This window comes from Lactuca virosa, chromosome 8, assembly GCF_052849685.1.
Source record: "Lactuca virosa cultivar CGN04683 chromosome 8, Lactuca_virosa_CGN04683_v6, whole genome shotgun sequence".
In the NCBI taxonomy this organism is placed as follows: Eukaryota; Viridiplantae; Streptophyta; class Magnoliopsida; order Asterales; family Asteraceae; genus Lactuca; species Lactuca virosa.
In genome coordinates, this window is record NC_136433.1 from 207,915,780 (window position 1) to 207,987,868 (window position 72,089).

Below are 72,089 nucleotides of genomic sequence, written 5' to 3' on the forward strand. Positions count from 1 at the left end.
CGGAAGATCAAGAACAACCACCGCCGGCCACCACTAGGGTGGTTGTGTGTGTGTGTGTTTGTGTTAGTAGTGTGTGTGTTTAGTTTTGGTTTAAGCATTGTAATTGTAATTATCAAAGAATAAAGAAAAGAACCTTAACCACCACCGTAAGGTGGTGGCCGCCACCGTGAACCGCCGTTGACCACCACTACCCGAGGTGGTAGTGGGTGGTGCCCCACAAGCAAAACCCTAATGGGCTTAGAGATTGGTTTTGGGCCTATTGGGCCATGTTTGGGTGGAAAACCCTAATTGTGTGAGTATTTGGGCCTTGGACTTATTTGGACCCACTTTTGGGCCATTAAGATTGGATTGTGTATTAGGCCCAATTTCTCCATATCACTTATCTAGTAGAGTAAAGGACTTAATGGATTAAGTCCTTAATGGGTTAAGTAAGAAACACTTAACCCTAATCGTCATTTTATGTGAAACCCTAGTTTTACTTGGGCTTTGTGTTAGGCCATCCAAGAATAATCAAATGGACTAGAATAATTAGTTGGGCTTTAGGGTAAGGCCCATATGAAGGATTGGGCCCAATTTGGAAAATTAGGCCATAGATGGGCCATAGTTTGGGCCTAGATGGTTGTATGATATTGGGCCCTTAGAATGAGACATGTTGGACTGGACAGAACAATTGGGCCTTAAGGGAAGTCCATGTAGAGGTTTGGGCTCAATTTGGAATGTTGGGCCATATGATTGGGCTTTGATCCCTAGTTGAATTTGGGCCTATGGATTGGGCCTTGGGCTTGGGTAAGCCAAGCTAGGGGTAATGTAGTAATTATCCAAAGTATGTATTTATAGTTATGTGTTAAACCCAATTATTAATTGGGTGTTATTTTGGTGTTGACAGTTCGGGAATCTGTCATCCAGCAACTAGGGTTGAGTCTATGGGACTTCAGCAGTATGAGATTGTGTCTACGGGACTTCAACAGTGTGAGGTGAGTTTCCTTCCAGTAGGAACGGGTCTACGGCCACAATGTCGGCCTATTTAGTTAGCAGTAGTTCCAGACTTCGGTCTGATGCAGTAGTTCAGTGTGCTTGATGTCTTTGTGATTCAAGCATGATTTTGTGTTATGTGTTCCGGACTTCGGTCCGATGCAGTATGCAGTATATGTATTTATGCCAGTAGTTGTGATTATGCTATGCTATGTTCAGTTAGTTCCGGATTTCGGTCCGATGCAGAGGGCAAGGCCCTGGTTAGTTCCGGACTTTGGTCCGATGTAGTTTCCGGACTTCGGTCCGATGCAGAGGGCAAGGCCCTGGTTAGTTCCGGACTTCGGTCCGATGCAGTTTCCGGACTTCGGTCCGATGCAGAGGGCAAGGCCCTGGTTAGTTCCGGACTTCGGTCTGATGCAGTTTCCGGACTTCGGTCTGATGCAGAGGGCAAGGCCCTGGTTAGTTCCGGACTTCGGTCCGATGTAGTTTACGGACAACGGTCCGATGCAGAGGGCAAGGCCCTGGTTAGTTCCGGACTTCGGTCCGATGCAGTTTCCGGACTTCGGTCCGATGCAGTGCGTAAGGCCCAGTAGATGCTTTATATGTTATTGTATGGTATGTGGTAGTTTGGGGAAGCTCGCTAAGCTTCGTGCTTATGGTTTTCAGTTTTGGTTTCAGGTACTCAGTTTTTAAAAGAGGAGTCCGGGAGGATTGCAGTGCACACACCATTTGTTCAGCCTGGGATGTTTATACTCTGATATATTTGACAGTTGTTAAGATATTTTGAGATTCATTGTTTATGATTCTTATATGACGTTTTATGAATATGGTTTTATTACTAATTTAAAACGAAATTTTCAGACTGTATTTTTGGGATGTTACACATAATGCCCATACCGAGTCCTGAAAGCTGTCTTCGGTATATCCTCATCCCGAATCCTCATCTGATGGTAACCTGACCGAAGATCAATCTTGGAAAACCAAGACGTGCCCTGCAGTTGGTCGAACAAATCATTGATCCTCGGTAACGGATAACGGTTCTTTACCGGTAATTTATTTAGCTCTCGGTAATCAATGCACATCCTGTACGATCCATCCTTCTTTTTCACCAATAGGATCGGAGCTCCCCACAGGGAACTACTCGGACGGATAAACCCTCGATCTAGCAGCTCCTGAAGCTGCGTAGATAGCTCCTGCATCTCGGGCGATGCTAGTCGGTACGGTGCTTTCGCAATCGGGGCAGCGCCCGACACCAAATCAATACAAAACTCCACTTGCCTCTCCGGAGGCACTCCCGGTAACTCTTCGGGAAAAACATCCCGAAATTCTTGTACAACCGGCACACTACCCATATCCGTCACGGTCTCGACCCTGGTATCCGAGATATAAGCCAGAAATCCCACACATCCCTGTTGCAGGAACCTCCGAGCCCTTGCAGCTGAACAAAGGGTTGGCCCCTTCGGGGCCCTCTGACCATGAATAATCAGTTCTCCCCCACTTGGGTTCCGAACCCTCACTAATTGGCGCTCGCAGTCAATCATGGCCCCGTTGGCCCCCAACCAGTCCATCCCAACAATCACCTTCAGTCCTCGCAACGGTATTGGGATCAGATCAAGTCGAAACCTTTCTCCAAGCACATTCAAGACACAGTCCCGATACACCCTCGCTGCGCTCACCGTGCGGTCGTCCGCAATCTCTACCTCGAGCGTGGATTCCAAAGTCCCCGAAGCATTTCGAAACTTCTTGCTAAGCGCAAGAGACACGAACGATCGGGTAGCCCCCGAATCAAACAAAACATGAGTGGATATACCATTGACCAAAAAGGCCCCTATACAAGCATAACGTACACATAAGTCATACCAATAATAAAGAGCAGAGAGTAATGTTAAACGTACCATCCACAACGTCTGGCACTGCCCGAGCCTCCTCGGTAGTCAGCTGAAACGCGCGGCTCTTCACCGCTGGAGCTTCAGCCCTAATAGGGCGGCCCTCAGTGGTCCTCATCGTGGCGGGCGCAAGCGCCGCCACCGCTCCTCCCCTTCCCTGCAACTTTGTACAGTTGACCCGCTTATGGTCGGTCAAGTTACAGTGAAAACAAATTAAGTTCTTCGTAGGGCAATCCCTGCTCAAGTGGCCTTGCTAGCCGCATGCATAGCATCCCGTACCCGAGATATGACACACCCCATTGTGCACCCTACCGCACTTGGCACACCGGCCCCGACCCTGCTGACCCTTGCTCTAAGTGTCTAAGGTCTTAGGCTTCTTAGCCTGTCCCACTGCTGTCTGTGCCTGCTCCGGCTTCCGCTTGGTGCGGAAGTCCAACTCCATCTCCCGCTCCCGGGCCTTCTCTACCATTTCATTTAGGGTTTTGCACCCTGTAAAGCTTACAAACTCCCAGATATCATCCCTTAGCATGGAATGATATCTCGTCCTCTGCATATCTTCATCGGTAGCATATTGTGGGATCAACAATGATCGCTCCCGAAACTTGGCGGTGATCTCCGCCACAATCTCGGTGGTCTGCTGGAGTTCCTGGAAATGTTGGGTTATGAGCATTCTAACACTCCTAAGTGTACATGCAACCCTAAATACCTTGGATCTATGTTTTCTCTATTATACATACAATTATGAACATCCAAGGTATTATCCTAATCTAGCATACAAAATAATAAATATAACAAGATAGAATACATACCTCTTTGATGTAGAATGTCTTCATGAAGCTTGAGTGCCTAGTGCCCCAAGTGTGACACCTCAAATGGTTCACACAACACCAAATACACTTGGAATAACTTGAGAGAAACTTGAACACTCCTTGAAATCGTCTAGCCCTCACACTCACACATTAGTGCACGATTTCTTGAGCCATGGGATTCTTTTATATGGTGGCTATTAGGGTTACACCATGTAACTCATAACTTTACCCATTCCTTATGCTCCATGGATTTTAACCTCCATGGAGTATCCATGGGTCACCCCATGGACTTAGTCCAACATAAGGAATCTTGGATCACAAGCCCACATATATAAGAATGAATGATTTACACAATCAACCCATATATTTAATTAGTCTCCTTTTGATCACTTAATTAATTCCAAATTAATTCTTGATCAATACTAATTAAATAACCTTATTAATATATTAGAACTTATAATATATTAACCAACCTTAAGTGTTATTTCTCTCATTATAGTCTATCAAAATGCATGATGCCATGCAACCCAAATGGACCATGTCGGGTTGGGTCAAGTCTTACCAATTATAGTTATGGACTTAGACATTAATCCAACAGTCTCCCACTTGGATAAGTCTAAAACTATTATTGCGTATGACTTTAGGAACCGATCAGCAATCGTAGCTCTCAAAAGCTTCTGTCGAACTCTGACCTTGTCGATGAACTCTGACCTTTATCAATGACTTGTCCATTAGATAAGGGATCATATATTCCTCCATTCTAGATATCATATGGACTGAGACATGGATTATCAATCATCCTCTCTGTCCATTTGTTGTTTCCCGATTTCCGATTCATGATGACTGACTGATTGAACAAATCAAATCAGTCCTGGCATGGCCAAGCACTCACATGTATCATCTTTAAATCATCGAGGGGCCCACAGATATCGCTTTTATCCCGAAGGTAAAAGGAATGGATAAACTTCGACTCATATGGCTTGTTCTACTACTTGTTGAATCATACACAAAGGCACGTTTTATAACATCGATTTACCAATGCGTTTTCATGCAATCAATGTATAACCAACTCATAGTGACAACTCATATCTCTAGGTTTGAAGAATATAAGATATTATCGTCTCATGATCACTCGTGATAAAATCCATGAAGTGATTCAAATGAGCGCGGGTTGAATCCAATACTCAGAACTTATGAGCACTCATGAGTGTTGTAGCACCACTTTGTCCACCAACTTGGACCTCTACAAACCAACCCATGACAGTCTTGATTCATATCTACTTCCAACATATGACCGACTGTGGATGGTTTGAATAACTTAATCATTCAGGAAGAGCGACTTAGTTATTCTGGAAGTCAAAACATGCAAAGTGAAACACAAGAATAAATGAATCAAATATGGTATCAAACCCTATGAATATAAATAAACATTTTTATTTATCACCATACTGATTACTCATTATTCATTGTTTCGGTTTTATCAACTTTATACTTGAATTTAAAACAATAGTTGTCCCATGCTCCAAGCATGTACACTATGTTTTATAAACACTAGTCATGCCATACACCAAGTATGCATACTATGTTTGTCTATGATCTTTACTTTGTAAAATAGATCAATTGAACATCACTCCAATGATCCTCTTTTCACAGTCCCAAATCCTTACTGCAAATGCAATAATTCCAAATTCATGCCATTTACTGAAATCTGTTAGATTCTAAACTTATATGCATTGATCCTCTTAATGATTATGCACAAAGTCAGAAAGACTTGACAACAATCATTACAGAGCATTCCAAAGGAGATCAGCTCCTTGGAAACATCCTTCTTTCATTAAGTTTCCTAATCTTACACAGATTGAATAATTTCTAACTTTGAAACATTTCCATATTCCATTTTGACTATCACTTCTGAACAAAAGTTGCCTCCTTACAGATTATGTCAATATGGTCCTTCCAGAATTAACATTATACTTCCAACTGTCCTTGAGCAACCAATCTTTGGTAAACCTTAGATTGTCCTCGACAATTGCTTAATCATTTTAGTCATATCCAATTCTAGACCTTTTCCCTTCATAATGCCCCAGGCATTTGGAAAATTTTAGAAAGGATGAATATAGCACATGTAATCGATCCTATATCCGAAGCATATGGGACACGATTCATGATGTCTCACATAAAGACTAAACCAGTCTTTTGCTATAATATTTCCATTTCAATTTGCCAAGTTCTCAAAATTCAGATTATGAAAAGGGATGACGTAATCATAATCGAATTTTAGAACGCAAATAATGGACCCATATATAGAATTTCCTTATGTTGAGCCATTCCAACATGAAATTCATATATATATCCTTGATTAAATACGATTAAAATCTCAATCTAAGCTTTTAGAATTGAAATGAAGTATAATTTCCTCTCCCTTAATTATAGCAAAACAACTTTTTCAACCCCTGCAACCTCACGAATTCAAACTTTTGTTTTCTATAATTAACATTGATAACTTGCAACCATTGTCATAATTATCATGCTCCCACTAACATGATGATTATTAGCATAACACTTATGCTCCCACTAGCTTTGACATGTACTCAGAAATCAGCTGACTTTCTTACCAAAGTTCAGATTTCTGATACTAGATTGTTTTGATAAAACTTTATCAAAATCATACACCTCTCTTAGATAGCTCACATGTGTGTCTAAACAATTTTAGAACTATGAAAAGGGATGCCGTAATCATAGTCTCAATTGTTTAGACCTTTGCCACTTCTCACAAGTCCATGTTAGTGTGTCGGTAAACCACACACGCTCCACTAATGACTTTGAGAATGCAAATATCACAATTGCTATCTAGCTAAAATCTACTTAGTGAAAGTGTTTCCTCACCATCATTTTCATGAATCAGAGAGAAACCTTATGGCACTTAGATTTAATAGTGTATGTGTTCTTATCCATGTGAATTTGTCAAAACCATAATCACAAGACAAGGTTAGTGACAAATCCAAACTCATATTGATTAAACTTGTGCAATCTTAAATTCTTGCCATTTGGCAGCTCAGGTGCCTGCCATTGCTTCCAAGTAGTTGTGCAACCAATTGAGAACTCTCAGAACTCCTATGCAAAGCCAACTTGAATAGGCACAAAAATTTCAACACGATAGGTTATAAACCTCAAGTCGTGTGCTAGTGAAGGACTTTAGGTTTTATTCTTGATTAAGTCTTGAAACTTTCAAGAGCTTTAAGACTCCCACTGTCCTCTTGACATATAAGACTCCCTTGTCAAATATTTCAAGAGATAGTGTGGATTCTTTATCAAGACTAACACTTTACACAATTGGCCTAAGTTGGTCTCTGTTTTATCCAAAACATCACAACTTACCAATTTCAAATGTACAAGAGTAGATAACCTTTTACTCTTACATTTGACTAGTGTTAACAAACCCACTTTAAGATATGTCACTCAAGTTACAATCTTGGAGTATGACTCTAAGAATTGTTTTGGAACGAAGTATGACTCATCTTTTTGATTTAACCATTTCAACAATTCATGACTCCTCTTCTTAGTCATAAGAATGCACTAAGATGACTTTAGAGGACCAATTGTGATATGGTATCTTAATCATTAAGATGATCATAAACATGATACTAAAGTACTCTCCCATCTTTTCAGATTTGAGAAACTTTTATCTTTCTGCCATACTTTGATTCTTCTTATTCGTTCTGTCTCACATTGAAACTTCTCCAATGCTACAGACTTATACTTAAACTTATAAGTATAACCATATTTACTGAACTTAAGTAAATCATGACGAATAGTCTTCTTGATCTTTTGTGGTGGACTTGACCAGTGCACAAGAATGTGTACTCGATCCCTTAGTCTTTTCCTTATTCACATAAGGAATTAGTCTTAATTTTCCAAGCTGAAAGTTCTCATTCATCATACTATACAACTTGCATGATTCCAAGTTTCGGTCCAATTGAACCTTGGGTGATGAGAATCTTTCCTTATTTGGTAATATTAGACACTACCACAACCGAAAGAATCAAATCCATTTTTCCAATATTGCTATCAATGGAATCTTATAAGCAACAACTTTTCACAAATGCCATTGTAAGGATACTTAAAATAAATAAAATCAAAACCTTTTTCTTTTATTTTAAAACTTTGCGGAAAAACTTATCCTTACAATCCATATGAAAACCTTGTTGTTATCTATTCCTAAGCAATATAAATATCATAACTCTTAAGTAATAGCCCAAAATTCTGATCACCGAACCATGCGATTGAAATCCATCTTCGCGATCAGAATCAGCATGTACTTAATAGAGTTAGACAATGGACTTTACCTGAAGTAGAGCCAAACTTATTGACTTTAACATCCTTAGGTAAATTTGACAGCTTCGTAACCAATGCCCCTTCCTTTGGCAATAGTTACCTATGGACCCTTGATAATGAGACTATCTCAGACTTCGCCTCTCTCTTTACCATTGGGTCAACCGAGTTGACTATGGCCGATCCCTTTCCATTGGGAAGAGAGAGCTTTACTGGATATCCAATGTCATCATTGTCAATGTCCATAGCGTTTTAGGAAGTTGATCTTAGCAAATAGATAAGATCATTAAGGGTCTTGTCTTAGTCTGTTTCATAGGATTCCCAAAAGAACTCACTATGTGACTTAGAAAGTAGTTGAGCCACCAACTTTCTCAAGACTTTGACACCCAACTCTCCCGGCTTGTCAATATGTGACTTTATCTCTAAGATGTGATCACACATAGACCTTGCTTTGCCAATAGGGCTTGAGTGACCTTAAACTTTTTAGGAACTTGTGGGTTAGGGAAAATAATTGGAGGAGGTGAAAGAAGTATGATATCCATGGGACATCATCTTCATTTAGGAAAGCTTGTTTCAAGAGATTTGGGAAGATCATAAATGTCTAGACCAGACATCTTTTTGGGAGATATTCAAGATAGTTGATTTAAAGTCCTTAATATGACACCCAATATGAAATATTAAGGCTAGGACCCAACAAACTATTTTATAACTTAGAAGAGGGATGCCGTAATCCAAGCTATAAAATATTTGAAGGTAGGTGAATGACGATTCACCAGTTTCCACCATGAAAAACGAAATAATTTATTAGGTTTTAATTGGATTTGAAAGTCCTAGATCTTTGAGATTCATTGAACTGTTCAAAGGCATGTTTCAATCTCGAGTGTGCCCTTCAGGTTTTGTGACTGGGATGCCGAGGATCACAAAACAAGGTGTGAATAACCATGCAAATATACTTGGTACCCTTAATATTTACCCCTTAATCAATGTGCCGGTTAACCACACACGCTCCACCGATACTATGATAAATATTAAGTTACCCTTTGCCTACCTTGTTAAGTCCAGGTTAGTGTGCTGGTTAACCACACACGCTCCACTAACGACTTAAGCAAAGTGCAAAGTGTAATTTCATGGGTTAGCACCAAATTCACATTTTCCTAAGTAACTAAGATTGGGTATTAATAAGAGTTTAGTTACTTAGTATTTATCATTAATACTTTTAATGAAAGGAGAATTATAGTCCTTGTCCTACCCGTTCGGCTAACGACACTCCACCAGTCAAGGAAGCGGTGGGTGAGAGTGGACACCCATTAAACTGCCATTTTATAGGCAGTAACCTTATACCCCCCTTATAGACCGGCTTCGTGAATGAGGCCTACTAACGGTAAGACTGACTTTACTCTTATACATATATATAAATATTATTAACTTATAATATTATAAAGTACAAGGGTTGAATTTTAACTTTTTAAAATTCTAAGGGCTAACTTGGAATTAAAGTATTCATAAGTGAAAACTTTTCAAATTCCAAAACTTGATGGCAAGTTTTGAAACTATTCAAAACTAATTAATTCCATAACTTATGAGTTTAAAGTAGTTTTAATTAAAAAAAAAACTCTTCAAGTTCCATAACTTGAGGACAAGTTATGGAAGACTTTAAACTAATTAATAAAAAAAATAACTTTTTTTAATGGTAACTTATGGAACTAATTAAGGTTACACTTTTTTTTTTAATTTAATGAAGAGACTCTTGAACCTCCATAACTTGAGGACAAGTTATGGAGTCATAAAACCATTTAATTAGAACTAGACTCTTCATTTTGTAACCTTTGCCAACTTTTATGAGTTTTATGATTCTTAAATGTGACTTTTCATATAACTTGAGGACAAGTTACAAAATCACACTTTGGAATCAACCCTTAGATTAAAATGGATTGAAAACAACTATTTCACACAACTTTTCTATTAATCTAAGAACCTCATAAGAACAAGATAATTCAAATCATCAATCTTCAAGAAATTAGCATGAACATACAAACTAATACAAATCTTGAAATTATGACAATTATCTTAGAAATTGGATTAGCATGAACATTACCACATCAAAAACAAGTTTATAAGTCCAAAAACATCTTAGGGTAATGTTCCTAGTCCAATTCCAGCCAAAACAATCGAATATATGCATCCAACTCGATTTTTCAGCTACTTTTGCAAGTATAACAAGAAAACAAGCCTAGGCTCTGACACCACTGTTGGGTTATGAGCATTCTAACACTCCTAAGTGTACATGCAACCCTAAATACCTTGGATCTATGTTTTCTCTATTATACATACAATTATGAACATCCAAGGTATTATCCTAATCTAGCATACAAAATAATAAATATAACAAGATAGAATACATACCTCTTTGATGTAGAATGTCTTCATGAAGCTTGAGTGCCTAGTGCCCCAAGTGTGACACCTCAAATGGTTCACACAACACCAAATACACTTGGAATAACTTGAGAGAAACTTGAACACTCCTTGAAATCGTCTAGCCCTCACACTCACACATTAGTGCACGATTTCTTGAGCCATGGGATTCTTTTATATGGTGGCTATTAGGGTTACACCATGTAACTCATAACTTTACCCATTCCTTATGCTCCATGGATTTTAACCTCCATGGAGTATCCATGGGTCACCCCATGGACTTAGTCCAACATAAGGAATCTTGGATCACAAGCCCACATATATAAGAACGAATGATTTACACAATCAACCCATATATTTAATTAGTCTCCTTTTGATCACTTAATTAATTCCAAATTAATTCTTGATCAATACTAATTAAATAACCTTATTAATATATTAGAACTTATAATATATTAACCAACCTTAAGTGTTATTTCTCTCATTATAGTCTATCCAAATGCATGATGCCATGCAACCCAAATGGACCATGCCGGGTCGGGTCAAGTCTTACCAATTATAGTTATGGACTTAGACATTAATCCAACAGGAACTCCCTCACCATCCTCTGCACCTCAATGGCTAGTGCAAACTCCAAATCAAATCGCCGCACGAATTCGGCCCATGTCATCTCAGCCACATCGGCTGCTCCCACCTGGCTAGTAACTTCACCCCACCAATCTCGGGCTCTATCTCTCAGCATACAGGAAGCAAATCCCACATTTGACGCATCCAGACAAGAACTCGTGCGCTGGGCGTTCTCGATATCCGTGATCCAGCGTCGGCTAACAATGGGGTCCCTGACCCTAAAAAACTATGGCGCTCCGCACACCTTGAACTCCCGAAACGAGGGAGTTCGGGCCCCAACCTGGCCCGCATCAATCTCAGCTCTGAATGCCTGGAGCCTCTCCTCTATAATCTCCATTATGCCCTCCTTGACCGTCCCAAAGATGACTAGGGTAGCGTCAAGTATGCCCTTCGTAACCTCGGCCGCAATAAACTCACGCAGCCTCTCATCAATGCCATCGGTAGTGTCACCTGATCCCGCCCCGGATCCAGATCCCGATCCTGATCCTGATCCCCCTGCTACAAATCATGTCACCACTATGCTGAACTGAAATACCATAATTCATAATGATCAGGATTACCATATAAGGGATCTTCCCACACCGGTCCTCCTTGAAGTTGCCAGATCTAGCATTGGTTCGGGTACAGGTCCTGTGCTTTCAGTAGTACAGGCCCAATACTACCTTGCACACCTACATGTACCTTTCCCAAGGCTATATCCGATGACCCCAATTTGTCCCAAACTCAATCATGTCTTCCAGACTACCCATAACTCAAATCCTAGGCAACCCTAAGATTTACTCTACCCGTACCAATCAGACCAATCATAACCGGTTGTCGTTATGCATGCAAATTATACATAGAAGAGGATCAAATAGACTTTCGAATAAACGATTCTACCCTAAGACCACAACCAGGCAAAGGACAAGAAATGAGGCCAAATCAATCATTTTGAGGCTATAAGCTCCTAACCGTATACAATTTTAAAAGCATACACATAGCAAGTTCCATACGATCATCAAAACTCAAATATCAGTATACATAGCTATCACATTGGGGAACTACTTACTTGGCTCGGCTGATCACGCGCGTTGCACTCTCATCTTTCCTTTCCTTAAAAGCTTTTTATTTCATTTTGTTTTTGAAAACAGTTTTCTTTTTACCATTTCCTTAGTTTGAGTCCTGACACGCTCGAGGGTGTGCCCGAATCCCTCAAACTAAGGCTCTGATACCAACTTGTAACGACCCAATTTTTAAAGATTTTTTTTCATTTTTAGTTAGTCAAACACGTTTACATAAATCATGAAATCCCAACATAATTGTTTTCAAATCCACATTCACTACAATTTTATTTAAAAGAAAACATCAGAGTGTCCCAAAACCACATCAGTGAAAGGGAGATAGAGTGATTGCCACGCCATCACGCCTTGCCCTTTCCCTTGGGCTCAGATGTACCTGAAACAAATCCACACACGGTAAGCTTGAAAGCTTAATGACTTCCCAGAGCACACCCCACATACAAAATACACATCATATCAACTATGCAAGGTACCTCTAGCACATATCATATATCACATTAGCTATAAAGCTATCTCTACTAGTAGTCATAAAGACTATCTCTACAGTTAGCTGTCAAAGCTATCTCTACTCTTAGCCATACATGTTATCTCTACCGTTAGCCATAAAGGCTATCTCTAACACATATCAACACACAACCAAGCCACACGTTTCTAACAACCAATATACCAACTATCATGGAATGGGCTGGCCTTGGTGTCGTAGAGCCATGGATATGGTGAGAAGACTCGCCTCTCGAATGCTGAACTGGTAAGCTGAAGTCAGATACGTCCCACGCTACTTCTTCTCAGCTACCTATAATCATCAAGTGATTTACTTAACACAACCCCATAATACCCTCATAGTCTACCATAGTCCAGGTCCATAGCCAAGGTCAACAGTCCATGTTAACCTCAACTCGTCGAGTATAACCAGCCACTCGTCGAGCTCCTTGCCTAACTCGTCGACTCGCCGAGTCACTAGAGTGACCGCCGAGTCCCCTCCAAATACTCGACCGCAAACCCTGGCCGAAAACCCCATGGCCACAAACCCTTAGATGTACACCCTTGGCCGTAAACCCTTAGTCGTACACCCTTGGCCGCAAACCCTTAGCCGTGAACCCGACTCGCCGAGTTTACAAGGCTACTCGACGAGTTCCTATAGTCTATTCGTTTTTGGTCCTTTATAGTGGAATCTGGAGTCCCAAACTTCAGATCCAACCTTCTCTATCACAGATGCCATGTAAAGTTGCAAACTTTACGTGCATGCAAGGCCTCATAATGCTAGGAGGTCAATATTATGCTCTCAACAAGGTTTGTGTGCATGGGAAGGGTCAAGCTACATAAAGGGAGCAACTTTATGGATTTGGAGACCTAAAAAGGTCCAGATCTGAAACTATATCCCAATGATACGTCCAGATATAAAATTTGGACTCCATTTGCCCCAAAATGGACATGAACTAGAAAGAGGAGAGATCTAAGAATCTACAGATCAAGGTAACGACTTTTTACATTAAAATGATGCCCAATGCAGTGTAGATGCCGGATCCACTGCTTCCCCTCTTGTTCCTTCTTCTAGATCTCTTCTTCAACACTCCAAGTTTGCTAAACCAAGCTCCTACTCTCACTTAAGGGGGGTTCACGGCCGCAAATGTCCTTTTCTGGGATAATAAGGTGCTAAGGGAGGCCCCAAGGGGAGATAATGATCCTTATATAGGGTGCAAAACCTAAGGACTAGGGTTTCCTCTTACAGCTTCTACTCGCCGAGTCGGGACTTCCGACTCGCCGAGTAGGTCCCGATCCTGCGTCCGTGATTAAATGCCCCTACTCGACGAGTTGGACTCCCAACTCGCCGAGTCCATGCACAAAACCCCAATAATTTTTAAATAATCTCTAAAACCAGGAACAGATGTTACAGTTCGCGTGATTGCTTATGGTTTGAGGCAGTTGAAGCCTCATGAGGAGAATTATACTACGTATGATCTAAAGCTGGGGGTCGTGGCTTTCGCCCTCAAGATTTGTCGACATTACCTTTACGGAGTTCGTTGTACCATCTACATAGATCACAAGAGTTTAAGATACTTGATGGATCGGCCGAATTTGAACATGAGGCAGCGTAGGTGGCTTGATGTGGTGAAGGACTACGATTGCGAGATTCTGTATCACCCCGGGAAGGCCAATGTGGTGGCCAATGCGCCGAGTTGCAAGGCGACTAGTGCACCTATTCGAGATCTTTGTTTGAGGATGACGGTTGTTACCCCACTACTGGGATACGTACCTACCCTTGGCCGAGTTCTCCTACAACAACAATTATCACGCTAGTATCGATCGACCTACCTTTGAGATGTTTTATGAGAGGAAATGTCGGGCCCCGATTTATCGGGGCGAGGTCAGGCAATGACTTATGGGGAGTACCGAGGTGGTACTCAATACTATCAAGTTGATTCAGCAAGTGTGCGGGAGGCTTCAGACCGCGCAAAGCCGTCAGAAGAGCTATACAGACAGACGCTGTTCGGATATTGAGTTTCAAGTTGGGGATTTTGTACTCCCGAAGGTGTCACCTTGGAAAGATATCATCCGGTTCAGGAAGCGGGGCAAGTTAGGCCCCAGATTCATTGGTCCTTTCAGGATTCATTGGTCCTTTCACGATGTGACATTATGGTGGTCACGACGTGACACCTGATCTGGGGAAAACCCTAATTATCGGACTTGGACACTATTTAAAGGAAGTAAAGGGCTAGGGTTTCCTTCACCCTCAACCTCCATCACCTCCAAATCCCTTTTGAAGAAACCCTAATCCATTTCCTCCATTTTTGAACTCATATTTGTGTACTTGGTGGATCTTGAAGGAAGAAGGAGACTTTTGTGGTTGTGAGATCATCTTGGCAAGCTTGGAACTTTTGTTTGAGCATCTTCTGGATCCTTGTGAGTAATCAAGTTCAAACCTTTATGTATTGGGGCCTTAGATATATGCTTTTTGTCCCTTTTCTCATCTTTTGGGAAGGTTTGGATAGTAGGATGTCATAAAGTTTGCAACTTTATGAATCCTTGTGGTGCATTAAAGTTTTATTCTTTGGATCTGAAGATTTAGTGAGTTTTGGGCTTCATGCGTGGGATTTGATCTTATTTTCCCTTCATTTTGACCTAGCTTATGTTTAAGACATGCATTGGACATACATGTCTAAAAAGCAATGATTTTTATGGTAGTCTGAGATAGAGAATGCCTTCTGAAAAGTTTGGTTGTTTGGATTGAAGGATGAAGAGCTTAATGAATTAAGTTGTCCATGTGCAGTTCTCACGACGTGACCAATGGAGTGTCACGACATGAGCGACCTAGGTTCCCCGACTGTGTTGAGCGGACACTGTCACGACGTGGTGGTTAGACTCTCACGACGTGATAATAGATTTGAGAGAGTGACGGAGTTGAATCGTGATCGAGTTTTAGGGTTTGGCTGAGTTGTCTTCCACAACGTGACCATGGACTAGTCACGACGTGAGGGTCGGTTTTGGAGAAGGTTGATTGTTGACTTTGACCTTGATCATTGACTTGTTGTCTTGGGTTGACTTTTGGTCAATTACTGATTCTAGCATCTAGACTAAGGTGAAACCATGCATGCTTGATTAGGTGGTTTTCGACATTTGATCTCTAATTATGTAAGAGGTTGACTTTGGTCTGCTTTAGCAAGGTGAGTCTTCTCACTATACTCGTGGGTCGAAGGCACCAATACCGACCCACTGGATTGTATATATAAGATGCTAGCTGTCTTTGTAACTCTTGCATGTGTATGTATGATTGTGTATGTAGGATGCTTGCAGTCTTTGTGACTCTTGTATGTGTAAGTATAATGGGTTGGGCCCAATTATATGGGTTGTGTCCGATTATATGGGTTAGGCCTGATTATATGGGTTGGGCCCGTTTTGTTTGTTATGTGGTATTTTGGGGAAACTCACTAAGCTCTGTGCTTACGGTTTTGTGTAAAATGTTTCAGGTACTTCCGGTTCAAAAGGGAAGAGTTCGACACGATCGCATTGCACACCCCAAAGTTTTATTCCGCACTATCTTTTGATTTATCATTGATGTTCGAGGATACATTATCATACTCTGATTGTCTTTTGTTTGAATTGGATGGATATTGGTTTTTGGTTGTTTTAAAAATGATATTTTTATCTTGAATTTTTGGGATGTTACATCATAACTCATTATCAAATATGAAATTTTATTAAGAGAGAGAGAAATAAAATTACCTATATTTTAGGCAACTAATTCAAATTATTTAATAGAAATCAAATCAAATCTCTAGTTTTATTCAACACTTAAACTAAACCAGATTTTTTTTTGGATTACACTTCAACACATTCAATTATGTTTTCTAGTTCATTATCACATATTTTGCTTTCATTCTTAAAGAAAACGAATTCATTCTACATATTCAAAACTATTTTCTAGGGATTTTAATATCCATTATTATTATTCTTCTTATTTTGTAGTATCCATTCTTATAATTCTTATTCATTTTATCATTCTTTTACTTTGCAATTAGATTTAATTCTTTAAAAAATGTATTTACTGATAAATTTTTTTGAACCACTAAACCACTATTATCATGAGAATCATATAATGAAAGAGAAAAATACATAAAATACAGGTATGAAATCTACTTTCTTGTAAAAATGAAAATAAATTACAATTTCAAATATGTAATTCTCAAAATAATGACAATAAAATACAAGTACCAAATCTAAAATTCTATTGAGAATGAAAGAACTAAAAGACAAAAAAAAAAAAAAAAAAAAAAAAAAACATAAATTATAAGTGTGATTATGAAATTTTCATGGGAATGATATAAATTAAATGAGCAATGTAATAAATATGTTGACGTATTATTTAAGAATATGCTATTGATTCATTCTTTAAAAATATTTTGTAGATGTATTATTCAAGAATATGTTATTGATTTATTCTTTAAAAACATGTTGTTGATACATTCTTTAGGAATATGTTGCATTCTTCAACAATATGTTGTTCATGCATTCTTGAAAAATATGTATCGGGGTGACGATACCACTGAAAAAAATTAGTTAGATATAAATATTAGAAACCCATAAATAAATATAGAAATTACATAAGACCAACCAATTTGCAAGTAGCATTTAGATTTTAAAGGCAGAAAACAATTGAAATCACAAAATACATACACAGAAACCTTACATAATTTTGACCATTGTTAGCGAAGGGGAAACTTAGGCTCAAACTAAATTTTGACCATATTCAATATGTTTAAAACACATTTTTCTAACAAAATTTTAGTATTTTTTAATAGTTAGGGTCCAAGCGAAAAACATGCAACTACTGAGAAGTATAAGAAAAACTTACAAGTTACAAGAGTGCACTTGCTTCAAGCAATCACACGCCATCATTGTGCTTGCTACAATGACTTCTAGAATTTTCTTATTCTTCGGTTTTACATTAATCATATTTTATAATATTTCCAAACCATCCATGAATTATAATAAACAATTTTTTTTTTGAGAGAAAGACAAGATTTTATATTTATGCAATGAGTTATATTCTTTTTATAGATTTATATATATTACTTGTAGACCACATTTTGCATGACATCTCATATATCTTTTCAACTTTTAGTATGTTTAACATTTTAGTAATTAATTATGTTTTTATCATTTGATGTATAAAAATTGTTTGTTGGATATAATTATTCAATAAAAACGATGGTTATCGATAAAAGTCTTATTGAAAAAAATTTGAAACTAAAGCCATAAAAATACACCAAATCAAATGAGAGTTTTTTCGAAAGTTATTTTTGGCTACAGAGAAATTATAATCGTTTTTCAGAATTTCGTATAACAACTTTGGCATACATCAACATCGCGTAACACTTTTGACATACATCAGCTATGACATACAACCACTTCGTATAACAAATTAAGTATATAGCAGTTTCCGCCATACAACAACTTTGGCGTACAATATATGTGGATATAGAACAACTTGGGTATATATGAGCTTTAGCCATACATCAACTTTGGCCACAAAACAATTTTATTTTGGCTATATAATAGTTGTTTTACTTTTCATTACAATAGGTTTGCAACTTTGTAAATTAACTTTGCATTAAGTTCTGTGTAAGATCAAACATATTTTGGGGTTTTCTACATCAATCCACTATTTGTATATGTGTTTTTTCATTGTAGTTCTAATTTGTAATCATATAGAGTTTCAGGTCTTTTCCTCTCGACCAAGGGGCTTGCCAATTTGAACCATGCAAGGAGCACGACCCTATTGACCCCCCATAATTTGTCATGTTTAGGATCAAACCAAATACTAGTGTGTATTCCACGCAACTGGACTTGAATTAGATCATATTATTAATTTTCTTTGAAACTAATATAATTATATAAATTTCAGTTACACTAGAAGGAAATCACCAACAATATTCAATATTATATAATCATCATTATATCATCACCGATTGCATTCATAAATTACATGGGAATTGTTGGTATGTCTTTAGTTGATACATTCTTTCTTTAATTGTTGATACTTTATGAAGGAAAAGTCATGTTTCATGTAGAGTTTGATTATAGTTTATTTGATTTTGACACATGTTTGTATATAAAAAAGAATGAATTATTTTTAAAGGTGACTTAAGAATTAAAGTCTTGAAATAAACTAACATCGGTTTTCAAAGTGAGAAAATTTTGGAGTAGGTTAAGGGATGTTAGGCCTGAAACTATACACAACAAATACTTATCCCATGGGGTGTAGGGGGTGGAGCCCCCCACGGTATGGACCTGTGTTGATGACTTGATGTGTATTTAGGGTTGTGCCCATCTCGTATTGTTGTTTAGGGTTTTTATATCAGATTCACAACCTCTCTCTCTCTCTCTATATATATATATATATATATATATATATATATATATATATATATATATATATATATATAATGACTGATAGCTAGAGTTTTTAATAGTAGTGTTCTATCGCTTTCAAACTCGTGTATAAAATGTTTTCTCATGTTGTGAAGACGCATATCACATTGATCGAACCACGTTAAATATTATATATTTGTACGTGTGATTTATTCTTGTTTATTCCTAACAATTACATTATTAAAAGTTGAAAGAGATAACGTGGAAGAGACCAACCGATAATCGATGACGACTTATCCTTAAACCAACCCTTGGCTAAACCTCATTGCACTCCATAGTACCACAAACCCATTTCATTTGATGCAAATTAGGAATGTATGCCATCTGACTTTTAGGTTCTAATACATACTTATCTTTAAATTGCCTTATTAATATGACTACTACTGGAAATTAGATGACCAATTTTTCACAATAGTAACCAATATACACATGAAAATACCATATGCAAATTGTTGCAAGCCTTGAAATTAAAATATTAGTTTGTTGATTGTATTATGGAATACAATAAGGTTTGATTTTTGATGATTATGATCTGGCTTTCCAAAGAAAGAAAATGATTTTAGACAAGTTTGCCCCCTAGTTAACAAATGGTGTCAAAACCTTGGCGCCATTCAGAAGGGCAGTTTGGGAACTTCAATCAAGAAGAAGCCAACATTCTGAACCAAACTAACGGGACCAGAAGATGATCATCCTGTAACGTGTGGCCTTCGCACTCTCGTATCTTTATATATTTTTTTTATTTTTTTCAAATTTCATAAAATCAAATGAACTAAACCCCACCTCCATCTCACAAGAATCGGATCCATTGCACTTTTTTTAGGAAACCTCTAGAATCTCGGCAAACCCGAATTCCGGTAATGGCGACGGTGGCCAAATTTCCGACAAATCCGCCGGATTGCCACCACAGAAGCACCCAATCGGCGCCTCTGCAACTGGGCTTCTGCCGGAGATCAATCTTTTGGGATCCAATACCAGTTTCTAGACGTGGGCTGTGTGTGCAACCCTGTAGGTCGTTTAAGAGAGATGATGACGAAAAAGATAAAGGTAGTTCCAGAAATTTGGGGGATTTTAAGTTCGATGGTAATAAGTTAATGGAAGCTGTTAAATGTTTGATTTTACCCAAGGATGATTCGATCGAGAAGTTGGAGGAGAATTTGTCAAAGGTTAGTTCTTCAATTTTATCTCCCAACAATTCGCAAGTATATACTATAGTTAATTTATTTGTTAATTATTATTTATATGATTAATTGCCATTGGAATTATTTATTTTTAATATATTATAAGTATACGATTAACTTATGTATTAGTATAATTTAGTTTGTATTTAAATTATTTTTTATTAATACCAAATATAATATTTGTTTAAACCCATAGGTCTACAACTAGTTTTGAATTTATAATGGTATTATCCTTTGCAAAATAACTTGGTAGATTATTTGAAACTTTGATGAATTTATCTTTTTATATAAATTACCAGTAATGATAGTTTTTTTTATCAATTTATATATTAGTAAATTGCAAATTCATGCAAAATATTACTTACCTATGACGATATATTATTAGTCTTTTTTCACTTTCTTGAAAACATGTAGATTGCTCTTCATCTAGGGAGATATATCGTGACCATGATGAGCACGGGGGTAATTTTGTCAATTGGATTCAATTTGTCAGGTTAGTTCATGAGAAAGGTTTTTCAAAACAAGATTCTAAAACTTTAATTTCACAATTAATTGGAATTTTGATATGAAGGTGGAGAAGGTGAAATGAATGATTTAATATGGTATAGTTGGGTTGGAGGCATTATAATTGGAACCATGATTGGTTCCAATATGGTCTTGGATGAATTTAGTCGTGCGGGTCCCAGGAATGTTGTCATAACCGGAAGGTACAAAAAATAGCATCATACTTTCATTTCTCTTCTTCATATTACAACATTATACTTTGAAAAATCTATCAATTAAATACAAAACAATTTTCACTACTATATATAATTAAATAGATCTTTAAAAGTACTATATCCAAATAAAGAAAGCATTAAAAGTACAATGTTGTAAGTAGAGTAAATTACATGAATGGTCCCTATGGTTTGGGGTAATTTGTATGTTTGGTCCCTAACTTATTTTTTTAACTCGGAAGGTCGCTATAGTTTGTTTTTGTTGCGTGCTTGGTCCCTGTCTTACCTAAAAAGACTATTTAGCCCTTGATTTTTTTAATTTATTTAAATAAGGTGGGGTAGGTAAGATAAAGTAAGGTGAGATGGAAGTGGAGTTGGGATGTGTTTATTTAAATTAATTAAAAAATCAATGGCAAAATAGTCTTTTTAGGTAAGACATGGACCAAGCACGCAACAAAAACAAACAGTACAGACCTTCCGAGTTAAAAAAATAAGTTAGGGACCAAACGTGTAAATTACCCCCCAAACCATAGGGACCATTTGTGTAATTTACTCTTGTAAGTAAATAGATATTTTTTAAAGTACAATGTCTTGCAATAAAAAAATAATTAAAATTATGTTTTGTAATTACATGATATAGTACTAGGGGACTTGGAAAAGCACTTGCACGCGAGTTTCTACTTTCAGGGGATCATGTGGTTATTGCTTCAAGAAGGTTAACTTTTTAATTTTTATAAACAAGAATTTCAAATTTTACATATAATGTTTATTGATCGATACTTGTCTTTATGTTTTTTTCTTCTTCTTTTAGCAAAGAATCTGTCGACATGACAATTAGAGAGCTTGAGGAGAATTTACAAGAAGGTTTGAACACCAAAATGAGTTCATCTTCAAAAAATCTAGAATATGCAAAAGTGATAGGCACTTCATGTGATGTTTGTGACCCTAATGATGTTAAGAAATTGGCAAACTTTGCTGTTGATCAACTTGGTTCCATTGATATTTGGGTGAGTAGTTGATGTTAAGAGAAAATTACAAAATTGGTCCCCGTACTTTCTGGTTTTTACTTTGTCAATCCAAAATTGAAACATTTGTTTCAATTTTGGTCCTTATTTCAATGTTTCATATCGTTCTAGGAACCTTGAAATAAGGACCAAAATTGGATACGAAACCTTGAAGTAAGGACCAAAATTGAAAAAATTATTTTAAGTTTTGGTGTAAACAAGTTAAAAATCAGAAAGCACAGGGACTAATTTTGTACTCGACTCTTTTTGCTGTAAGTTTAACTTTTTATAAGGGTTTTGTTCCTTTTTGCCATTTAATCCATGAGTAGATAAATAATGCTGGGACAAACAAAGGATTTAGACCATTGTTGCAGTTTAGTGATGAAGATATACAACAGGTTCGTTGTTTCTTTTATTTGTATTTCTCAGACCCCTTTTTTGTAACTTTTTTAATTTTAGAAGTGATTTTTTTTCCTTTCTTTTGGGTGTGAATAGATTGTCTCTACGAATTTAGTTGGATCTATTCTATGCACTCGTGAAGCAATGCGTATCATGGGCAATCAACATCGAGGTGGTCATATTTTTAACATGGATGGTGCTGGATCTGGTGGGTCAAGCACCCCTTTGACCGCTGTGTAAGCCCTTTCTTATCCGACATGACATTACATGACATGACATGAGACATGACATGACATAACTAAAATGACATGATATGACATGTCAATGAGACAAATTTGTTACACCCAAAAGCATGGAACAAATGCAGAGTCTTGTCACGTTTAACAAATGCAGCCTAATGGTTTTCTTGATTTCTAGTCTTTTTTTTCAAGATTTAGAATTTGGTTTCTTGTTCAATTTTAACAGATGATGGTGATCTTTTTGTTGTGGATTATCTTGATGAAACTTGTATTCTTTCTCTTTTTTTTTGTGTGCAATAGCTACGGGTCAACAAAATGTGGTCTTAGACAACTTCAATCATCATTATTCAAAGAATGCAAGAAATCTAAAGTTGGAGTTCATACAGCTTCTCCAGGCATGGTTCTCACCGATTTGCTCTTAAGGTATGCAAACCATTTCCTTTTACTCAATGGACACATGACTTAGGTTATGTTTTGCAGACTAACTGAAAAGCTAGCTAGTAACTGAAAAACTAACTGATAGCTGAAAAACTGGTTGTTAGCTTATAAGCTAACTGACAAAAAATGACGTTTGGCAAAAACTAGCTGAAAGATATAAAATGACATAAATGGACATTTAAAAGAATATGTTTTTTATAATTAATTCAGGAAATTTTAAGAAAGGTTTACTCAAAGTAGCTTTTTAAGCAGCTAGCTTATCAACTACTTTTTGGCTTGCCAAATATGACAATTTAAAAAAGCTCGAAAAATAAGCTAGTTGTGGCGCGCCAAACACAGTCTTAATACATTAAGCTATATATAGGTGTTTCTTTTCAAATATATTATGTATACATTACTTTATCCTGACGACACTTAATGACTTTGTCTTTTTTGGGATGCAGTGGATCGAGTATTCAAAACAAACAAATGTTCAACATAATATGTGAGCTTCCGGAAACCGTTGCTAGAACTTTGGTCCCACGTATGCGGGTCATAAAGGGAAGTGGTAAATCCATTAATTACTTGACCCCACCAAGAATCTTGCTTGCTTTGGTCACCGCATGGTTAAGACGAAAAAGATGGTTTGATGATGAGGTAAACAAAAAAAATCTCAAACTACCTGAACTGGGGCCCACACAGACACAGTCCCACCCCATCATGTGAGATGTAAATCAGGTACACAGTGTGTATCTGGCTGACATAAGAGCCTAGTGCTCACAAGTGTACAACCCTAGAACCATTTTAGTTCCAATTTCTTGTGGGTAGCTTTATTTACTAATAAAGTTTCAAACTTTATACAATCTTTTTGTTATTTACCCAAATGGGTATACAAAAAGAGTCTTGAAAAACTTTTTTATTGTGTAGGGGAGAGCATTGTATGCTGCAGAAGCAGATAGAATAAGAAACTGGGCAGAAAGCAGGACTCAGTTTTCTTTCACAGATGCCATTGAAATGTACACAGAAAACACTTGGGTTTCTGTGTTTTCACTTTCGGTTGTTTGTGCATTCATTATTCTCTCAAGTACAACAGGCAATGCATCACCAGGCACTTAGAACATTCATCATATGTTCTTGAATTTTAATGAAATACAACATTATAAGATATGATCTTGCTCGATTATTTTGGTGTTTTTTTCTCCAAATCACATCCACCCATTTGTTCTGAGGGTTAAAGGGAGGATATGGTGTGTGGATCTTTTGGAGTTGCATGAAGAATGTGTGTTCATATGGGGATATTGTGTGAATCTTGTAAAGTAAATTAGAAAAAAGCAGTGGTTTAATAGTTAATGTCATTGACATCTTGTTGGACATAGATTGTAAATGTTTGGGTTAGTAATATTGTACACATCATAGTAATACTTAATGGGTATGGACTTATGTGACGTTATTTGTAATTTTTTGTTTTATTTTTGCTACTTTTTTCACTTTTGAGGAAACCATTTTTATACCCATTTGTGGTTGATGCATCTAGAAATCATCGTTGTTGCCTTCTCTAGAGTCTAGCAATTGACAACTTGTTACGCTCAACATGATATTTGAGAACAAAAGAGGTACAACCAAAGACATGTAGAGCAGAATAATCACCTATATGTCCATATAATTTTTCAAAATGAGAAAAACGTGAATTATGAGTTGTAGGGATGCAATTAATGACATAAGTAGCGGGTTTTAAAAGTGTTTCTACTAGGAACGTTGACAACAATAAGGAACAAGTTGTTTTAATAATATTTCTATGCTTTTAGCAACATCATTTTGTTGGGGAGTATTGATATAAGAAGATTGGTGTATACTTCCATCATAGGCAAGTAATTGTGAAAAAAAAAAAAGTTAAAGAGGTATATTCCTTCAAAGTCACATTTGAAACATTTTATCACTTCTGGTTGCTAAACTTTACAAGGGCAAAAAAGTTACTAAAAATAGAGAAGAAATCAAACATGTGATAAACTGAAGTGTAACGAGAGAAGTCATTAATAAATGATAACATAATATACGTGGAATGACTAAGCTGTTGATCTATGTAATTATCAAGTATCCTACACATCGTCTGATGTTGTGTAATTATTAATCAATAATTTTCTCATATCGTCGGTTGAACCTGTACGACTATACCCTGCTAATGTAATTCCACATAGATTTATTATGCAGAAAATGAAAAAAAATCATCATAGCATAACTCCAATACCATAGTTTTTACCAAATTTTTGAGTTTACATGGGTGCTCATTGGTGAGACTTACCGTTTTTTCCAAAAAATATTTAGTGGGTTTAAGTGGGCTGCTCAGATGGTGTGATTTAATATATTAATTTCTTTTTTTTGCCATCGCGATGAGAGACTAGTGGTTAAGTTGTGAAATTACACACCGAAAGTCCATGTTCAAATCCTGACACGCCTAAAATATTGTTAGTGTTTTGCGATTAACCTCCATAAGCCTTGAGATAGGTTTACATGGATCAAATGGTACAGAAAATGCTAGTGTTGACATTAATGCGATATGGTTCTTTATATGTATATATGTTAAGAGTCTCTACCCATATTAAAAAAAATAAAATAAAATAAAATAAAATAAAATAAAATAAAATCGGAACTCTATATATCGAACATATAAAACAACTTTATATATTATTGTTGGGCCAAACAATTCCATGAGTGAAAATTGGTATGTATAGGCGCATAAAAAGAGGGTCGCACCTATATCATGAGTCAACTTTATTAATTAGATTTGGGCTCAAATTAAGATCCACTATATTTACACAATGTTTTATCAATTACCTAGGCTCAAAAGTTGGCCTAGATCCATTGCCTGTTTATGATTCGAAACTGGTTTCAAACCGATATGATTTGATTTAGGAACCGGTTTGGTTGAAAACGGTCCAACGGTTTATATCGATTTGAGGATTTTATAAGTGAAACCAGTTTTCAAACCTATAAAAAACGGTTTTCACATAGTAAAAAATATCATCTTCATCCACAATTTCTTTAATTTTTCGTTTATACAAGATTTTAGAGGTCTTTCAATGTCTTGTAGTATACCAGATGCTTGGGAAATATTTTTCTAAAATTAAAAGTTAAAAATACTATTTTGAACCCCTAAACGGTCCCAAATGACCAAAAAATACCTTAGCTTATGGCATAGTCATGAGTTTTTCTTATTTGCCAGTTTCCGATCAACCATGAAAGTTTCGTTAAATTCCAACACCAAAAGCAAGTTTGGCAAAATACAAAAAATATGCAAACAGGTAGGTTTTTACAAACCGGTTTCATCGAATTTGGTTTCAACCCGATTTTAACAGCTTCCTATAGTTTTAGATAATTTTACTCAGAAACCAGTTTAAAAACGATCAAGTTTAACTCAATCTGATTTTAATTGTTATGTCTTTTGTTGACCAAAACCAATCCACTTTGTGCACCTCTACATTTACACAAACCATCATATAAATGACACACGATGCAGGAATAACAATACCAATTATTCTACACATTATACACCACATGATTCAAAGTTTTGGCATAAAGTAGCACATTAGGGATGTGATGGTTTATGTATTTTCTCCATGACACTTGTAATCAATCAGCATCCAATCGAACATGTTTTATGGGTGTTAAGATTCAATGCTAAATGAAAATGTGCAATTCATGTATAATAGTATCCTTGAAAACATAAAATTAATTAATTGATATTTGTTTGATAGAATAAAAATCTAAATCGGGTCAACCGGTGATACAATAGTAGACCGATTCCTTGGTCAATATTTATATGCACGCATTATGCCACACCACAGCTAGTGACTAGCCGATTAAAAGCCGGCCCATGTGATGATGTGAACCTATTCTTTAAAAATAACATACGTTTATTTATTCTTAGACATAAAGTATTATATTTTTTTTCCTATTATAGTTTTTCTTTTCTTTTTGGTTAAAGTATTATAATTTATTAAATTTATATGATTCAGTATTTTATTTTTAATTTAATTTTATTATGATATTATTAAACTTGGATAAATTTATCAATTATAGTAATGAAACTTGTTTTGAATTTGGATACCATTATTATGATTGAATAGATTTTTCAAAATATATAGTTAAAACAAGAATATGTTGATATGACAAATATATTTATAACAACATATTATTTTTTGAATTTAACTTATTATATTAAAAATAAAGACATGCAAAGGCAGAGAATAGAACAAGATAATAGGATAAAAGCATCAATGTGATAATTTCAGAATTTTTTAGGGGCCACATTTTAAAATATCTACGATCACCTTAAATATAGCCCACAAAAAGGTGTCCTGAAGCGAACATTATGGAGAATGGAGAAAGCCACTAAGAAAATAAGAGCGTGGATGAGTTTTTTCATAGTTACTTAAACTAATAAAACATGAGTCCAAAATTTATAGTTTTTATTTGTCAAATAGGGACGTCCTTCAGATTGAATATGGCTCATATCAAGAATATCAAGGAAAGGGGTCAAATTTACATATGGTTCAGTTTACTCTTCATGTTTTAGCTTTATGTAATCCAAAGATAAAAGATCAAGTTGTGTTTCAATTTCAAGAGTCATGCTAAATTTAAAAGACAAAATTGCAAAAAATGGTCAATGTGGTATGCATTTTTTCTAAGGTTTAGTCCACACCTCGATTTTTTTGGTTTCGTGGTCCTTTTGAGCTAGTTTCGTTGTGGATTTTGCCCCTCGGTAAACTGAAATGACTTTAATACCCTTGGGTATTTATTTTCTATTTTTCTTTTATTTTTTTAATTTTAATACTTATTTATTTATTTTATTAACTAAAAAACAATAGATTCTCTCTCTCTCTCTCTCTCTCTCTCTCTCTTCTCTCTCTCTCTCTCTCTCTCTCGTGTTTCTGATGAACATCATGAAAAATGAAAACCTATATGTGTTCTTGAACATACATCAGGTCCAAAAATGATTTCGTGTTCATGGTTCTTATGTTCTTCGATCATTTGGACTTGGTCTTGAAAAACGATTTCATGTTCTTTGTTCTGTGTTCTTTGATTTTCAAACTCCATTTCAGATCCGACTCGATTTCATATTCGAGTTCATGTGTGTGTATGAACTCAATCCAACATAGGCCACACCTAAACTGGTCTTTGAAGCTGAAGTTTGACGCTTTGAGAAGCTCCAATGATTACTCAATGTTTGATCCATGATGATTTTGTTCTCTCTGATGAATAATGAGGGATGAACAAGTCAAAAAAATCAATTTATTGGGGGGATGAACACCCACACCCAAATCGGTTTCCAAAAATAAGAAGACACACGCACTCTCTCAAATTGATTACCAGAAACAAAAACACACACACAAACTCCAGCACTCACTCTCCACTCTGTTGTTTATTGGAAACTCGGGTGATGATCTTCAAACCTCATACAAACACCAATGGCTAGTCTAGTACGAAAATCTCTGTGGAAAATGAAGACGAACCTCACGGATGCCATCAACGTCGCCGTTAGACGCCTCCACCTTCAAGAAATCAAGGTTTGAAAATTTGTTCTCAACCCACCTCCAATCCATTCGATTCTGATGATGAAATCAACAAAACATAAACCAAAAACCTATAAAAAAAACCTCATCTAAACTCACAATGTTGCATCAAATATCGAGGAAGATCTCGTCACCAATTTTCCCTCCATCTGGTTCTGCTCAGATCCGACTGTGTTCTTGATATGGTTTTCGTCGGAACCTCATTGTTATAAATGGAGAAATTGACGAAAGAAGGTGGAGGGGACGAGAGACCTTGATTTTGGTGTTGTCTGAAATACAGATGTGCATCGGGTGCGAAGAGGTAGGGGTGACGGAGATGACTTGAGTTTAGATGAACAAGATGAAGATCAATTTTGATGAACACGGAGAGAGAGAGAGAGAGAGAGAGAGAGAGAGATGGTGGAGAGAGTGGGTAGGCCCTCTCTTTATTTATTAATTATGAAAATAGATAAATATATATTAAATTAAAAAAATGAAAGAAAAATGAAAAATAAATACATGAGGGACATTATAGTCATTTCAGTTTACCGAGGGACCAAATACGCATCGAAACTAGGCTAACAGGTCCACTAATCCAAAAAAGTCGAGGTTTTGACCAAACCTCAGAAAAAATGCATACCATATGGACCATTTTTACAATTTTGTCAATTTAAAACTACAATAACTCACCTTTTAAAAATTGGGCTTAAAATTAAAATTTGCATTAGGTTAATGTATGCAACAACTCATATTTTGTTCCAACTCCAAAATTTCAAATTTACGGCAACTAAGTAACATTTATTGTTTCTTGGTTTTCAGATTCCATTGGACTCCGTCTCTCATTTTGATTGTCGGCTTAAATTTAACAACTATTCTATTATTCTGGATTTTTAAATCTAATGGTCTCTTATTTTTATATTCTGATTAATATCGTGATTAACAAATATAACATACTAACAAATGTATTTTGAATGACTGAATTTTTAACTTCATGTTAGTGTATTATGTAATTTAATTTTTGTTTGAGTGATTTGAATGATTTCCTAATTGCTAGTTCTTTTTAGTTTCCGTAATTGTGTTCCTATTTTGTGATATCTACTTAGTTGATCAGAACAATGTTTATGATTTCACATCATTGTTAATGTTCATATATAACTTTCATAAATTATGCCTCCTAAGCATCTAGTAGGTACTGAAAATGTAAAAAAAAAAATAATAATAAAAAATAATAACAATAAAAAATAAAGATGAGGAAATAGCAAGTCTCAAAATAGGGTTATTTATAGGTTTATCCCAAAAAAAAAAAAAAAAAAAAAAAAAAAAAAAAAAAACTAGATTAAATTATACGAATCGTCCATCGGTTAGGTATCAAAAAAACACGTTTAGTCTCTATTTTTAAAAATTAACTCTGACCGTCCCTATATTTTCATTTCCTTGCATGGTTAGTCCTTATCATCGTTAGCCATTAATGGTTTCCGTTTACCAAAATCACGTATAATCCCTCGTTTCTTTAAATTTATCATTCCAGTCTCTTGTTTCTTTTCAAAATACTATATTGCTATTTTTTAATTTATTTATAATTTATCAATTAAATTAGATTAATTATAAATTTTAAAAACTTATATCATTTTCATCTCTCTCTCTCTCTCTCTCTCTCTCTCTTAATTTCTCTCTATTCCCTATGTCCTCTTTCTCAATTCGGGCAACTATCTTATATCATCACCGACAACCATCTCCTTTCACCGTCGGCACCTTCACTAACCACCGCTCATCACACCAAATTTTATACTATAACCAAAATCTAAAGCTCAAACCCAAATCTAACCCAAATCTGATAGAATCAGAATCTAGAACTTACAATCAACACTAAATCCTAATTTAAAACCTTTAATCAACATTGATTTTCGAGATGAAGTCCCTAATCCTAAAATCAGTCATGAAATCCCTACATCAATGTAAAATCCAGAGGGACTGAGATTTAGAATCGAAACCCTAGATTTGTGTCCTATCTTCTTTCTCAGCTATTGCAACCACCACTTATCACCACCGGAGAAGAGAGAAGAGTTATCGAAATATAGATCTACGAATGAAGTATAGATCTGAAATCTAGATGTAAAAGGTTGTTGATGGCATGCTCTAAATCACATATTTGAACAGAGAAGACAAAAGAGGACGAAAATGAAAGGAGTTGTTATTGGCGTACCCTAAATCGCAGATCTGAACGAAGTTGTCAGAATTTAGATTTTCGTCTCTCTTTCCCTCTATCTTTGTATCGTACCAGCACACACATACAATGTATGTGTGTTTTGTGTTTCTTTTCTATGGTGAAATTAACATCATTGGCGATTAGTGGTCTGTCGGTAGTGGTCCGACAGTAGTTATGATCCTGGTGCTTTTTGGGAGTTGATCTTAAAGAAAAAAGAGGGATAGGGTGGGTGGGTGGGTGGGTGGAAGGAGGTGGTTGCTGGTAATGATATGAGTTGGTTGCCCGAATCGAGAGAGAGAGAGAGAGAAAGAGAGAGAGAGAGAGAGAGAGATGAAAATAATATAAAGTTTTTAAAATTTATAATTTATCTAATTTAATTGATAAATTATTATTAACCGAAGAAAAATGGCAATATAGTATTTTAAAAATAAACGAGAGACTGAAATTATAAATTTAAAAGAAACAAGGGACTAAACGTGCATTTGGGGTATTTAAACGGAAACCCCTAACGGCTAACGGTGATAGAGACTAACTGTGCAAGGAAATGGAAACATAGGAACAGTCCGAGTTAATTTTTGAAAATAGAGACTAAACGTGTTTTTTGGTACCTAACCTGTGGACGATTTGTGTAACTTACTCAAAAAACTCAAGTTTATTCTCATAATTAAAATATTAGCAATGATACCTATTGAGAATGATATATCAGAGAGTATTGATTATGAATAATTGTTGAGCAACTTTGCTTCCAAAAATACTACGATGGCCTCCACATTCATATAACTATGTAAAATTGTATATAATATTATTGTTCTTTGTCTTGATTAATTTTATAACATTTATCATAGTATAAGGAATTTTGCTTATAGAAAAAAAAACTATATATAGAGGGCTATTTTTATTTTATTTTTTGCACAGAACCCTTTGAATCCACGAGACACCTCTGGCAATGAATATAGTTTGATGTATTATAAATAAACTATGCAAATTTTTGCTTTTAAGGATCAATTTATCTTGATATAAAATCTTGTTGAGGCATATGTAAGATTATAAGAAATTTACATTGTCAGTTCAAAATTTGTACTATACAAACAAACATCAACAAGTTTTTATCGATCTGTTTACATTTATTAGATGTTATTGATCAGTGTTACAAACATTAAATTTGTTTCAATATTTTCAGTACATGCAAAATCGGAGACTACTTGAAATTATCGTTCTTTTGAGTTTTATCAAGTAATTAAAAACATATTTGAAAAGTATTGAGTTTTTAATATCAGTTTTCTAGAACTCTTTAATAAAAAAAATCTATTTTGAAAGAAATAAATGTTAATTTTGACGACTAACAAAAGTCTAAGTTGGGCATCCTGTCAGCTTTCCACAAATGTTTGTAAAGTAACATCTGAAATGTGCATTGACCTCCAAGGATAATTGGTATGTAATGGAATGTTTTTTTTAAGAAATAAAATTTCCTCATACCTTTTATTTCCATTTATTTTTCATTTATGTTAAAAATATCGTATTTAATAGAGTTAATAATATATTAAAATACTATTCATCATTTAAAGATAAAAAAAATATACTTAATTTTTCTCCTCTTTTTAGTAACCCTTACAACATCAATAATAATAGAGCTTGTTAAATTGTTTTAATTTGTTTTCAATATATGCAAGCATAGCTTACCTCTTTTGAAAAGTTCTAAAAAAAAATCTAAAATAAAAGAGCTCTTTTCAACAACTATATATGAGACCACCATTTTTATTAATATTATTTTATTGTTTAAGTTGACTATTTACGGTGGATAGAAAATATGAGGCCTATCATAAATAATAATAATATTCATAATACGATCTTCTGAATTTACAAGTTATTTGAAAAAACTTTGGGCTAAATAGACTGTCATAATAATTTTTTAAGTTATTCCTAAAAATAATCATATTGAAAGCTCCCATATTATTGCACAACTATATTTTTTCGAACTTTAAAACAATAACCAACAATCTTACAAAATTATGTTTGTGAACTATCGTCGGTGTTGATTATAACATAAAGAGCATTTCATTGACTTTTCACATTTATATTTTGTTCTTTGCAAACTATATTAAGAAAACAATCACGACCTCACATAACAAGACTTAATGTGTTTGTGATAAACTATTTTCCTCGCTACTATTGATGTGTTTCTCGTTCTCAACATAAACTTCAACCATACATAATGGAGTCATATCTTCTATTCACTAAGTTACTGTGAGGGTCTCTATGCCTTAAGAGCTTAATGATTTTTTAAGTCAAAATAACCATTTAATGGATCATAAGTCTAATTTCTTATTCTCTATCTCTTAATCTAATCCAAACAATGAATTAGGCATCGCATACTACCCAATTCATTAGAATCTAATCTAACGCATCAATTCATTAACCACTAGTTAGGGTTTTAAACCCTAACTTCACATACATAGATTTCACATTGGAAATCACATTTAGAGCTTGTTCAAAGCTCCTAAACACTCTTAAGGACATCAATAATAAACTTCTTAAGAGTAATCATTCATATTTAATTCAATTCCATAGATCACCATTAAAGCCCTAAGAGCTTAAGGATGAATGAAATAATTACCTCATAAGCTTTTGATGGCCAAGCCATAAACACTCTTGATCGCCTTTTTCCTCTTCTACATTCTATAAATCGTCGAAGCTCAACCCTAGAGAGTTTGGGTGGTGTTTATGAAGAGAATGAAAGTCTCGGCCCTAACAAGCTTCTTGAGAAGGTTTTCGAGATCTATGAAGTTCCAAGAGCATAGATCATGAAATGATGTGGGTTAAGAAGAGATTTTTGGTGTAAACTTGAAGTTAAACTATAGAGTCAAACAAAAACTTACCAAGAGTGATGAGCTTTGATGAAGAGTTCTTGATGTGCCCTTAAAAGTCTCGAAAACTAGGAGGATGGAGGGGAAATTTCTTTGTGCTAGAGAGGAAAAAGGGTGAGAGAATCTTGAGTTTGAAAATGAAAAGTGATGGTGGTGATGAAGGCTCTATGGCCGAGAGTGAGAAGAGATAAGATAGAGGGGAGGGTTGACTTATGAAGAGTGTGTTTTGAGGATTGCATGGATACATGCACTCTTGCATGGATATCCATTAGGTATTGATGAGGTGTCAACTCTATTTCCTTCCCTTTTTAATTCTTTTGTTGTTGGGTCGAGTATAAGGGAAAAGAAGAGAGAGAATGAATGAGTTTGGGCCCTTTCTTGATTTAGTTCGAATTTATGAGGCCCAAGATGAAGATTTTCGGCCCATTGGGCCCTTATGAGGGTTCACGGCCCAAAGAAGCCCAAGAATATAGTTTACGGCCCATTAGGGCTTATGAGACCATTTACGTCCCATCATGGCCCATTAGAGATAAGATGAATCATTCTAAGCCCACATGACCCAAAATACTTTAGTTTCATGAATGTGGGTCTAATTAGAGCCCAAATAGGGTTCCTTGGCCCAAAATAGCCAAATTGAAAGTTTACTGGTCCATTAGGCCCAATAAGAGGATTCTAGTCCATAATAAACTTGAACCGGGATTTTTAGGGTTTTCAACCCATAGTTGAATATATGAGGTGTATTGTATTAGGTTTTGAACTTTAATCAGGAGTTTGGATTCAAATGAATGATTTCATTTTAGCATATAGCATGATATTCACTTAAAGTACAGGTTTTACAATAGCTGACGTTTACATGGAAATATAATCTCCTAGCTAAGAATGCTAGTTGTGACAATATCAAACTTGCCTCTTTTACACAAAAATTTCTCTTTTTGACATTATATCAAACACTTGGAAGACATGTTTTATTATCAACATTCAAAAAACACAACAGTACAAACAACATTCAAAAACATTGATAACAGGAAAAATTGATTCTTGATTCTGATTCACTTCTAAAATCACAACTACTAGATAGAAAATTTGAGTGCAAAAAATGAATTAGTAGATATTTGGATTTTTTTAGTATCAGAAGAAAAAATGAATTGGTAGATATTTAACAGTTTTTTTCAATCAATGAAATCCAATTAATTTCAAACAAAGACAGAAGGGAAATCAAACCAAGGGAGAATCGTACATGATAGCTTGAAGAAGACTCTGAAAACTGAACCTGATTATCATGGAAGAAAGTAGTAGTTGGCGGTGGTATTAGGTGGCAATGGTGGTCGGCGATTGGGGAGGATGCATTGAAGATGGAGATCGCATCACGAGATGATGATGATGATGAGGGATGCAGGAGCGTTTGTCGATGATGAAGAACATGCTCTCGTACACACACAAACACAAGTGGGGCGAGGGAAAAAGAACGGTCGTAGATAAATATGGGAGAAATTAGGGTAAAAGTCAATGTAACTAGATTATAGGAAATATTTATGGACTTTATATATCAAATTACTAAATCACCCTTATTTAATTATTTTATTATTTTATTATTTTCTGAATTCTCATTGGTGCATACATGAACACAATAGTTGCTAGAAACATTTGAACCTAACTCTCTCTCTCTCTCTCTCTATCTCTTTATATATATATATATATATATATATATATATATATATATATATATATATATATATATATATATATATATACTGGGCTAATGCCATAAAAGCCCCCAAAATTTCAAGAAATGTTAGGTTATGTCCTAAGTCCATTTTTATTTCCACAAAAGCCGCACATTTGGGCAAAAAAATTCATAATTGCTTTATTTTCCGATTTTACCCTTCTATGGCATTAGGGGATGTTTGGTTCTAGGATTAGAGTGTGTTTGGTTTGCTTGGTATATAACATGTTTCAATTTTTCCCGAAGGTCGCATGTTTGATACAGATAAAAATCCAAATTGAGAGATCCTGAACTCGATTCAATAGATAAATCGATTTTGATTTTGATTTTAATTTTGGGTTTCAGTGTTATGCGAATGCAGTAATTGGCAACAAGAACACAAATTGGATCACAATTCACAATCCATATGCAACAAATATGAGATCATACGAAACAAAAATAGCCACTGAAACAACATAGTGACATAATCATCAATCAATTTACATGTATATAAAGATCGTACAAGCAAAAGTATTGTTGGAATCAAATCGAATTTGTTCTTAAAAAATTCATCAAACCTGTATGTAGGCTCCTCGTGAATCTCCATCTTCATCAACACCTGAAAGCAAAGCTCCATATCGCGATTCAGTATCACCAGGTGTCCTCAATATCGCACGTAAGCTCACCAGAGGAGCCGCGATCAGAATCGAGCTAAAGAGGTTCCACCAAACTCCGGCGACAGCAACCGCAACGATAGTAATCACGATCAACGAAATCAGAACCAAACGATGGCCGAACTCGAAATCAGAAACGATTAACGGTTCGTATCTGGAGAAGAAGAGGAAGATCCAACCGATGATGATGAACAGGAACACGATTACTGCGATTGGGCAGAGAATTAGGGTTAAGATGAAGATGAGTAGGGAGAGTAAAGGAGGAAAGGAAGTCGTCGAACCATGGACGGATTGCGTGGAGGATTTCAGCGGTGGTGTTGTAGGTGTTGGTAGCGCCGGCGTCTAGTGTCATTGTGTGAGGGAATGAGAATTGATTAGATAGGCAGTGATGGTGAGGTTAGAACCAAACATACCCTAATTCCATAGAAGGGTAAAATCGAAAAAGAGGGCAATTATGGCAATTTTACGTAAATGTGCGGTTTCTATGGACACAAAAATGGACTTATGACATAACCGAACATTTTTTGAAAATTTGGGGGGTTTTATGGCATTTGGCCCTATATATATTTTTTCATGTTTACATATTTAAGTGTTTCTTTGTTTTTTTTTATCGATTGTTGTTTCTATTTTGTGTATGTATAATGTTCTAAGGACAATAGTGAGTGTAGTAGATCAACATATATTATGTTATAAAAGAGAATATTAGGGAACGTTTATGTAACTTAAAACAACAAAAGTTAAAGCAATTGAAAACTTTTATGAGTCCAGTAACTTAAAACAAGAAGAATTTAAACAAATCAAAAGTAAATTTTTTTTGAATAAACGAACAAATTATAGGAGCTATTTATATAACTTATGATAAAACTTCTTGAATCAACGTAACTCTTGACATAGACCGAAAATAGTAAGCCAAATAAAATGTTATGGCCAAATTATGAGGTACAAAGATAAGATACTATTCATAAGTAACACATGTATTATATATTATATTTATATTTATATAATATATAATTCTAACTTTTTAAAAGCTTATTTAACTAAATAAATAACCCTTGAAAAAGCTATTATCAACTTATTGATGCTCTTAAGCTCAAGGGAGTGGTAGCATGCTTAGCATGTTGTCACATCAGATTTTTTGATGCCATGTCAAATTTTTTGAAATCACATAGGATGAAAAAAGCTGTAGCATCCAAATTGCAAAAGGTAGGGAGTGGTGATGCATTAGTTTAAGGGAAAACTACAATAAAGTCCCTACATATTGGTCTGATAATCGATTTAGCCATTATATTTTTTTTTATTCAGTTAAGTCCCAAATACCGGTAATCGTATTCAATTTAACCCTTTGACCCGGTCAACAGATCATCCAACTTTCAAAAATTACATTTTCGGCCCAGATTTCAAAATTTATTACAAATTTGGTACAAAATTTACATTTTTGGCCCAGATTTTAAATTTTTTTACAAATTTTGTCCAAAATTTACCCTTTTTGCCCAAATTTTAAAATTTTATTATGAATTCATCCTAACTTTAGTTTTTTTACAACTTTTTTTTTCTCAAAAGTATGTTTCTAATTTGTTTTTTCTTTAAAACTCATATTTATACAAAAAAAAACATATTTTCACATAAAAATCTTATTTTTTCTATATAAAAACTTTTTTTAAAAACTTTTTGTATATGAAATATCTAATTATAAAAATAGGTTTGGATTATTTGTGTGATTTCTCTTAAAAAATCAATTAAGAAATTAAAAGTAACCCTAAATTATACTATTAAATTATAGTTTGTCAAAAACTAGTTACACTAGTTACCCTAAATTAAAAGTAACCATAAATTATACTATTAATATAGAGATTTTAATATGTGTTCTATTTAGTGTGTATTTTTTTTTCTATGAGATTTTAATATAGTTGTTTATATGTATTTTTCAATCTGTTGTATCTTCGTAAATTAAATCATACCTTCGATCACATATATATATGACAAAAGGTATGTAAAGTTGTTCTAATCTCATATATGACAATCCATATTGATTTCAGTAGGAGTTGTAATTATCAACGTTTGTAATACTTTTTTACATTTGTTAAATGCCCTTTTCTACCAAAAACCTCCTTATCGACAAATGACAATTGCTCCATTCTAGATAGTTATTTTTTGTTATTACAACAAACAAAATTGACACATGAATCCGATTTTACAAAGAAGTTTAAATAAAGAAATCCAAAGTGATGATGAACTATATGTATGAACATGTATTCAGCGAGAAACAAAAAATATGAAGTTTTCAATATGTAGCATCTTCTATTATTTAAACTTTTCCTATAAATGTGATTAAAGAACAAATAAATAATATTAAAATGAGTGTAACTAGTTTTTGACAAACTATAATTTAATAGTATAATTTATGGTTACTTTTTATTTCTTAATTGATTTTTTAAGAGAAATCACACAAATAATCCAAACCTATTTTTATAATTAGATATTTCATATACAAAAAAGTTTTTATATAGAAAAAATAAGATTTTTATGTGAAAAATGTTTTTTTGTATAAATATGAGTTTTAAAGAAAAAACATATTAGAAACAAACTTTTGAGAAAAAAAATTGTAAAGAAAACTAAAGTTAGGATGAATTCATAATAAAATTCTAAAATTTGGGCAAAAAGGGTAAATTTTGGACCAAATTTATAAAAAAATTTAAAATCTGGGCCAAAAGTGTAAATTTTTGACCAAATTTGTAATAAATTTTGAAATCTGGGCCGAAAATGTAATTTTTGAAAGTTGGATGACCTGTTGACCGGGTCAAAGGGTTAAATTGAATACGATTACCGGTATTTGAGACTTAATTGAATAAAAAAAATATATAATGGCTAAATCGATTATGAGGCCAATATGTAGGGACTTTATTGCAGTTTTCCCTTAGTTTAATTGGTTTTATATTGGAAAAAAATATTAAAAAGGAAAAAAGAAAAAGATTTTAGCCAATAAAAACTCACCATTGAAGTTTCTCTCTCTTCTCGTCATGTTTATGGCGAGACATTCTTAGCAAGTGCTTTAACATTTTAATGGGAGTGGAGCTGGCACTCTTGGCGAGTATAGAGGCGAGAGGGGTGGCGAGGCCACTCTCTCAAGCCTTACAAAAACATATGTGAAGTGACATCACAAATGTTCTGAGAAGTGATACATAAGATCCACATTGGGAGATGGAAATAGTAATATAACATCACAAATAATCATAAAAGTTTATAGTAAAAAAGGATTTGTGATACAAGTTCCAAGCTTAGGAAAAAATTAAAAGTCAAGGTCGAACACATTTTTCTCCTTACATTTTTCCCCACTTAATACCTACAATTGATGTACACTACATGAAAAAACCTAAATCACATCATTCAATATATATACATCTATGTAGGTTGTTGGGTACCTTATAAAATTCGACATTTGCAATCCAACTCATAAACATATTTTTTTGGTAAAGGTTTGAAAATGTCAAGTTGATAGAAAATGGATGTTTAGGAATATTGTCACCGTCTTTGATGGCTTCATTCTTTAAAGCAAACCCATGTTTGCCTTTCACTCGGAGCAACACCCGTTACCAACTCTTATTTTGACTTTATCAAGATCTATAATATAACTAAATAAACAATAATTTGAATCAATCATATCACATCATTACAATCAGAATCAAATATTAAAAAAATTGTTTTTTTAGTTACAAAAATTATACAGCTCCCAATTTAATATGTAATTTAACAGAACTATTTGATTTTAAAAAAAATATCAATATGGAATTATGATGTGAACAAAATCATCACCGATAATTGTATACATTTGATAACGAAGTAACAAGTAAAAAGTCTTATTAAACAGAAAATAATTGTTACGTTATAATTTGAACTAATAGTTTTAATAGACACAAAAAGAAAATAATGACTTTTTGAACATTTGGGGATTTTTTTAACAATGAAAATAATACCTTAATTTTATTTTAGCATTTCCTTAACCCTTTCTTTATAAAACAATATGATAGATGAGTTACCATACTACCAAGTCATACTTGCTCGTACAGACATAAATTAATAAAAAAAATAGTAAACCTTTAAAGGTTGAATATGTTAGTATTATGCCATCTTAAAAAAAGATATAGCTTCCACAATGTGCTATAACATGATATTATGGGTTGTAGATAACGTTACACAATGTGGAAAACGTACTTTATTATTCATCCTAAAAGTACAAAGGTATTGGGGTCTTTTTCGATCATTAATTGTTGCAAATTGCAATGCTTAAAAATTAAAATGTAAAAAAGGATGATGCAAAAAGAGGTGCATGTCATTTATGAAGTATCACAACCAACGTTCTACACTTATTTGTATCACATTTTTGTATTTGTTAGATATTGGCGACTCGTCTAACAAAATGTCAACAAAAGTCAAATACGTATGTTTATTTTGAATTGACCAACATTCATGTTTAATTTCCCTTTTTTGTTAATACAAAATGTCCTACACTCATTTTTCGTCTCTCATTATTTCGAATTTTAATAATGCATGGTTAGCTTGGTTTTATGTTTTTTTATAGTTAGTTAATTGACAAATTGTATAAAAACGCCATGTTTCTTTTTTGTGATTTTAAGATTACATTATTTTTTGTTTTGAATCGAACATTGTATTTTTAATTTTGTTCAATATTACCTTTTTATATTTTCATTAAATGGCACCAAAAAATAATGTACTTTCATTTTCTTTCTACTTAGACAATGCATTTCCATTTTTAAGTTACAAAGACACTATGTTTTCATTATTTTACCTATTTTTGACGATTTTGATTTCGTATTCTCCAACTCATTATGACAAACCGAGTGACCCACGAGAGTCCATTGGAATGGTCTTGAAAAATACAATGTTCGATTTAGAATAAAAAAATAATGCAATGTCGAAATAAAATAAATAAATATATATATATATATATATATATATATATATATATATATATATCATTTGCCCTTAATTAATATATTAAATATATACTTATAATAAAAAAAACAAATATAAACACATTCATACAAGTTGTTTTTTTTAATTATTATTATTTTTAACAAAATAGATCATTATTTTTTAGTTTTCCAAAAAATAATCATTACTATTTGATTCAAAATTAGTTCTCCATATATTTTTAGACTTTTTCTATACCTTTTTGTTGGAAAAATATCTCTCATGACACTTTATTTTCACATTATAACAATCATTCTTTGCCGTGAAAATGGTGTTTAAAAATCTAATAAGAAAAAAACTTTAAAAAATCGAAAAAAAAAACTATGTACCTCAAAATAATATGAATAATTCCACAGCATATAAATCACAATTCCAAAGTAGGAAAATAAAAATTCTCTATGTATATAATTTCTTTTTGACAGGGACTATACAAGAAATAAATGCCATATGAAATAATGATTTTACGGTAAACATATTTCGAAATTTGTGATTATTTGTAGATTAAATCAACAAATCAGTTCTGGCCTTTTTTTTGTTTATATCTCTTACGATAATAGTTTCATAACTTCATTTAACTATTTTCTATTTAATTTATTATTTTATTAAAAAATCAATAATAATCAGCAATTTTTTTGGAAAAAAATATTTAAGATTTATGACAATTTATTTTAATTTTGCCAAAAAAGAGTATTTTGAGATGAAGTGGCCGAGTAAGACAAATGAACATCCGTGGCCCCTCCGCGTTGGACCCACCACCGTATTTTGCTACACCCTGTTCTCCAATCGCACATGTATAATCATCATCATCATCACTTGAATTCTTCAAAACCCTCAAATTTAATCCATTTATTCTCCCAATCAAAGGAGAAATTCTCGCCGGAAAAACAAATCCACGCCGTCTTTTTCTACAATTTTTTCAACATTTGTTTCCGCAAGCACCGCCTCACGCCTGTAAGCAATCTTGATTATGTCTTCTCCACCGCCGGTAGCTTCTCCGGCACCCACCACCCCATCTACACCACCATCCACTAACACAACTTCACCACCACCCGCTGCAACTACACCACCACCCGCTGCAGCTACACCACCACCCACTCCTTCTGCCCCGCCTCCATCCACCCCTGCTTCTCCTCCACCTCCATCCACACCTCTTTCTCCGCCGCCGTCTCCAACCCCACCAACCCCCGTCACCCCTGTTCCTTCTCCCCCGACTCCTGTTACTCCACCTCCAACCACTTCCCCCGCACCACCCACAACAACCTCCCCGCCCCCTTCATCAGCTACTCCTACGCTACCATCACCATCGCCTCCGACTCCGTCACCTCCCGGCTCTACGCCATCTAACCCGCCACCATCCGTTCCAAGAAATAGCCCACCGTCTACTCCGGGACAAACTACATCCTCTCCACCGCCTCCCAGGAGTGTGTCTTCTAGTCCTCCCGCGGCTCCGTCGTCTGACGGCTCTTCCGGAATTTCAACCGGGGCCGTCGTTGGAATCGCCATCGGCGGAGTTCTGATACTCGCGATATTTAGTATTCTGTTTATTTGTTGTAAAAAGAAGAAAAGAAGAACCAACGACCCTGCCGGTTTCTATGTTCCTCCACCTCCACCACCTAAAGGTCAGATTCCGTTCACCAAAAATTTATCAGGGATCTTAATTTCTTGTCATTTGTGATGTTGATTGTTTGACTGGTGGTGCAGCTGATCCTTACCATCCTCAACAATGGCAGCACAACGCGCCACCTCCTGGCGATCACGTCGTAATGATGCCACCACTGAAACCCCCGCCAATGGGAACACGGCCACCACAATCGCCAGCTAGATCACCTTCACCACAGCCTCCACCGCGGCCGCCGTTTCTGAGTAGCAGCGGTGGTTCGGGATCAAATTACTCCGGCGGTTCGAACCCACTTCCACCGCCTACCCCCGGTATGTCACTAGGTTTCTCGAAAAGCACATTCACATACGAAGAATTAGCCATGGCTACCGAAGGTTTCTCCGAAGCCAACCTCCTCGGACAAGGTGGGTTCGGATACGTCCATAAAGGAGTGCTTCCGAACGGAAAAGAGGTCGCCGTTAAATCATTGAAAGCCGGAAGTGGACAGGGAGAAAGGGAGTTTCAGGCGGAGGTGGAGATCATTAGTCGAGTTCATCACAAACACCTTGTTTCTTTAGTTGGATATTGCATTAGTGGAGATCAAAGAATGCTTGTTTATGAATTTGTTCCAAACAACACTATGGAGTATCATTTACATGGTATGTTCTTCGTTTCTTCATCCCAATCCATTAAATTATATCAAGAATCGAGCTTTATTACTTAAAGATTCGAACTTTTCAGAAACCCTTCAAAAAAAAAATTGTTAATTTAGTAGAAAGATTGTGAATTTATAATCCTGAATAATGTTTCAGGCAAGAATCGCCCTGTGATGGAGTTCTCAACAAGATTGAAGATTGCTCTAGGAGCTGCAAAAGGATTAGCTTATCTCCATGAGGACTGTACGTTTTTTTTTTTTTTTCACATTTATTGTGTTATGATTTACCAAAAAAAAATCTTCAACGTTTTGTTTTCTTTATTTCCAGGTCATCCCAAGATTATTCATCGTGATATCAAGGCTGCTAACATTCTTCTTGAATTCAATTTTGAAGCAAAGGTAAGATCTTTTGATATGGATGGGATAAACAATTGCATTTTTTTGTTGGGTTTAATACAAGAAATACAAAATAAAAGAAAAAAAATGAAAGTACATTGTTTTAATTGGGCCGTGTAATTTCTCAGGTTGCTGATTTTGGGCTTGCCAAGATTACTTCTGATGTAGCCACTCACGTCTCAACCCGAGTGATGGGAACTTTCGGGTATGATTTTCTTAATTTCGAATTCCATTTTTTTAATCGAATTATTTTTCATTTTTTTTTTGTTTTAACTTTTATATAGTTACCTAGCACCGGAGTATGCAGCTTCAGGAAAACTCACGGAGAAATCCAATGTTTTCTCATACGGAGTCATGCTCTTGGAATTGATAACCGGACGAAGACCCGTTGATACCGCTCAAACTTTCATGGACGATAGTTTAGTCGACTGGGTGAGTAAAAAATAGCAACTTATTTTCATTTATCAGTGTAACCCTGAGCTGGCCCACAACATCATGTGAGATGTAAATAGGTACACAGTGGTCCCGCCAATCCACATTGGAATTAAAACTCTCACACTACTGCTAAAACTTGAACCCTTGACCTTTTCTACAAAATATTATACTTTCGGTTATCAAAAGTTTCGTATTTACTCATTATACTTTGAAAAAACTACCCAATTACAGGCAAGGCCATTGCTAACTCGAGCTTTAGAAGACGGAAACTTTGACTCCATAGTTGACCAACGTCTACCGAAGGACTACAACCATAACGAGATGGCCCGCATGGTGTCATGTGCCGCCGTGTGTGTCCGCCACTCGGCCCGCCGGCGGCCCAAGATGAGCCAGGTGGTCCGCGCCCTAGAAGGCGATGTGTCCCTGTCTGATCTCGATGAGGGGATCAGACCGGGACACAGTTCGGTCTATAATGGGAGCTCAGACTACGATACGGCTCAGTATAACGAAGATATGGTTAAATTCAGAAAAATGGCTCTCGGGACACAAGAATATGCGAGTAGTGAGTATAGTCGACCCACGAGTGAATACGGGTTGAACCCGTCCGGGTCAAGTAGTGAAGGGCAAAATACACGAGAAATGGAGATGGGGAAGTTGAGGAAAGATACTCGGGGTTATAGCGATGGGTTTTGATTAATTATAATTGTATAAAAATTTGATGCTAATTTTTTTTTTGGATATGTATTTAAATTTGTTTTGGTCTTTTTTGAAACGATAAAATGGTATACAATTCTTTAATTTGAAAGAATAAAAGGGATGCTAATTTGAAAGATTCAAAGGGTTTTTGTTGCGACTTTTGTGGTGTGTTTGTTTTTGACAGTTGGATCGAAGGTTATTTTAATGGAGGGTTTTTAAGGGTTTGACAAAATAATCGCAGCTGTCATTTGTCATTTTGGACGTCGTCGTTTATGGATAATGGGTAGCACGTTATGTGGGATTTTGGGCGACTAATGGGATATTCATGTAATTTAAAATTGAAGGGCAGGTTGTTAAAAAACAATTGAAAGGATAATGTTATACAAATAAACATGAATTTAAACATGATATGTTTTAATCCGTTTCTTTTTGCGAGAAAGGATAATGTTATACAAATAAACATGATATGTTTTAATCCGTTTCTTTTTGCGAGAAGTTATATATAAAAATGGATGTTTATAAGCTTTTTCAAGTAACAAGTTTTGATAGTTGGGTTTTGGACTCACTTGCTTAATTAACGAATTAAATGCTTTTTAATTTGTGATAAAGTTCTAGTATTGGACTAATGGTAGGTTGGTATTGTCTTCCACTACACGCCTAACATAAGAAAACTTATGTAAGCGAGATATCTTTTAAAATAAATAAATCTATAAACTAAATAAATTTATAATCGATTCAATTAGAACTATGATAATGTCATCCATTGTTAGTCTTTTACGGATTGTAAAACTATTACGATTATAGATTTTAGGTTCATAATATTACTAGATATGATCTATTGTATTATGAATTCCACATATTTTGGTGCTAGGAAACCCAAAGTAGACTAACACGCATGATAGAAACATATATTGATTATCAATGTATGTTTTCTCGTACTTTGTTACTTTGTGTGACAAAATAATTAAAAGAAATAGCTGTATTTGTCAAAATATTTCTCCAAATAATCTATTACGGTTGACTAGGTTGACTAGTTGTTTGTTTTTATAATTGTAAACTTAAATCAAACCCAAAAAATGAATTATCAAGTTTGATTAACCAAATTAATAATCAATAAATGTATTGAATATTGAAAATGTTATGTTATAACATTGCATTTAAAAAAATATATGTAATATCATTTAACTACAACATAGTTTTCAAACTAGATGGTAGATGTTCAAGTAGGGATGTTCACTATTTGGATAAAACCGAATTGTCCAATTGGACAATTTGGATTTGACTATTTGGTTCGGATATTCGGATATTCGGATTGTTTTCAACAAAACTGAATTATTATTTTGGATTTCGGATTGGTTTTGGTTTATAAAATAAGAACCGAATAGTCCAAAAAAACCGAATAATTATTTATTATTTATTTATTTTTAATATATATATATATATCTATAGTTATTTATTAATTTTGTAATTTATTCTTTAAAATAGGTTCAAAATATCACCCAATAAGAAAACATTAATATGCATTTTCTCTCAAAAAATTTCTATCTATAAAATATTTTAACTATAATATACATTCTTAGTAGTTGTTTATAAAATTCAAATCACAACTAAATAATTTGTTCACTTCTTAATTGGGTAATATTATAATTATATGTCATTTTAAAATGTTTTGGTTTTTGAAAACCGAATTATAAAAACCGATCCAACCGAATTATAATTGGATCAGATCGGATTTGAATTTAATTTGGACTATTCAGATCCATGTTTTAAAAACTGAAATTAATTTGGATTCACTTGATTGGATCGGATCAAACCGATCAATCCAAACGAACACTCCTATGTTCAAGTATAATACTAACTAATAAGATTTTTTTTAAAGTATGATGCTATTATTAAGTCAAAATTTTATAATAAAGATATTATAGATACCCACAAAAAAATAACGAATATTTGATGTGATAAATTAATAAAGTTATCATATTTTGTCTAGTTTAAAAAAGACAGCAAAATTTCCAACAGGTCAATTTGCGAATTACAAAATTATTTTCTGCTTAAGTTAAAAATAAAAATAAAATTATATTTACGATTTTTAATTTATAAGAATATATTTACATTCATGAAATAGATTTCTATATCTTTTGTAAGTTTTTTTACTCTAAGGAGCAATTTTGATTTTCTTTTTTATTAATTTTTAACTTATGTGCTTGATGAAAAAGACGATGAATTTTATTAGGAAAAATAAAATAAAATATATAATACATTAATAAAAAATAAAAAATTATATTTTAATATACACAAAAAATAAAAATTATATTTTAATATACCCAAAAAATAAAAATTATATTTTAATATACAAATTGATAATTTGATTTGCCGCGTGAAGTCCCGATGTGAAATGGTCAAATAAAAATTCTAGAAGGCCTTATTGACAACCTGGTTGCTTTTCCCGTTAAATGTTTCTATTTGTCAAAAAGAGGCAGTTTCCGTACACTCGATATATCTATAGGGGGTCAGTTGAAAATATAACGAAGACGAAAATTAAACGTGCGGTTTGATTATCTTTTTGATTTTGAATTCGTGATGTGATTCAAGCCCTAGATTTCTTTTCAGCTTAGAAAGTGAATCAGAGGTTTGAAGCTCGGAATCCATGGCGTCTCGTCGTCGAATGCTGCTCAAGGTCATAATCCTCGGCGATAGCGGGTCTCTATATCTCCTTTAATTCTTAAATTTACGTTTTTGTGATTGATAATTGTTTGGATAAACTGATTTAGAGTCTATTAAACTGTTTTTGACGTTTATTGGCGAATTTCAGCGTTGGGAAGACATCTCTTATGAATCAGTATCCTTCAGTTCTAGATGTTTTTCTAAACAATTATGCATTTAATACTATTTAGTATGAATTGGTAGATATTAAATCTAATTCGTGATGTCGATCGTAATTTTGCTCCCTCTGTTCATAGAAAGCTACACTACTTTGGATGTCAATCCATTTAGTCTAACTTCATATTTTGGTTATATGGATCTAAAGCTTTAGGAGTAAAAGATTGCGATTAGATCAGATCATAAAATGCTAATGATTTTATAATTTCAAAGATGCTCTACCAATTCTGCACTTACTAGAACTAGGTCTCCTGTCAAAAATCAAAATGCAGCTGTGCTATTGATGTTGCCCTTAAATGGTTCTAATTTAGATATGTGAATCGAAAGTTCAGTAATCAGTATAAAGCCACCATTGGAGCTGATTTCTTAACCAAAGAAGTCCAATTCGAGGATAGGCTTTTCACATTACAGGTCAACATCATACTATCTCTTCCTCTTCCTCTTTCCATATTCATCTCATATCTCTCTTATGCAACATGTTCATTATGTTTGATAATCACATTTAGTTATATCTCATTAGAACATTGCATGTGTAGATATATTCTCCATTTCGTATACCATAGTCTCTCTTTCTCTCCCTCACATCATCTTTATGATGGTAGACATGCTTCCAAAATGATCCATAAAAGACATTATTGTTTTTAGAAACCCTAAATGGCATGATATTTTGTTTACTTTCAGATATGGGATACAGCAGGACAAGAAAGGTTTCAAAGCCTTGGTGTGGCATTTTACAGAGGTGCAGATTGTTGTGTCCTTGTGTACGATGTTAATGTCAAGAAGTCATTTGATAACCTAAATAATTGGAGGGAAGAGTTTTTGATTCAGGTAACAGGTGTCACTCGGTGATTCATTACAATTTACAACACACAAACACAGTCTAACTCTAACACCATGTTGTACATGTTATTAACTACTGAAGATTTTGTCATGAATTTTCAGGCTAGCCCTTCTGACCCAGAAAACTTCCCATTTGTTGTATTGGGGAACAAAGTTGATGTTGATGGAGGCAATAGTAGAGTGGTAAGATGATTCTTTGTTCTTGAATCCCATCTTCTCAAAAATCCAATATTGAATCTTGATAACAGATTTGATCATGAAAAATGTAAATCATTTAATTCGTGTGGTTTATAAAGTATGCATCAAGATTTTATAATCTCTTGTTCCAAATTTTCAGGTGTCTGAGAAGAAAGCAAGAGCATGGTGTGCTTCGAAAGGAAACATTCCTTACTTTGAAACTTCTGCAAAGGAGGGTTTTAATGTTGATGCTGCTTTCGAGTGCATTGCCAAAAACGCCCTCAAAAATGAACCCGAGGAAGAAATGTAAGCTTATATTCATTTCCCTCATTTAATATCATTAAATTCACTCATTGGGTCACGAAAAAATGAAGATATAATCGTGGGTCTCATTACTTAATATAATGTAAAAAAAAATGGTATAATAAGATAAAACATGACTAGACTTGACAAGCTTTCTAGGGGTATTTTTATGATGAAGATGAGAAGGGCGTTTTCGTCTTTTGCACAAGCAAAAGATTAGGTCTAATCTCTGTCCCACCTTGTTCCACTTTCTTGGTAGGGAAAAAAGGTGCAAGTTTTTTCCCATTGACATCTGTCTCTAACACTGTCAATTGTCACTGTCACTGTCACTCTGTCAGGCTGAGTGTGTTTTCTTTTTCATGTTTTGTTGTGGATGAAGCTACCTTCCGGACACGATTGATGTGGGAAGTGGGCAACAACAAAGATCATCTTCAGGGTGTGAATGTTAAGTGGAAAGTTTGGTTTGCTTGACACTTGTGTGTACAATTTCAAAGTGTTGAATTCAATTGCAACAAGTTCTTTTTTACTTCATAAATTACTTAAGTGGTTATCATGTTCATTTCTTGATTTGTTTTCTGAATGTAGGAACACATATATGCATATTATTCGTACATTATAACTACTTTTAACTGATTGTTTGTTTTTTAGAAGACTGTAGATGTTAAAACGTTTGTGCATCCTTTTTTCTTAGAAGATTTGGAAAATCATTTCTAAGGCATGCAAAGGTTACAAAACATCTTATTATACATTTCTTAAAATCTGTTTATAGTGATAATGAAAACGATAACTACTTGGAAAATGAGTATTACAATTACTAAGTTATATATCATAGCTTCTTCCTTTTTGTCCTAAGCTTTATTTGTATTTAGGTTACTTGTTCTTGTTTTAAGGCCACTCGAAGTGATCAATGCGTGAAGGTGCCAAAAGGGGTGGCTGCCTAATCACAACACCGTTCCATCAACATTTTGGTATATATATATATATATATATATATATATATATATATATATATATATATATATAGAGAGAGAGAGAGAGAGAGAGAGAGAGAGAGAGAGAGAGTTTTGGCTCTGATACCATGATATAGAATAGATTGTTCTCATATTATTGTTTGATCTCAAATAAAGATTACATATTAATACATAAATAAACTTTAAACCTAAAGGGTTTGGGCCTATTCAAAAAAAAAATACCAATCAAGTGAGTCATTTATTATTTAGGTGACAAAAAGAAGTTTATTCATATTCACATTCTATGAAATGGAAAGTGTTATGATACAGGAGAATTGTCCCCATCTTTGCTACTTAAATTGGACACCAATCTCGATCAATAAAAAGCCATAATTCCAAAAAAAAAATCTTGACAGCTCGAATCACTACTCCTACTCTTTTCACCTCAGTCTCAGAATGTTTTTTCCTTTTCCTTGTTCTAACAGTTAGTAAGCCATTAATGTCTTGCAGTTGGGCTTCTTAATCCATAAGCCTCAAGCTTCTCAATATACGACATCTTCGCTTTCGTCAAAATTTTCACCGGACTAGAGTTCCCATTCATCATCTCTATTTTTCCTTGATCAAAACCCCACCCCATTGAATCCAATAGATTCATCGAGCTAGGAGGTTTTCCTCCAGGACTATGAACTCCCGTCCAATCCTTCACTCCACGTATCGCTCGTGGTGATGATATTGATAGTGCTACAACATCCACTGATTGCTCCTTCTTCATCATCGTCTCCATTTCTGGATTTCGTACAACTTCATCTGCATAAAGTACGTCTTCTATACTGTTCATCACTGTGTTCGCCAAACTCTGTAACGCCCTCGAATAGCTCTCGAGTACAGCGTGACCAATATCCTACACATTTCATAATCAGAAAATCATCAGTTATACTTTATTACAAAAGGGAAGATTAGATATATTAGGGTTTTTGGATTTTGATCATACTTTATTGTACTCAATTTTGCTAATGTCGAGTGATGATTGTGGAAGTCCTGGGAATCTATGTTTCAGGAGGAGTAAAATGGTTTCTGCTCTTTCTTCAAATACTTCTCGTTTTTCTGAGCTTATGCTTGAACCCCATGAAGATTTCAAGTCTTTTTGATTCATCTTTCTCTTCCATATCACAATTGAAGCTTCTATTCTGTTCTTGAGCTCCATCACATTCTGATCTGATGATGTGTCCATGGAAAATAGGAATTCTCCAGGATCAAAATACTCATCTGTAATGCTCTTGTAGATCGAATCTCCTAGGCTAGCTTTACCATTCTGTTGTGGAGATAGATAAATTCATAAATTAGGTAACAAATCATGATGCCTGGAAGAAAGAAGTTCTCAAAGATTACCTTGGGGAGAGTTTCGATGTAGGTTTCTGGGATCTCCATTTCTGAAAGAACTTGAGCATTAATGGCCATGGAAGCTTTAAGAACTTGATTGCAACATTCCTTTTGATGTTGCATCCATTTTCTTGTTTCATCTGAGAGACCTCCTTCAGGAACTTTAACACTTGGTAGCCACCATCTATCAAGTCTCTGGACACCTTTTTCAGATTCATCTGCATCCTTTGCCACATACCAGAATTCTTTCTCATCTTTGAAGTTATCTAAACAATCCTGAAATATTTATTTATATTAATATTTTCCTTAAAATTAAAATGGAGTTGACTTAAAGTTTTTGAAAAAAAAAAAAAAATTGTTCTTCCAGCAACCCCTGAGTTGCCCACACTGCCCTATCTGTCTCAGAATCCAATCCACATTGGAATTGAAACTCTGACAGTAGGGGCGTTTTGGACTTTTAAGATGATAAATTGATGTAGGATTCATTACGATGAGCATGGCATCAAGCTTCTTTATGGCAGGGATGTTCATGAGGAGATCTGTTCGTTGTTGTGTCACCATAATCTGCAAAATTAAGATTTAAAAAAATAAGTTGAGGGATATAATTATATAAATATTAAAAAAACACAAAAAAAACACCCAAAATACACATAGTTGACCTCCATATTTGATCCATCTTTTCCTTGTTGTTGAGATGGAACGAACTCAACGATGTTATCGGTCACCGATAGAAGCCAATTAACTTCTTTTCTCCATCTCTTTTTTAAATCTTCCGGCATTGGAGCCAATTTATTTTGTTTTCCAAACACAGAAGCTGCAAAAATATAGTCAGGGGTTTGAGTCTCAACAGTCGCAGTGTAAGAGTTTAGTTTCAATTAACTTGTTTTGTAGAAATAGGCAAAATGAATATAAATGAATAAAAACGTATTGGTTGTGTATTAACTTGGAATTTAGAAAGAAAATATTACCGGCTAGATTTGTAATTGCATTCGATAGAGCCAAAGCTGATGAAACCCCGTTGCCACGACCCGACATATCTTCTCCCAAAAGCAACTTTGCAAATCTTTCCTTCATTTGTTCCATGTCTTCAAAAAAAAAAAACACTTTAAAAACCATTTCTTTCTTTGATGAAAAAAGATAAAATCAGGCTCTACTGCGTTTGACATGTATTAGATTGAGACTGAGACTGCTGTTAACCGGACATAAATTGCAATTCTTTGTCTCGCCCCAAAAAAGGTGGGACGTGGACTACTCGCTCATCATCTCTCGTATGTACAAAAGACGTAAATGCCCTTGTTATCGAAAACTCACCAGAGTTGGGCCTTTTCTTGACCTCGATACGAGCTTCTTCTGGAACTTGAGCTATATTGCGTTTCAATTCATCCATGCTTCTTGCTTTTTACAATGTTTCAGCAGTTGATATGATCTGATGTTTATGAAAATTTGTGCATATCTATGGCATGATGAATGCTCTGAATCTGTTTGAGCTACTCTTTTGAAAACGAAATATATCTATAGAAAAGTGAAATAAACCAAGAAAACTGAGAGAAAATTGGAGATTTATCATTTATGAGAAGTTTTAATTTGTTGTTTGTGATTTTGTTGGTGTATCACGTTTTGTTGGAGAATATAAACGTGGGTGCATGTTTTTTATTAAAAAATGAATGTACAAAAAGAGTAATATTTTTTTGGTCGGTTTTATTAGCTTAGTTCCTTCATGGCTAGCAGAAGGCGGGGGACCCAATATTCAAAGGTCAACTAAACTAACTTATCTCCCTATTTTTGTTGACATTTTCTCTTTTCTGGATAAAAATGTTAATATTACACCATAGCAATCAAATTAATATCAATTTGCACTTTTTGAAGTGTTAATCGTTTATATTAACCATCATTAATTACTTGAAACATCCACCTCTAAATGGTTAACGTTCTTTCATTTCCTTTGTTTTATTTCATAAAAAGATATTAATACTTATATAATGCTAATATTATTTTTATTTATTTTAAGAGACTTGGAAAATATACAAAATATGATAGTAGTTTGACAGTCAGTGAAAAAACTGTGAAAATAGTTGGTCATCTTTATATGTTTTTTGTTGGTCAAATTATTCTTCTTCGAAATGCAATATCCATTGAATGTGTTTTGTATTGTTTTCTTTATCAATGAATACGAAAACTTTGGTATGGTTGTTTCTTAAAAGATAAAAGAGGTGGGTTTGACAATGTGTATAAAATGTTTATAACCATGTTTAGCTATTCACAAGTTTGCTAGAATAAAAGCATTTTGGGCATATAAAAATAAAAAGTTTTGGCTCAATTAACATGTGGTGCGTCATTGAGAATAAATAAAGATTTTGAACTTTACATATTTCAAGCTCCAACGATTAAAATAGAAGCAACGTTGTGCTTCAGTAGAAAATAATTATTTATTTTTTATAGTTTTAATTTATTAAAATAATTTGGATAAATATGATATTTTAAAAATTTATAAAAAGTGTAGATAATATTTAAAACTTAGATTTATAAGAAAAATATAGTAATCAGTTTATAAAAATAAAAATTTAAAATGTTAACCAAATCCGGTTCCAAATTAATCTTATCTAATTTCTATCAGTTATTAATATTTTTGCTTTGAACCTGTTTGGATCATATCCAGTTTGGCATATGTTAATCCAAAACTTTGCGGTTTGTTCACCTCTAGCTTTGAAGAATTAATCAAAGGAATTGATGGTGCTTTATCAACCGATAATAATGTGGTGCCAATTTTTGCTAGTCTAGATCTAAACTTTTTATAAGAAATTTTAAAGACTAATTTGTGTATCATTAATCATCATAGGCTAATATTATGGACCAATGTAGCATAGAACTGACAAATGGATTAAATTAGATGGATCATTTACTCTAACGTTCATAAAACAAAGATACAATAAGGCTTTACGCACTTCACAATTGGGCCTTAAACAGGCCATCATTTTATAAAAGACCAGGCCCTACTTGAACAGAGCCCATAATTGCCAAACGCACTAGACTTTAACCGGACACTTAACGGTTTGTGACGATTGTATGAGTAGTGGTGAGACTTAAAGTTTGGGTACTAAATCTGACTAGAAGCAATAGTAAAGGGATACGATTTGTAACGTTTGGGCGTAAGAGCTGGAATCATATGATTAGGTACAGCTCATTGACCACCGGCCCCTGATGAAACATCACCCATCAAATATTGTGCCTAAATTACATAACAGTATCTATATATATTTTAGGGTTTAAATAACCATTTTTAATCGACACCTTGCTTCTTGCTGTTCCTCACAAATCACAAACAACAAACCCTCCGATTCTTCGCGACTACTACCTTGGTTTAGATTCACCTGATTCCAATTCAGATTTCAGTGTGTATGTGGGTGTATACAGTATAACACCCACATACAAAAAAGTTACAGATTTTGTAAATTTGAAGCAAAGTTTTAGATTGAGAAAGTAATGGGGGACGAAAAGTTACCGATTAGCCGAGAGAAAGATCGGGAGCTTCTTATACCCGTCGCTAACACCGTCGATGACGCTGCCGCCGCTTCTCCAAAACCCTCTTCTTCTTCAACTTCATCATCTCATAACGCTGGTCGCGAGGTCTCTCTCTCTCTCTCTCTCTCTCTCTCTCTGGTTTTCTCTATGTATTTGGCCTAGTTTTGTTTATGGAACTTGAGGATTTTAGATGATTGGGATGGGGTTACGCCGTAATCAATTGTATGATATACAATTCGTATTCTGTTTTAAGTTGACTAAATCAGTCATTGGTTTTTGAAAATTTGAAATTGTCCTAATTAGGTTTTCAGATTTGGGGAATCTATGTCATTGGTTAACCAAACTGGCAATTTTCTCACTGAATCTGGCACTCAGTAAGCATGAATAAGAAATAATCGGTTCATGCTCCCACCTTGTTTGTAGAGAAAATGGTACATCAAATTCGCATGTTGACACAAACCTAAAATCAAGCACTAACTTAGTTTTCAGCTTCAAATAATTTATAATAAACTTCTTTAAATCCACTATAATAATGTCTATATAAATCATAAAATACTACAAACAAACTTGTTTGATTTACATTTACACACACTATTATTTTTATGTAGACTTTTGGCAAAGTTATCAGGAGCTGGGCTTCTAAAAAGTTCATGACAGGATGGTAAGAAACTAAGAACAAGTTTCCTTTTTAATCATAAAACTTGTTTTTAATTTACTTTCCACTCATTTGTTGTTTTCTTTTAACCCTTTTTATAGTGTCATTTTATTACCCATGGCTATTACTTTCTACATTACATGGTGGTTTATACATTTTGTTGATGGATTCTTCTCTCCAATCTATGATCATCTTGGCATAAACATATTCGGTAAATCACTTGATGATAACATATTTCAAAGATTTATAACTATCATTCATATCTTCCTTTACAAACTCCAATTTATATTTTCACAGGTTTAGGGTTCATAACCTCAATAACATTCATATTTCTAATTGGAGTGTTCATGTCATCATGGTTGGGTGCATCTGTTTTAACCCTTGGAGAATGGTTCATTAAACGCATGCCATTTGTTCGCCACATCTACAATGCATCCAAACAGATCAGTTCAGCCATTTCTCCAGGTAGTTTTTTATAAATTTTAAGTCAAAATATATAATAATAAAAAAAAAGACACAATCTTTATATATTCATATGATACAGATCAAAACACACAAGCATTTAAAGAAGTTGCAATCATTACACATCCTCGAATCGGTGAATATGCATTTGGATTTATTACTTCATCAGTCACTCTTCAGGTATGTAGTATCTACACATCCTTTAATCTAATTATATTTATAATACCCAAACTACCCTTGTTCAATAAATGAATTTTTGTGACATAGAATTATTCGGGAGATGAGGAGCTATATACAGTATATGTCCCAACAAATCATCTTTACATTGGGGATGTTTTTTTAGTGAATTCAAAAGAAGTTATCAGACCAAATTTATCTGTTCGTGAAGGAATAGGTAAAAAATATAGCAATGTACTTTCATTTATATATATTTACAACTTTCAATCTTTTTTTATAATTAGAAAATTATTATACTTTTAGGGTTTTAGACTTTGGTCCCTGTGTAGAAAATAATTTACAAAAAACTGTCCCTGTAATTTACAGAAAAGGTCTCTAACTTTTTTTTACAAAAAAGGTTCATGTGTTTAAAAAAATTAGGTTTGAGACTTTGGCCACAAGATTTTGGCATGTTGGCAGGTTTGGTCCCTATGTAGAAAATAAATTATAAAGACTGTTCCTGTAATTTACGGAAAAGGTCCTGGTGCAGATATTTTTACAGAAATGGTCCATGTGTTTAAAAGAATTGCAAAAATAGTCCCTGCCTAATAGAAAACTGAATTGTAATTTTGATTTTTTGGGTATAGAAATTGTGGTGTCAGGGGGAATGTCAATGCCACAGATGATTTCAACAATGGATGCAAGCAGAACTAGAAACTCAGGGGAAATCTCAAGATATTAGATGCCCTTTTATTAATTGTACTCTTATTTACCATCAGATTTAAATGTGGTGTGACGATTTTACCCTTTCCGAAAGATAGTTGACGTTTATTTTTATTTTTTTGTAAATCTGGAAAAAGGTGGTTGTTGTAGATATTCTTTTTTTTTTTTTTTTTGAAAAGACTTGGGGTGAAGTAAATAGGTAATGCACTTATGCAGTGTTTTATGAATGTGTTTTGTAATTTTTTTTTTATATGACATGGTTATTTACTTATGTAAACTGAAAGTTAAATGATCCACAAAGCTATTCACTCGAATACTTTCGTAACACTAGAATTAATATGTACTAAACTAGATTACATGAATTTCTTTATTTGTATTTTTGGTTGAAAAAAAAATGGATTTTTGAAAGTGTGGATACCTTTTTGGGATAAAAGTTAAAGTTGTATTGATGAATAGATACAAATTAAAATTGCTTGTGATAAAAATAAATAAATAAAGTTTTCTAAAACCTACATTGAAAGTGTATGTGTAAGGGTTGTTTGCTAGTTGCCGGTTAAGTCAGATCTATCATGGCTGATTGTGTCTGAAAACCATGTTGTTTGATTACATATGGCCGACTACTGTCTGTTATGTTTTGTGATGAATAAAATGTATTTGTTTGATAAAACATTTGAATAAAAATATTGAATAGTTATACAATATATATACAAAATAGACAAAGCTACAAAAATGGTCATTGTGGTATGCATTTTTTCAAGAAAATGTCCAAAACATTATTGATGGTTCTTTTGAGCAAGTTTGTTTGTGGTTTTGGTCCCTCGGAAAAAGTAAAAAGTAATTGCCTTCATGATACATTTTTTCTGTTTTTTATATTTCATTTGAAGTTTTATTAATAATAAATATGGGCCCCACACCCCTCTCTCATGCCAAAATCCCTTCAGACCCTTTTACTAGCAAAACAAAAAACATAGCTTGAAGGTAAATGCTTACGTGTGTGTATGCTTTGCTTCTACCCCCTCTCTCCTTGATGGAAAACATCACCAAACAACACTACACATATACTACCTCTGCGGTGGAGATGCTTGGAGATGTTGAGGATGGTTCTAGGATAAGCTTGTTCGGTTCAAGGTATGGAGGTTTTGGAGGAGAAGAAGTTATTAAAGCATTATATGTTAATAGGGGATGTCTATTTATAAATAGTAGGATTCGTCAGCCTTGCTCGACCATTTTACGTCCATCGTCATCCTTGCTCCACCATCTCACAAGCCGAGAACCAACACTACCGTGAACGTGCATCACGCAACAACTTTCTAACCAACCATCCTTACAATCTTCATTGCTTCATTATCATCGCCATCAAATACCAGTGTCGATGATAGAGGGTAGATCGATTTTCCCTGGATGGGAACCTAAGCCTTGGGTTAGATAAGTAATCGATGGAACCCTAGCTTCACTGAAAACGTGATAGAATCGGGAAAGGGAAAGGAGAGAATGTGGTGTGTGCCCCATATTTATTGTTAATAAAACTTTAAATTAAATAGAAAAAAAACATAAAAAATGTATCATGAGGGCAACTTAGTCTTTTCATTTTTTTGAGGGACCAAAAACAACAAGCAAACTTGCTCAAAAGGACCATCAATCCAAAAGTTTAGTGGTTTGGACATTTTTCCTGAAAAAATGCATACCACATGGACCATATTTGCAGTTTTGTCTACAAAATGTTATACAAAATCCAAATTATACATAAATAATTACAAAGTCTATAAAAAACAATGATTGTATAGATGAAACAAACAACACCAAACTACTTCTCTAAACTTGATACGATACATGGAGGTTGATACATAAATGTCGGAATACATTAAACACCTTGTGATTGGCTTTAAAAGATGGTTCTTGTTACTTTCAAATACTACATCGCATAATCAATACAACACATTTTTACATTAGATTTCAAGCTATATATGTGCAATAATTACAAACGAAGAATGGTCAGTCCAACTCCATTCCCACAATTATCACATGGAATGGGGATTCCCAGATATCATGTTAAACTTACAACTATAACATAAAAATAATATTTATTCAAGACGTTGAGTTTAATATTTATAAAGAGACACCCTTGCCAACTCGTAGCTGATAAAGACTCTCATGATAAAAAGTATAACTAGTTAAAGCTAATTTTAATAATTAAATAGATCAATAAGTAATTTAACTTCATGAAATTACTTGGTATCATTCAACATTTGAAGTTTTAATGGAACATTCAGCTAAAAGAATACATGTAATGAAGAACAAACACATGAACTTTAATAAAGATTGGCTTTCATAAAACATGAGTTACTATTTCAGAAAATGCATAAACATTAGCATCTAATTTCAAAAAATACATAAACATTAGCATCTTATTTCAAAAAATACATGACCATAACATCTAATTTCAGCATATATAACATACAATATGACTTAAGAAAAAACACACACAAAATAATGTATGATTTCTTATCGGAGTTGCAGGAAGAAGGCGTTGGCAGAGGAGTGTCGGAGGAAGGTGCTGGAGAGGAAGAAAGTAGAGGAGGAAGGCGGTGACCGGTCGATTGGTCGATGCAACTGCTTGATGTCGTAACGAATGTAGGTCGCCGGCGAATGGTGGAGGACGACGGTGTAGTTGAGCGGGCGAAAGGGTGGCTGAGGAATGGTGATGGTGGAAGCTCTCGTTTGATCAGTTGAAATATGGAGGCGTAAGCTTTACACCCCGTTCCCGAGTTCAACTTAACGAGAGAAAAGAAAGGAAATTGGTGGAAATGAGAAAAAGGTAAAAGAAATTGGTGTTCCTGAGTTTCATTAAATGAAGGAAGTGGAATGATCACTTTCCTTCCTAACTTTCCTTCTGATTTGGAATGATTTTGAAATAAAGAACAAAATGATTTTACTTCCCTTCCACTTCTCTCCAACTCCTGAACACAAAATGAAATTTTCTTTTCCTTTCATTTCTTTTCTTTTCTCTCATGATTTTCTTTTTCTTCTTTTCTTTTCTTTTCTTAAACTCAGGAACTAGGCATTAGGGTCACAAAAGGGAATACACGTATTATTTTCCAGTCAACTAATCTTTTGGGAGGACCCGATAAGAGGTCTTTGGACCAAGTTAGAGGATAACTTTGGTGGTATCAACGCTCTTATTGGAACAAATTAGAGATAACCTCTTACTAGACCCAGTAAGAGGTAAATCAAACAATCCCTAAGTCTGGAGGGAGTGGTGTCACACTCTTCTTGCTTCCACATAGGCGCTTCATCATTTTTTGCCACAACTCGTCAACATCTTGCCATTTAGGGGGTGGTTTGCGATGTAACAAGTTTTTTTCTTTTATTTAAATAAACTACTTTATATGAAAACTAAAATTTTAATTAACTTGAAATGAAAATTACAATAAAACTTAAACACTATAAAAATAAGACACATGGATAAAAATATGAAACATGAAACATATAAAAATAAACCCTACATATTATATTTTTTGCAATCTACTCATTGGCCTTTAACGACAAATTTCTCTCCTCTTCGGGATAGCGACTCACATCTTTCACTAAGAGTTTCATGTCACGGGATATTTCATTTTCTTTTGCAACGCTCAAGTATAAATCCTAAGTAGTTTTTAAGTTTTTGAACATGCTCTTCATTTTATTAACATCGCTCGAACTACTTACGACCCATTTACCTTTTTGTTTTGTTTGTTATCTTCCCATTGGACGATTAGGTATTGGGATGTCAATAGGATTGTCTTCTTTGACGTCTACCCTGACATGTGCATCCGACGATTGGCTATGGGGGCGGTTTCAGATGTTTTAGTTCGTTTAGAACCACCGGTATATGATTCTGAAGTTTTTGATATCACTCCATTTTCTTATGTTTGGGTTGAGGTTGATCATTTTTGGGATCGGAATACGTTTCGGGTATGATATGGTGTTGCGATTCGGATTATAAATGAGATTGGGTTTGGTATTGGTTTTGGTTTTGGGATTGGGTTTGGAATTGGGGTTGGGGTGAGTTTGGAATTGAGTTGGGTTTCTTGAATGGGATGAAATCATTTTGGGATTGGAATAGAGGTTGGTATAGGAATTGGGGTTGGGATTGGGATTAGGATTGAAATTGAGGTTGGGTTTGGTTACGATATGGATTGTAGTATGGACCGAAATAGGGATAATGGAAAGTATGGGGTGAAAAATAGGGCGGTCCATTTGAGAATGGTAGAAGATGGATGATGAAGGGTTTGAAGTGGTTGTATTTTGTGTATTCTTATTGTTTATTCTTGGAGTTTTTAGGTTGGATGGGATTTTCACCAAATAAGAAAAATGTTTTAGTAAAATATGGAGAATATTGAAGGTTGATGTGTGATAAACTTTTTTGGATATGTGTTGGTATTTTTATTGCTTGAATGAAGGTTAAAATTTTGAATTTGGGTTGAAAAAAACGGATAATTTTTTGAAAGTGGGTATTTTTTTGAATTTTGGTAAATTGGGTGCACTCTTTCTCATCTTCTAGTCGTTACCAAGAAGGACCGACGAGCTCGGCATGCTAAACTCGCGGTCCGAGTTGCGTCGAGTCCACTTCAGCAATGTTGATGCCAATTTCCATAGCCTAAATGAATAACTTGATATCATCAAACATTCGTGTAACGACCCAAAAATCATGACCAAAATTTTTCATTTTAAACTATAATAAAACCCATAGTTGTCAAACCATTCATTCAAAACATATTTAATCAGAGTATCATAACTAAACATATCATATCAGAGTAAAATATCCCAGGCTAAAACATCACGGTGTGTGCGATGCAGTCATCCCGAACTCTTCCCTCCGCTACTGGAAGTACCTGAAACCAAAATTAAAAATCGTAAGCACGAAGCTTAGTGAGTTCCCCATAATACCACCTACCATATATATAACCACATACTGGGCCCCGCCCGCTGCATCGGAACTTGCCCGACATCTGACTCGCTCCGGCATCGTGCCCCGCCCGGCATCAGGCCCCGCCTGGCATCGAGCCTCGCTCGATATACAGATCTGTCTCTCACATGCCCCGCATGTCTTTGGGCCTCGCCCGCTATACACATACAAACATATAACATACTAGCACGTAAATAAACATACTCTACTGTACTCCTGCTCTAAGGCCTCGCCTATCTTGGGCCTCGCCTATCTTGGGCCTCGCCCCTGTTCTGCTACCGAAGAGTCATGGAACCCCGTCCACACTCGGCTAGTGGTGAGATACGGGACCTCGCCCACACTCACCTCCCTACCAGGCACATACATGTATCACAAAGACAACGAGTATGCTCTACTATGCAACATATAACATTCCTCGGGCTTACCTCGGCATCAGAACCTGGTCCAGAAACATACTACCGGCACATGCAAGAATCACAAAGACCTCTAGCATAGTAACATACCTCGGGCCTCGCCCGACATCGGATCCGAAACATATATCATAAAAATGCCTAAGGCTAACCCCCGGGTCTTCCTACTATACACAAACATAATGGGTCGGCATTGTGGCCGTAAACCCATGCACACAGTGAGGAGACTCACCTCGCAAGGTTGAATGCGGACTTCCACTGAAAACCTCTGGCTGCTAGTTGGCAAATCCCCGAACTGTTGATCTCTCGACTTCCCGAGCTATCATATCCCAAATATCCATTAGTCCAAATCAATAATCTTCCATAGGGTAAAATGACCATTTTACCCCCTTAGTCCAACTTGGTCCATAACTAAGGCCCAACACTAGGTAGACTTCCCAAGCCCACTAGTGGTCCACTAATGGCCCAATTTGCCAAATTGGGCCCAACCCCTCTAATGGGCCTTAGCCTAAGCCCAAACATCTTCTTGGCCCACCCTAACTGACTTCTGATGGCCCACTAAGGCCCAAAGAGCCAAAATCCACTGCATGGCCCAATCCGAGGCCCAAAACTCGCAAGGCCCATATCTGATGAGTACGTTGGGCGTACTCCCATGTACGCTAAGCGTACAAGCCAAATAGTGTGTACGATGGGCGTACCTTTATGTACGCTCAGCGTACTCCCATGCTAAGATATTTTCCCATTAAGTGCTTAATACTCTAATCCAGAAGCTACAATCACAGATCCAAGTCCTTTTCAACGTCTTAATCCATAAAGTCACTGACTTGGTGACTTGCAACCCACCAAATAAGCCCAAACTTAAAATGTGACAATATACTTCCATGGAAATGGCTAGATCTCATGCATGAACCCATTAAGACATTCAAGATGGCAAATTTCTGCCTTGGGGACTCATTTAGTACAGGGAATGGCAACTCTAGGCCTAACAAAACGAGTTGAGTCATAAAGGTCCATTCTTGGGACCTAAAAGGTCCAAAACTCCATTAACATAGATCTAAGCATTCAAAAGACAAGTTCAAGACTTTATACCTCAAGAAAGTCTGGAATGAAGCAATAACCCCAAATCTATATCTTCTCCTTCAATCCACCACCTTGCTTTGCTCTTCACTTGCTTGGAAAATGGCTTCACAACACCAAAATACTCTTCAATGGCCTCCAAAGCTCCAAGAACACTCAAGGAAGGATTAGGGTTTCGTGGTGGCTGTCTAAGAATGATATGGAGGCTGACCATTGAGGCATATTGTTCCTTTTATAGTGGCAAATCCCTCAAAGTAGGGTTTATAAGCTCTGAGCGTACGATGGGCGTACGCCTCTCCGCACCGCGACCATTCTTGCTTATACGCTGGGCGTAACCCAGATTATGCTGGGCGTACCCAGCCGGACACGTGCATGCATCCCTTGCATGCATGGGACTTTCTTGCCAAATATTCCCATTAGGGGCCAAAATTGTCAATAAATTCAAAGTACTATAACTTCTTCGTTCTAAGTCCGTTTCCGACGAACTTTATACCCACGAAAGGGTGGCGAGAATCCCTAAGCTTCTAACAACTCGTCGTTACCTAAAACTTCCTGAGCAAGAGCCCGAAATCTTCAAAAGACTGAGATGTCAATTCACGAATATGCCCTTGGCCCCCGAAGCCACAATCAAACACTTAGATCTCGTATGCCCTAATACTCACATTCGCAATGGGCCAAATCCTTCTTTGCCCAAGGCCCTAACGCCATGACAACTAATAACTGGGTCGCAGCCCCTAGCAGCGAAGCACTTCCAGAACCAGGTGTTACAACTCTCTTCCACTTAAATTAGATTTCGTCCTCGAAATCTCTCCTTACTAACACCTATCACCCAACAACTGATCTGAGGAACGCAACCGATGATCCTATGCGTGAACAACCTTCCCAAGACGATTGAAAACCCAATAGATCTTCCATAAACCACTCCTGCTTCCTAGAGTCTGAATCCCATGCTGATCTGTCTCCCTGAAAAACTGCTTCTGCATTATCACCTGCCTGTCCATATACTTGACAGAGGGCTCAGATAATCCTTCGAGGAGAAGATTCATCCCTGCAACGGTTAGACTCATACGAGAGCTGCGCAACAGGGCCAAACCCATTACTCTGAGATTATTTAATCCCGCTGCAAGTGACTTATCACTTTTGATCAACAAACTACTTTTCACCCTAGAATCCTCATAATCATCACTTCTGTCTAAACATCATGCTGCCTATTGCCTTCTTTCCAAAAGAACCGGGACCTCCCTGGTCCGAACTTATCTGTCCACTATCTGGAATACCGGATTCCATCCGGTTACTGAACCCAAGCTCAAACCCTCAGTCGTTCCCAGCGACTTCCGAAGAAACTCTGGCTATCGAAACTGCTCTATCTACCTTGCCACTCTGGCTCTACCAGGTCCCACATATCTTGCTACTGTCACACGGGCCTCGCCCATGGGTCTCACCCAAGTCATCCTACTGAGCAACCCTGCCCCCAGGTCTCACCTATCTAGGGCTACGCGGGTCCAACTCCATCCTGAACCTCAGCAACTATCCTTTTCCTGATCACTAATCATGCTAACTAGGAGATACGGGCCTCGCCCACACTCCGCTAACTAGGAGATACGGGCCCTCGCCCACACTCCTCTAACTAGTCGCTAGTGAATGTTGCAGCTATCCTGCAGTCTTACAACACTCTCCATGCTGTCTCAACCACTGACTACCAATCCGAAAGCATCCCATGTCGGACGTTCGCACCATCTACATTCTGACTCACTCGAGTCCTGCTGGCGATCCTCCGACCTGGTTTCCCAAACCAGCCATCAACTAACGTGAATATACGAACTCAATGTTGGGAAGTTTCCCAAACTCCCAACTCGCGTGCTCCTCTATCCAAACAGCCACTTGGGCTGTTTTCCTTCCCAACAAAGTTGCGAACTCATACCAATTTTGCACTTACTTCTGCTCCTGACCTCTGGGATAGTTCTCCCCCACTTCGATTCAACTAGATCCCTACAGCTCCCAGCTTGGAAAGGATTCTCAGTCCTTCTCTCCATCTAAAGGGTCGATCTGCTGACAACCAACGCTTACCACTATTGGTTTTCCAAAACTAACCAATACCAAATTTGAACCACTCTTGAAGACTAACAGAACACCTCCCGAGCCCCACTCACACTTGCTACAGTGACTGCATCCTGAGAACCTGCTTTTAAGGGAAACATCTTCGAACTACTACTCTAACATCCATGGTATGCAGATGGCATATAACCTAATCACAGTGTTGCAGAAATCGGCCTTGGCGGCCGATTAATCGCTTGGTGGCCTTAAACCGATTACGATTAGGGTGCTAGGCGGAAATTGGTCAAAATCGGTCAAAGTCGGCTTTGGCGGTCTCGGCGGTCATAGGCAGGAATTTTTTTAAAAATTCAAAAAATTTAATTTTTAAATATTACACCAAAATTTTAAATTTTCAAATTTTTAAGCTTTCAAATTTTAAAACATCAAACTAAAAATTTCAAAATTTTAAAATTTTAAATTTTCAAATACTTAGTTTTTTAGGGAATATTAATTTTTTAAGTGATTTTATTAATAATTAAGGGTCCCCGATTAATCTCCGATTAATCCCCGCCTAGTCCGATTAATCGCTTATCGTCAGTCGACCGCCGAGCGAGTTTTACAACCTTGCCTAATCATAAGCAGGAAACATAATTCCAAAGTACAATAACTAACATCAATGCAGTACCATAACAGATAAATTACAAATAAAAGCTGATAGGAAAGAGAAAGATACGCACCTGCCACATCAGGGGTTGCTCGCGTCTCCTCTGCAACCAACTGGAATGCCCTGCTCCTCGCCACAGGTGCCCCTGCCCGGCCCTGACGGCCGTCGGTGATACTCAAAGTCGCAGGGGTAGGTGCTATCACCTGTCCTGCTGAAAGCAAACTCGGACACTGGGCCTTCTTGTGGCCCCGCTGACTGCAATGAAAGCATATCAGGTCTGATCCCTAGGTCGTGGTATCTGTACAGTCTCTGCTAAAAATGACCAGTCCGGCCGTATTTGAAGCAGCCAGAATCACCATCACTACCGCTCATGCACGCACCCTCGTGCGTCCTGCCACACTTCCCGCATCGGTTGCGGCCTTGATAGTCCCTTGATCTCGAGTCTGACCCCTTGGGTCTCTTGCCTGAACTTGTGGCTACCTGAATCTCATACGGCTTCCTCTTCCTGAGGTGCTCTAGGTCGATCTCCTTCTCCCTGGCTCGAGCAATCATATCCTCCAGCGTCTTGCAGCTGGACCTGCTCACAAACTCCTTGATGTCAGCCCTCAACATCTCGTGATATCGGGCGTTCTTCATCTCCTCGTCCGCGACATACTGCGGAACAAGAAGAGCCCTATCCCTAAACTTGGTGGTAATCTCCGCCATAGTCTCAGTCGTCTGTCGGAGGTCCTAAAACTCCCGCGCTAGCTGCTGCACTCAATCATTGGTGCAAAAAACCCGACCTTGAACCTGGCCGAGAAATCACTCCATGTCATCGCGTCCAACGCGGCATCATCCCCACTGGCATGTCCAACCTCCTCCCACCAATCCCGTGCTCTGTCCTTCAGAAGACAGGAGGCAAGTCGGACCTTGTCCCCCTCGGGACACCGGCTCGTACGGAAAGCGTTGGCAACATCGGCCAACCACCTGCTGCTAGTGATGGGGTCCCGAGCCCCATGATAATCTGGAGCTCCACAAGCTCTGAACTCTCAGAATGTCAGGGTACGCGCCCCCATCATGGCCATCATCTCCGTACGGAAAGCTCCCAACTTCTCATCTAGAAGCTCTAAAATACCCTCCTTGATCGAACCAAAGATCACAGGAGTCTGGTCCAGAATACTGTGTGTAGCCTCTGCTGAAATAAACTCTCTCATCTGCTCCCCGAGCTGCTCGGCTCCTGAGCCCGAGCCCGATCCCTCACCGGCGCCTGAATCGCCAACTGGTCTACCCCGTAGCGTCACCATTCTGCAACATATCATAATCATCATCAGAATACTCATCACTACTGAGGGATCACACACGCCCTACAAGTTCCCTGGTTTTATGTCAACCCTCTTTGATTCGAGTACAGATCCTCTGCTTTCAGTAGTATGGGCCCATACTACCTTCCACATCTATCCGTACTTTCCTCAAAGATTGCCTTGACTCCACCAAGTCCCTTGCACTACTACCATTGCTCCCTGCACTAATCTCATCCTAGGCTTACCCTAGGGAAATCTATAACCCAACCCAGTCCTCAGCTGCTGAAGGACTCTTCATAATGCCAATTAACCACTATGTGAATACCATCACATGTAACGAGGCTCAGATAATCCTTCGAGTAAAGGACTCATCCCTACAACGGTTGGAGTCAGACAAGAGTTACGCAATAGGGTCAAATCCGGTACTCTGAGATTATTCAACCCTAGTCACATGTGACTTAACGTATTCACCTAGTAGTTAACTCCCATCACTCAAAGTCCCACCAAGCACAGAGCAAGAAGCATTTAGACCAATGGAAAATCTAACCAGAAACATAATCATGCAATTCTGTCCACATATCAGGAAATCTGTACTAGCATGCGATTCTAAGCTCATACTCATATAACAGGCACATAAGGCATCCTCCTAGATCCTTAGCCCTAATATAGCACGCAGTTCTCATAAGCATATCATATCTAGACAAACATGTATGGGTAATTTGGGAGAACTTACTTGACCTCGGCTGATTGCATGCACCACACCCTTTTCTCTTTTTAAAATTCTTTTCTCATTTCAAAACTCTTTTCCTTTTCTCCAAAACTCGTTTTTATAAAAATGATTTTCTTTTGAAAATTTTCATACCAAGTCCTTAGTTTGAGTTCAGACACACCCGAGAGTATGCCTGAATCCCTCAAACCAAGGCTCTGATACCAACTTGTAACGACCCAAAAATCATGACCAAAATTTTTCATTTTAAACTATAATAAAACCCATAGTTGTCAAACCATTCATTCAAAACATATTTAATCAGAGTATCATGTCTAAACATATCATATCAGAGTAAAATATCCCAGGCTAAAACATCATCGTGTGTGCGATGCAGTCATCCCGAGCTCTTCCCTCCGCTACTGGAAGTACCTGAAACCAAAACTGAAAACCGTAAGCACGAAGCTTAGTGAGTTCCCCATACTACCACATACCAGACATATAACCACATACTGGGCCCCCTCCCGCTCCATCAGGACTTGCCCGGCATCGAACTCGCTCCGGCATCGGGCCCCACCCGACATCAGGTCCCGCCTAGCATCGAGCCCCGCTCAGTATACAGATTTGTCTCTCACAGTCCCCGCCTGTCTCTGGGCCTCGACCGCTATACACATACAAACATACAACATGCTAGCACGTAAAGAAACATACTCTACTGTACTCCTGTTCTAAGGCCTCGCCCCTGTTCTGCTACTGAAGAGTCGTGGAACCCCGTCCACACTCGACTGGTGGTGAGATACGGGACCTCGCCCACACTCACCTCCCTACCAGGCACATACATGTATCGCAAAGACAACAAGTATACTCTACTATGCAACATATAACATTCCTCGGGCTTACCCCCGCATCGGACCCTGGTCCGGAAACATACTACCGACACATGCAAGAATCACAAAGACCTCTAGCATACTAACATACCTCGGGCCTCGCCCGACATCGGATCGTAATCTGGAACATATATCATAAAATGCCTAGGGCTAACCCCCGGGTCTTCATACTATACACAAACATAATGGGTCGGCATTGTGGCCGTAGACCCATGCACACAGTGAGGAGACTCACCTCGCAAGGCTGAATGCTAACTTTCACTAAAAACCTCTGGCTGCTAGCTGGCAGATCCCCGAACTGCTGATTTATCGACTTCCCGAGCTATCATATCCCAAATATCCATTAGTCCTCAATAATCTTCCATAGGGTAAAATGACCATTTTAGCCCCTTAGTCCAACTTGGTCCATAACTAAGGCCCAACACCATAATATAAAAGGCCCAACACTAGGTAGACTTTCCAAGACCACTAGTGGTCCACTAATGGCCTAATTTTCCAAATTGAGCCCAATCCCTCTAATGGGCCTTACCCTAAGTCCAAACATCTTCTTGGCCCACCCTAACTGACTTCTGATGGACCACTAAGGCCCAAAGAGCCAAAATCCACTACATGGCCCAATCTGAGGCCCAAAATTCGCAAGGCCCATATCTGACGAGTACGTTGGGCGTACTCCCATGTACGCTAAGCGTACAAGCCAAATAGTGCGTACGCTGGGCATACCTGCATGTACGCTCAGCGTACTCCCATGCTAAGACATTTTCCCATTAAGTGCTTAATACTCTAATCCAGAAGCTACAATCACAGATCCAAGTCCTTTTCAACGTCTTAATCCATAAAGTCACTGACTTGGTGACTTACAACCCACCAAATAAGCCCAAACTTAAAATGTGACAATATACTTCCATGGAAATGGCTAGATCTCATGCATGAACCCATTAAGACATTCAAGATGGCAACTTTCTGCCATGGGGACTCATTTAGTACAGAGAATGGCAACTATAGGTCTAACAAAACGAGTTGAGTCATAAAGGTCCATTCTTGGGGACCTAAAAGGTCCAAAACTCCATTAACATAGATCTAAGCATTCAAGAGACAAGTTCAAGACTTTATACCTCAAGAAAGTCTGGAATGAAGCAATAACCCCAGATCTATATCTTCTCCTTCAATCCACCACCTTGCTTTGCTCTTCACTTGCTTGGAAAATGGCTTCACAACACCAAAATAATCTTCAATGGCCTCCAAAGCTCCAAGAACACTCAAGGAAGGATTAGGGTTTCGTGGTGGCTGTCTAAGAATGATATGGAGGCTGACCATTGAGGCATACTATTCCTTTTATAGTGGCAAAGCCCTAAAATTAGGGTTTAGAAGCTCAGAGCGTATGTTGGGTGTACCTCTCGTACGCTGGGCGTACGCCTCTCCGCACCGCGACCATTCTTGCTTATACGTTGGGCGTAACCCAGATTACGATGGGCGTACTCAGCCGGACATGTGCATGCATCCCTTGCATGCATGGGACTTTCTAGCCAAATATTCCCATTAGGGGCCAAAATTGTCAATAACTTCAAAGTGCTATAACTTCTTCGTTCTAAGTCCGTTTCCGACGAACTTTATACCCACGAAAGGGTGGAGAGAAGCCCTACGCTTCTAACAACTCGTCGTTACCTAAAACTTCCCGAGCAAGAGCCCGAAATCTTCAAAAGACCGAGATGTCAATTCACGAATATGCCCTTGGCCCCCAAAGCCACAATCAAACACTTAGATCTCGTATGCCCTAATACTCACATCCGCAATGGGCCAAATCCTTCTTTGCTCAAGGCCCTAACCCCATGACAACTAATAACTGGGCCGCAACCCCTAGCAGCGAAGCACTTCCAGAACCAGGTGTTACAATTCGATCATGTACATTAAGTATAAAGTTCCAATATAAAAAGATATTTTGTCTTTAAATCGACCTTTGTTTAAAGACAATCAAACAAAGGTAACATTTGATCTGGGTTGAAAAAAAGCAAAAAAGTTCTATGTTTTGTTATTTGAAAAAGTACAAATAATAAAATTGAAAAACATGTAAAGAAAACAAAACACATAAATAAGCAAGTTTTTCGGTAATTCGAGATCGTTTAAGGTCTAATAAAGATATTCTTATACTTTAGTTTTTATAAAAAGTTCTCATGCATCCATGATAATACAATGGTGAAAACAGGTCTTAAAAAACCTCCAAAATTTTGAAAAAAAAATATGAAAATGATTTGTATACTATATGAAAATCATTTTTTTCCTAGGTTTCCTATCCGCTTTCAGCCAACCAGTTCCAACCTTCCATATGTAATCGACTTCAAATCAAATTGGTTTCTAACCCCAAACAATTTTTATGCATCTTTATATATAGATGCTTATTAGGTCAACAATGGCCTTTGGTCTATTTACTTCAAATAAGTTTTAATCGAATTGTTATTTAAATGTCACATGCACAATGCATACAATCTCAATATACTTTGTTACAAGTAACACCACCTTTTTGCCTTGTAGTAAAAACGACTGATTACGTAAATAGACTTTTGATAGAGGAGTATTTAGGATATATAGCCTTGATAAAAGTTATAATAGTCGTAAAAGCAAACTCATACATACAAAGAACGTCGAAATCTAACTTTGTATGAGGAAGTTATGTTTTTTAGAAGTTTCAGAGTAGCAGCGTGCGACACAGGAATTGAATTTAAGATTGGTTGATCGTTAACCAAAACAATCTAAACGAGAGTCAAAGATCTCGTGAATACCAATCCGTCGATATAAGGAACATCAAGAATGGTGTTCGTACGAAGAAGCTATGAATTTCGCAAGAATTCTAACAGGCTAAATCGGTCTAAATATGGATTTTAGTTAGAGTAAGAATTAGTTGTTGAGACCTACAGGAAAGTTGTAGAGCTCGTCGAGAAGATTCCGGGGATATAAAGAACGCCGTAAACGTAGCTCGTATGCGAAAGTTATGGTCGTCCGACGATCTGCGAGAAATCGCCTACGCTGATGACGTGGCAGCACCGGAGTGCGCCACATGGCAAGGCCAGCCACTTGCTCCTCCAAGTGACAAGGCGACATGGAAAGATACAGGTGTGACACGTGGCTCCATAAGAGTGTGACACGTGTCACATTCTAGAAGAAGGAGATGTTGGCTTATCGGATAGCGACACATGGCAGCGTCTAAGTCGAGCCAACACATCAGGGATGCACGACGCACCTCTTACCATGCATGGCGCATACTGGGTGCAGGGCTATAAATAGTTTTCGAATCCCACTTCATTTCT

General features: G+C 36.1%; 5 protein-coding genes and 1 long non-coding RNA gene across 6 annotated transcripts; 4 read left to right on the forward strand and 2 right to left on the reverse strand.

Moving 5' to 3' along the window:
* The first annotated feature begins 19,763 nt into the window (after positions 1-19,763).
* LOC145131705 (putative chlorophyll(ide) b reductase NYC1, chloroplastic) lies at positions 19,764-24,436 on the forward strand. Its single transcript, XM_079066362.1, has 10 exons — positions 19,764-20,189; positions 20,619-20,697; positions 20,776-20,911; positions 21,561-21,635; positions 21,732-21,927; positions 22,254-22,322; positions 22,420-22,559; positions 22,863-22,985; positions 23,444-23,636; positions 23,907-24,436. The coding sequence occupies exons 1-10, from the start codon at positions 19,884-19,886 to the stop codon at positions 24,093-24,095; spliced, it is 1,506 nt and encodes a 501-aa protein (XP_078922488.1). The 5' UTR covers positions 19,764-19,883; the 3' UTR covers positions 24,096-24,436.
* A 3,816-nt stretch (positions 24,437-28,252) lies between these two features.
* LOC145133240 (uncharacterized) lies at positions 28,253-28,971 on the reverse strand. Its single transcript, XR_013718497.1, has 2 exons — positions 28,649-28,971; positions 28,253-28,585 (listed from the first exon to the last, which is right to left on the reverse strand). It is a non-coding gene; the product is annotated as an uncharacterized LOC145133240 (long non-coding RNA).
* Positions 28,972-41,775: 12,804 nt separating this feature from the next.
* On the forward strand, positions 41,776-44,884 carry LOC145132284 (proline-rich receptor-like protein kinase PERK15). Its single transcript, XM_079067013.1, has 7 exons — positions 41,776-42,582; positions 42,665-43,219; positions 43,373-43,459; positions 43,544-43,614; positions 43,740-43,816; positions 43,896-44,043; positions 44,278-44,884. The coding sequence occupies exons 1-7, from the start codon at positions 41,931-41,933 to the stop codon at positions 44,737-44,739; spliced, it is 2,052 nt and encodes a 683-aa protein (XP_078923139.1). The 5' UTR covers positions 41,776-41,930; the 3' UTR covers positions 44,740-44,884.
* A 2,402-nt stretch (positions 44,885-47,286) lies between these two features.
* Positions 47,287-49,592, forward strand: LOC145132285 (ras-related protein Rab7). The gene is made up of 7 exons (XM_079067014.1): positions 47,287-47,442; positions 47,555-47,581; positions 47,934-48,033; positions 48,304-48,450; positions 48,565-48,645; positions 48,800-48,945; positions 49,322-49,592. Exons 1-7 carry the CDS (start codon positions 47,390-47,392, stop codon positions 49,389-49,391), a joined length of 624 nt encoding a protein of 207 aa, XP_078923140.1. The 5' UTR covers positions 47,287-47,389; the 3' UTR covers positions 49,392-49,592.
* Positions 49,593-50,132: 540 nt separating this feature from the next.
* On the reverse strand, positions 50,133-52,852 carry LOC145134236 (rho guanine nucleotide exchange factor 8-like). Its single transcript, XM_079069112.1, has 7 exons — positions 52,584-52,852; positions 52,241-52,357; positions 51,932-52,086; positions 51,762-51,836; positions 51,282-51,548; positions 50,884-51,204; positions 50,133-50,793 (listed from the first exon to the last, which is right to left on the reverse strand). The coding sequence occupies exons 1-7, from the start codon at positions 52,657-52,659 to the stop codon at positions 50,389-50,391; spliced, it is 1,416 nt and encodes a 471-aa protein (XP_078925238.1). The 5' UTR covers positions 52,660-52,852; the 3' UTR covers positions 50,133-50,388.
* Positions 52,853-54,592: 1,740 nt separating this feature from the next.
* LOC145133250 (protein LIKE COV 1-like) lies at positions 54,593-57,014 on the forward strand. The gene is made up of 7 exons (XM_079068171.1): positions 54,593-54,896; positions 55,400-55,452; positions 55,548-55,657; positions 55,744-55,911; positions 55,991-56,088; positions 56,176-56,302; positions 56,712-57,014. Exons 1-7 carry the CDS (start codon positions 54,753-54,755, stop codon positions 56,804-56,806), a joined length of 795 nt encoding a protein of 264 aa, XP_078924297.1. The 5' UTR covers positions 54,593-54,752; the 3' UTR covers positions 56,807-57,014.
* Positions 57,015-72,089: the final 15,075 nt, after the last annotated feature.

Excerpts from the sequence above, each read along its gene's own strand:
- LOC145132285 (XM_079067014.1), top strand. The coding sequence starts at position 47,390 with ATGGCGTCTCGTCGTCGAATGCTGCTCAAGGTCATAATCCTCGGCGAT. Across the intron at positions 48,034-48,303 it reads ATAGGCTTTTCACATTACAG|ATATGGGATACAGCAGGACA; the intron begins GTCAACATCATA and ends GTTTACTTTCAG. Across the intron at positions 48,646-48,799 it reads ATGGAGGCAATAGTAGAGTG|GTGTCTGAGAAGAAAGCAAG; the intron begins GTAAGATGATTC and ends CCAAATTTTCAG.
- LOC145133250 (XM_079068171.1), top strand. The coding sequence starts at position 54,753 with ATGGGGGACGAAAAGTTACCGATTAGCCGAGAGAAAGATCGGGAGCTT. Across the intron at positions 55,453-55,547 it reads AAAAAGTTCATGACAGGATG|TGTCATTTTATTACCCATGG; the intron begins GTAAGAAACTAA and ends CCCTTTTTATAG. Across the intron at positions 55,658-55,743 it reads TCTTGGCATAAACATATTCG|GTTTAGGGTTCATAACCTCA; the intron begins GTAAATCACTTG and ends ATATTTTCACAG.
- LOC145132284 (XM_079067013.1), top strand. The coding sequence starts at position 41,931 with ATGTCTTCTCCACCGCCGGTAGCTTCTCCGGCACCCACCACCCCATCT. Across the intron at positions 42,583-42,664 it reads TCCACCTCCACCACCTAAAG|CTGATCCTTACCATCCTCAA; the intron begins GTCAGATTCCGT and ends CTGGTGGTGCAG. Across the intron at positions 43,615-43,739 it reads AATTCAATTTTGAAGCAAAG|GTTGCTGATTTTGGGCTTGC; the intron begins GTAAGATCTTTT and ends GTAATTTCTCAG.
- LOC145134236 (XM_079069112.1), bottom strand. The coding sequence starts at position 52,659 with ATGGATGAATTGAAACGCAATATAGCTCAAGTTCCAGAAGAAGCTCGT. Across the intron at positions 51,837-51,931 it reads AAGATGGATCAAATATGGAG|ATTATGGTGACACAACAACG; the intron begins GTCAACTATGTG and ends TTAATTTTGCAG. Across the intron at positions 51,549-51,761 it reads AGCTTGATGCCATGCTCATC|GATTGTTTAGATAACTTCAA; the intron begins GTAATGAATCCT and ends TAAATATTTCAG.
- LOC145131705 (XM_079066362.1), top strand. The coding sequence starts at position 19,884 with ATGGCGACGGTGGCCAAATTTCCGACAAATCCGCCGGATTGCCACCAC. Across the intron at positions 22,323-22,419 it reads GTGATGAAGATATACAACAG|ATTGTCTCTACGAATTTAGT; the intron begins GTTCGTTGTTTC and ends GGGTGTGAATAG. Across the intron at positions 22,560-22,862 it reads AGCACCCCTTTGACCGCTGT|CTACGGGTCAACAAAATGTG; the intron begins GTAAGCCCTTTC and ends TGTGTGCAATAG.